We start from the raw sequence: 72,089 nt of genomic DNA on the forward strand, positions 1-72,089 counted from the left end.
CCAATAATAGTTTATTTGTGCATTAATGTTCAACCAACATAGATTAAACAGGTTTAGGGTTAATCCTATTGATTGTATGTTAATCAGAAAGCGCACATGAATACGAGTAGAATAAAGTAGAGGCCTATTATTAGGGCAGGTTCAATCTCTTTTAGGTTGGATTTGTACCATCATCCCCGAACCCTATTTTGGTTCATGACCTTATGGAGTTGACGATCTCTTGGATCGTTAAGGGGTGTAACCTTCACCTCGTGAACGGTTTACAAGTTCCTTAAAAACTTGTTGGCGACTCTTTTGCTCTATGTTCTTCCCTTTTGGACGCCACCATATTTTAGTGTATGATCACAGTGGGGTTCAAGCTAGTGGGATTTTAAAGGCTTGAAATTATTCCCTACACTAAGTTTTTTATAAACCCAAGCTTTTATTTGACCTTTCCTTTTTTCATTTTTCTTTTTGGGGGAGAAAGTCGGATACCCTCCATCAATAATAAAAATGTTGGAATTTTTGCGCAAAATTACTTGTCACACTTTTCTTGCACACACAAACATGCACATAATAACAATAAAAATAAAATGAAAAAATAAAACTTGATAAATAAAACAAACTAATAATAGTATATATATACAAAATATGTCTAAAAAATGAGTCTAACTAAAAGGCAAAGTTCTATACAAAGTTAAAATAAAAAAAAGAACACAGGAACAAACTACGGCGCCGGGGGGCGTACACCCATCATCTCGTAAAACTGCGCCGTACGAGGAGTAACCTCTCCACCAGCTCCGACTCCAGCTCCAGTCTCTGCAGGAGGAGGAAAGCTCAACGTGGGTCCACTCCACCCGAGATCAACCTAAGGCTGAGGCTGCGGAGGCTGCTGCGATGACGAGCCAACCTCGTACATCCCGTTACCTTTAAAAGCCGAAGTAGCCTCTCCCTAGCCTACCGGTGCAGCATGAGCACCCTCAGAAGAAGAACCCGAGCCCTCCGCCACGTCGGCACGGGTAGCCTCAGAGCGACCGCCTCTACCCCCTAACGTAGTGCGGCGACGTCTCGAACTAGACCTCGCCGGATCCCTCCGCGCCTCAGGTCTCGTGCGGGTATGAGAAGTAATAGGCTGACCCTGCAGAAAAGAATTAAAATCAGAAACAAGGCAAAATCGAAGTGGTAATGCAAAACATATGAAAGAAAGACTACCTGCTGAACGACGTCGTCTCGACGGCAGGTAGCCGCGTTCCTCATCCGGACGAGCTGGCTCCGGAAAGCATCTATACATCGTGCCATTGCCGAAACCACCTCGCGCGAGAACTGTCAAAGAAATAAGTCAGTAAACATGCATAATATATATGGACAAAAATTGCAAATAAATAAGCTTACCCGAGTCTGGTGGCAAGGAATTGACCGCTCTACGATGCGCTCGTCCTCGGAAGCCGGAAGAATCATCTCCTCAATCGGACCGTATGTCTCCTGGTAATGGATAGACATACAGGGTGGCACGAACTCAGCAACATCGTCCTGATAAAGCAAAAAACCAAGTCAGTAAAGCATTACTTGGGGGCTACTTAACGGAAAGTAAAAGCCGAAAAATCTTACCCCCACATCCTCAGCCGATACAAGGACTGGAGCTAACAACGACAGTAGCTCCTCCGCATAGCATCGCCCGGGGATCGTGCAAGATCGCCAAGGAGTACCAGCTCCCTCTGACATGCTCAACAACCGCGCGGCGTCAAACATGTGACGTGGTGGAGGAGTAGGAACGACGAAAACATTAGAGAAATGCTGTCTAGCAACCCTCTCTCCCAGGTATGCGATCGCTCCATAAGTCCCAAGGAAATAGCGACGCTCAACAGGGTACTGTGTGGCTAACCCAGGGACTGCCAAGCCAACCCATGGCCGGTACACCACCTCAGGCTCCTGCAAAGAGCATTAATCAGGCAAGGATCCGTTTAAAGCATCACAAAATGGCAAATAAGAAAGAATCGTACCACGATAATCCAGTCTCGGACATATGCAGTGGACATCCCCACACGGCGGCTGCCCCAAGAAGCACTCATTGGAAACCCGCGCGACGACGGTCTCGCCGGCGCAGCAGAAGGGAAATACTCGTAGAACCAGATCTACAAGGAGTTAAAATTATAAGTAAGTTCTAGCTAAAATGTAGAGCTAAACTTTATAGGGAATAATGTTTACCTCTACGACCCTCTAAAAGGCGAACAAAGCAACATTCGTCCCAAAGGAACGGTGTCGACACGAGTCCCTTAGCGCACGAATGAAGTCAGCGTAGGCCAAGCTGGCCCAGTTATAAGTCCCAATTCGGTGTAGATCGCGGACGGCAGGAAGGTAGTAAAGTAGTGCCCTACTACCCTTGTCAGGGGAGAATGTCCCTGACAACAAAATAAGCACAAAGATGCGCACCCGCTGCTCTCGGATGGTCGCATCATCATCGAAAGCCGCTGCCAGAGTCGAGCGGCGAATCCCCCTAGCACTGAACTGAGATGTCTCGACCTCAGGTCGGACCCGAATGGTAATCGGCCCCAACAGCTCCTCGACCTCGAGAGAAAAGACGTCGATCCCATTGTCGAACGGCAGTGGCATAGAGCTGAACTCTAGTCCCGTGATGAGACTGAAGTCCGTAGGAGTGACCATCATCTCACCCCAGGGAAAGTGGAAAGTGTTGGTGGTGTCTTAGAAGAACTCCACCAGAGCACGTACTACGTGGTGACCCCCGCTGGAGGCAACCATCGCCTCGGAGGTCTCAAACAAGGAAGCAAGACCGCAAGACTCCCATAGGAGTCTCGTCTCAATGTCCCTGGTGATGTACATCTTGTAAAGGTCGCCTAAGCCATCACAGCCGGAACCGTGACAGCGCGTCCTCCCGACAGTGATTCCCCGTCTCACCCTCTCAGAAATGTAGTGGACGGGGGCAAAGAACAGGGTCCGCTCATCCCACTCGGGGAGTTGACCAAGTGAAGTGGACGGCGTGGCGTCGTCCTCCACGGGCTCATGCTCCTGTCGAGTGTCTCGGGACCGTGAACCAGAGCCTCGCTATCTAGCCATGCTACATTGTGCAGAATTATCATAAATTAAGGTTCTATAGTATCTAAGGTTCGCCTAGCCGCATGATACTATGTTCGCAAAAAACAGAGTACGTAGTACTAAAACAGAGCACAAATTCAAATTGAGCATATACGACATTTTTCAAGCAATCAAACAATTTCTTACAATACTATGGTAATTATTGTGACAAATTGGACAAGAATTGCTAGCAAAAACATCAAAAACAAGTCACATTGCATTCCCGACCTTAAGAGGTCCAACAATGGCAAATTGCTCAATTATTCACCAAATTGAGTCAAACAAGTCTCAAATTACTCCCAAGGCAATATATAAACATAACCAAGAAATTTCATGGCATAAAATTTGATAAATAAAGAGAATTAAGCATTCTAAAATTCGAAATTTCATGAAATTCGTGAATAAACATGTGCAAAATTCATAAAAACCGGTGTGACTTTGAAGAAAACTTACATAGATCGAGAAAATGGATGAAAAGAGCTTTGATTTGCAACAAATTTGAGTGAATTCGGTTGAGAAACGAGCAAGAATGAAGCAATTGAAGTTCTGCGGTTTTTCGAGGAACTTACGCGACCAGCAAACAGCAAAATGAAGAAGAAAGGGGTATTTAAGGAAAACCCCGTGCTGGCGCCAAGCTCTAGGCTTTGGCGTCAAAAATCAGGCTTGGCGCCTGGCGCTACAGCTATTTGTGTGGCGCTGATGTTTTTTCAGCGGCGCCAAGACACTCAGCCACCTAGTGAGGTTGTTCTACCTTTTTGAAACATATTTTGGGTTCCTTGGTACGCCAGTTAGCCCCTCTAAGAAATTTGACATGATTTTTAGTAATCGGCTTGATTGCACAAAGTGATCGACCTGATGAAAGATCGTCTCACTTAGCATAAAGCGCCTAAGCATTGGTTCATTAACAAAAGGCACCGACATAGTGGTTCATTTGCAAAAGGCACCGACGTACAGGTTCAGAAGCAACAAAAGCGCCGACGTACAGGCACAGCAGAAGCAAAGTTCGAGTGAGCTTTTAAGATCGACAAGCGGAGATCTTCGGTAATTTTCTTTGGAAAATTATCGCAACAAATGAGGATAGCTTCAAGCGAGGATATCTTCGGCAGCATTCCCTAGCTTGCGGAGAGTTGTCACAAACAACTGAATGTAATTTCAAGCGAAGTTGTCTTCGACCGTGTTCCCTTAGACGCGGAAGATGGTCATAAAGCAGAAGAAGATTGTTTCAAGCGAAACAATCTTCGATAGTGTTCCCTTGGACGTGGAATATTATCAATGCGGAAGAGGATTGTTTCAAGCGAAGCAATATTTGATGGTATTCCCTTGGACGTGGAATATTATCAATGCGGGAGAGTATCGTTTCAAGTGAAGCAGTCTTCTATATTGGAAGCAGTTACAAGCCTAGAAGTTTTCAAGCGGGATGACATTCTCTTGGCAGGAGGTCATCAAAATAACAGAATGCAGCAAATCGGTTACTTTCAGAGGCGTGTGCTCGACGGTGCAAGATAAACGTTTCTTAACTCTTTTATTTGTTTAACTAACGCTAGTTTGCAGTTAATGGCGTTACAAGAGTGTTTTAGAATCGCAGAACGTTCTGAATCATTCTCCGTCCCTATCGAAACTTTGACTTTTGTTTTCAAAACTTGCGATTCTCCAAACTCATTCAAAGTTGGGGCTTATTTAGACACCCATTTGTGTCTCCCGAAAACCAAACCCAGTGATGAGTACCTTTCGCGTCGAATCGTAATCGAATGAAGTGAAAGTGTGGAAAGTCTAGTGTTGCGGATAGTTTTAATTTCTTTTCTCTTCTATCTGATATTGAAAACTTATTTTAAGAAAACAGCCAATCCAGTTTGGTTGGTCCATGATATGGGTCCAATAGTAGTGTAGTTGCCAACGCGATGCTCCTTGGTCAGATGACCAAAATATTGGTGAATACCACATATAATCAAGAAAAGAGTAGATGGGGCTTGAAAAGAGCTTTCCAACGATATATTATAAGCCCAATTCCGATGAATATTGAGGAAGTTATGTCCAATTTACTAAACTAGGCCCGTTTTAAGCCTTATATGCGGCCCAATGATCTAAGGGAGGGCCTAATATAGATTTATCATTCCTAATGAAATTAGGAATTGTTTTAGTCTTCTAGATTCTTCTAGAAGGTTCTTTTCATTCCTAATTTAATTAGCATTGATACATTGACTTTTGTTGACTTTTTAGAGTTTTAATAAGAATCAAAGAGCATTTTTTAGGGAAATATGATTTTATCCTCCTGTACGGCAATTTTTATCTGATTTTAAGAAAACGCGTGAATTTCCAGTTCAGCACCAAACGCTAGCTGTAGCGCCTAGCGCTAGCCTTGGCGCCTGGCGCCAGGGTTAGCGTCTGGCGCCAATAGCCAGCGTTGTTGCCAACCTTGTTTCACATGCGCCAGACTCTGTTTTGATAATTTTATCTTTTTGGCTGATTTTCTTTATAAATAACGTCGTAAAAACTCCGTTTTCATTCACCTACAATCAGTTTTCACAATCATCAATTCTCTCTCATTCTCCTCTACAATCTACCAACTCTCATCAAGATTCTCTTGATTGCTTACTCTCTTTTTCTCTTTTTCTAAACTAGCTCTTCTCAAATATAAAAATTCCGCATTCATTAGATTTAGAAACACCAAGCCATATTCGAAGTTGCCTTCGCCCTAGACGTGAAAGGTTTAATTTATGAGGGTTTGGTCCCAAATCTCTATTTCCATTATTTAATTTAATTGTTTTGTTTATTATTTTCCTTGAAGTTACTAACGTGTGTATTTTGTTATTAGAAAGAGGTACGAGGCATCAAAGTAAGTGCTTTATTGGTTTTTATTGATGTTATGATGTAGAAATCATGCTTAGATTAATATTTATAATTCCTAGTATCATGTCTAGGGTAACTTTAATATCAAGTATGATTAAAAGTATGATGCTTCCTATGTTCTTCCTAATATTTATTCATGTTAGTATCATGTTAGGGCTAAAGATTTGATTTCTATTGCTTAGTGACATGCTAGGGTTTGTTATTAATCTTGTTAGTATCATGCCTAGGATCTTGCTATTATTATGCTTTAACATGATTTATGATTATTAATTATGATTTATGATTATAATTTTATGATGATTATTTTTAATTATGATTGATAATGATTATTTATTATGTTGCTTGATATATTATATATATTGTTATTGCTTGATCACGCCTTTTTATGCATGTTTAAAGGGAATTTTGTACTTGTAATCACGCTTAATAAGATATTTAATAATCTTGTTAGGGTTAATGTGATTATAATTCAAGTGATCGCCAATAATAGATTTATTTGTGCATTAATATTCAACCAACATAGATTAAACAGGTTTAGGATTAATCATATTGATTGTATGTTAGTCAAAAAGCGCACATGAATACGATCAGAATAAAGTAGAGGCCTATTATTAGGGAGGTTCAATCTCTTTTAGGTTGGATTTGTACCTTCATCCCCGAACCCTAATTTGGTTCAAGACCTTATGGATTTGACGATGTCTTGGATCGTTAAGGGGTGCAACCTTCACCCTGTGAACGGTTTATAAGTTCCTAAAACTTGTTGGCGACTCTTTTGCTCTATCTTCTTCCCTTTTGGACGCCACCGTACTTTAGTGTATGATCACAGTGGGGTTCAAGCTAGGGGGTTAACGCTTGAAATTATTCCCTACAAGTAGTGAGAAAATTGACCAGTCCTTGAGGAGTCATGTCATCATCAACTCGTATTTTCACCAGAGCATTCATCACAGCCTTTTGATGCTCGTGGGAAGTGGCCAAAAGCTTCCATACATTCATCTCCACCTTGGTCTTTTGCAATTGTTTGACCACATCGTTGTTCACAAGGTCGATGGGATCAACTATCGGATGTGATTGTGGTTGAGGTGGAGGTGGACTAGGTTGTTGCAACCGTCCACTTTTGGTGAGAACCTTGACCTCAAGGTCTCCCCAAACATCTTCACTTGTGCCAAGAGATGAACATGCTATATCCTTGAGATAGACGTCTTCATCGTCACTATCCCAAATTCCATTCACTTCTTCAAAACTCGAGACAAATACAACTTCCGGCAGATGTTCATTCACAGGTTGAATGAGTATTGACGGATCAAAGGAGACTTCATCTCTCATGATAGCCAAAGCATCGGAAAGAGGACCTGTTTTAATGTTAGGCTTCTTGCCCCCTGGAGGGAAAGGAAGTTGATTAGCATCAATTAGGTCTTGGATTGCATCCTTCAACCTCCAACACTTCTCAGTATTATGACCCTTTCCTTGATGAAACTTGCAATAAGCATTGGGGTCATAGCTAGCGGTCCTATTCTCTGGTCGAGGTTCTGGAAATGGTCCAATTGGCATAATCAGTCCTTGACCATGCAAACGGTCAAAAGCAGCATCATAAGTCATTCCCAAAGGCGTTTAAACCCTCCTTTTCCTTTGGAATCTTTGAGGAGGAGCATTAAGGGCCAGCACATCATTGATATTGATATTGTTGGTAGCATTGTTGGGCTTGGAAGACGAAGAAGAAGGAGTGTCATTGTTCTTGTTTTTCCAAGTGCTGTTATTATTGTTGCTACCAGCAGTCTTCATTAGTTCGTCCTCGATATTGATTCCAATATCATATACAGCTTGAAAGGTACTCAGAGGCAGAAACTTCAAGTGTTGCTTGTACTTATGAGTCAGATTGGCAATGAACAAGCGAACCATCTCTTTTTCCTTGGGGGGATCCACCAAGAGCATGGCTGTTTCCCTCCACCTGCTTAAGTAAGTGGTGAAGCCTTCATTCTCTTTCTATTTGAGAATGGAGAGTTCACGTTCAGAAGTCTTGGCCTGGATGTTACACTTGTAACGATTCATAAAGCTTTCAGCAACATCCTCCTAGGTAGCGACATGTTTGGATTCCAAAGAGTAGAACCACTGTTGACAGGCATGCTCCAAGGAAAGAGGGAACACTATAAGGAAGAGTGCCACATTTACTCCCTTAAGAGCCATGGTTGCAGAAAAAGCCTTCAAATGGAAAAGCGGATTATCAGTAGGCTTGAACTTGGGAATTTCAACAGTGGAAAACTTCTCAGGAAGCTTGTCCCTTATGGACGAAGAGGTGACAGGTTGTTCTACATAAGTGAATTCTTAAAAATTCTTACTCATCTGTTCCTTAATCTTGTCCGTTGAAGCGGTAGTGACATTGTTTTTATTGTCTTGCTCTACCGTGTTGACCCTAGTGGTGAGTGTTTGCATCATGTTAGACAATATTTCAATTGTCTTGTTGATGTTCTCGATGTCTTCCTTAGTAGCCATTGGTTGAAAGTAGACTGGAGATGGATCTTGTGGAGATGATTGTGGTGGTTTCCTTGTACGCCTCTTTGGTATAAGAGGTGGTTGAGGTATTCACTCGAACCATAACAATCTACCCCTGCTTCTTGACCAAGTGCTGTGACACCGAAACAAACACACCTTTAATGACCGAACTTAACCTTAACCCATTAGGAAATAAATAAATAAAATAAAATTGAATTTTTAAAAGTCTATAACTTTGAAATTCTATTTATTTATTTTTTTTTATTTAAAAAAAAATAAAAATATGGGAGGATACTATCCGACTTACTCTGAAAAAAAACGACACAAAAAAAACGGTCAAAAAGAGGTGCACGACTAAAGGAAAAAGTGTGTGAACACGATATGTGAGTGATTAAGTGAGATTATGGACGCGTGTTTTGACCGTACAGCTAGACATGACACCAAACTGGACATTTAAGCTACATACGTACGCACAAAAACCGAAAAAGGACTAACGGGACACATTTCCTGGGCACCGTGTCACGGTGCTGACTGTCGTGACACGGTGCAGTCTACCGTTAGACGGTAGAAAGCCCCGTGTCACGGCACTGTTCACCGTGGCACGCAGAACATGTCGTGACGCGGTGCGCAGTTCCAGGTCTGTTTTGAGATTTTTCCAAATTTTAATCAATTTTAGGTCCGTACTAATTACTATGTGGAAATAAATACCCTCGGTCATGGGTTAAAAAAAGAGTAAACACATGAAGGTTAGCACCAAACAGCCATGTAGCACTTAGTCACTATGATGTAAAAAAAGTTCGCAACCTAGAGTCAAGATTTATGTTCAACTATTGGTCAAGCTTTGGGTGTCAAAAGGGTACCATGGTTAAGAGTTTGGACGCGTTAGCAAGGCAGCCTCCCTTGAGGGTGTATGCCAACGGGCGGCTCCGCAAGTTCGTGATGAAATCAAACTCGACTCCATGGTCTGGGTGGATTTAATAACTCGGATGAACCCTTATTGACATGAGCGTTTTTGGATTGATAGAGCTTAAATTTCCCGGGGCTAAGACGCATTTAGAACACACACGTTTTTTCAGAAAAATCGAAAGAAGTTGACTGTGAGAAGAGAAAATAAGCCATCGGACTGATTTTAGGACTGCAGTGACACGGCAAAAATTCTCGTGCCTCGGTACTGCACACCGTCAGACGGTGCACTGTACCGTGACACGGCAAATTCTGCCGTGGCACGGCAGTCAGAAAATCTGACTGGTGCCCAATTTTCCTTCGTACACAATCAAGTTATTCAATTTCTCCTACAGGACAGACCTAAATGCGACGTTAAAACGTCTATGCATATGCAAAAAAGCCAAATTAATCACAGGAATATTTTTCAAGAATCTTTCAAGTCTCATCCACTCATCTTAATTAAATATCGATCACTCAAATCGATAAATAACCAAGAATCCTCCCAAGTGGAGTCGCCAAATTGTAGGCGTCGCTCGAATTGCGCCTACGTTAAAAGCATGTGTGAATATGCTTGGAACTCATGGGAAGTGGGATTTGACATAATAAGATTAGGGACAAATAAAGTAGGGACCCTCCAACAAGTTTTTAAGGAACTTGTAAACCGTTCGCGGATCATAAAAAGGCAACCACGATAAGGGACAACGATAGGCAACAACGATTGACCCGTGAAGGTTACCCCCATTCATAATCCATGAGATTACTAACTCCATATGGTTCGGAACCACAAAAGGAAGATCGGGGATGATGGCACAAAGTGAGTCATGGAGTCACATTCTCCCGTATTGGCCTCTACTCGATTCTTATAGTGAAAAGTGATTCCTGCGATCTGAAAGGCATACAAACAAAATATTCAATTTGCTCCAAACTATTATTAAGCTAAATTGGTTGAATATTAATGCAACACATAATTCTAAAATATTTGTAATCACTTGAATTAATTAACAAGATTAAAAAGGAACCTAAACCGATTGTCCAAATTATCTTATTAGGCGTGATTTTCAGTTACATATTCCCTTTAACATGCAATATAGTGATAAATAAATATAATAGAATAACATCAATATTGGAAGCAATTTAACCATAATTCCAACAATATAAAATCGTAAAATAATAGAAATAAAAGGAACATAATTCTTACTTTGATTCTGTTTGTTTGCAACTACAAAATAATAAACGAGTTAGTAACTTCAAGGAAATAATAATTAAACAATAATTAAATTAAATGAAATAAAGTAAGGTTGATTTGGGGCCAAACCCTCAAACAGTTCTACCTTTCACGCCTTGGCTTAAGGACAGAACCACGAGTAAAGTATGGACTCCTTGGAGTAATTGAAGAAGGAATTTTAAAATAAGAAGGGTAGGCTAGTGTTTAGGCTAAAGCGTAGAAGAGAGAAAAAACCAGATAATTAATTGATGCCCCGTATATCAGAAATGAGGGGGTATTTATAGAGAAAATGTGCTGAGGGAGCACACGGAAACCTAAAATGATAAAAACCCTAAAAAAGTATCCCGCGACACGGCAAACTGTACCGTGACACGGGAAGTCCCACCGTCAGACGGGAAATATTCCCGTGACACGGTGCAATTTTTAAGTGACGCGAGAAATTTTTAGTAAACAGGGAAGAAAACGCGTGAAGGGTTTACACGAAAAGGACACGGAAATTCCCGTGTCACATCAAGTTTCCCGTGTCACGGGAAATCCCACCGTCATAACGGAATAATTCCGTGACACGGTGGATTCTTGCCGTGGTGCGGGAATTTTCAGCCCGCTTTTCCTTCTAAATACATTTTTAAACCTAATTTCGTTCAGCATTTTAAGTGCCGATTGATAATTTCGGGCCTTTTTCTGATTTATTATTATTTGGGATACAATAAGAAAATAAGCAAATAAAATAAATAAAAGGTTTGGGCCAAAAATAAATAATAAAACAATAAAATAAAAAAGGTTTGGGCTAAAATTAAATAATAAGTTTAGGCTGAAATTAAAACTATGCTTTTACCAAACATCAAGACTCATGGACTTTTCAAAAAATACGAATTTAATCAAATACGATTTTTTAAGCACTCTCGGGATTAAATACTAAACCTGACCAATAGTGGCGGTGAAAGGTTGTTCATCATTGGGTTTGGTTTTAGGGAGTCAATTTTTGGTGTCTACACACACTCTCTCTCTCTTTTCTAAACTAGCTTTCTCTCAAATATAAAAATTCTGCATTCGTTAGATTTAGAAACACCTAGCCATATTCGAAGTTGCCTTCGCCCTAGACGTGAAAGGTTTAATCTCTGAGGGTTTGGTCCCAAATATCTAATTTAATTCTTGTTTTATTATTTAAAAGAGGTACGAGGCATCAAAGTAAGTGCTGTAATGATTTTTATTGATGTTATGATATAGAGTTCATGCTTAGGTTGTTGTTATGATTCCTAGTATCATGTCTAAGGTAACTTTAATACTAAGTATGATTGTTATGATGCCTTTTATGTTCTTCCTAATATTTATGATTGTTAGTATCATGTTAGGGCTAAATATATGATTTTTATTGTTTAGTAACATGCTAGGGTTTGTTATTAATCTTGTTAGTGTCATGCCTAGGATCTTGCTATTTTTATTATGCTTTATCATGTTTATGATTACTATGATTATTATTATGTTGCTTGATATTTATTATTTATTGCTTGATCACACCTTTTATGCATGCTTAAAGGGAATTGGTACTTGTAATCACGCTTAATAAGATAATTAATAATCTTGTTAGGATTAATTTGATTATAATTCAAGCGATAGCCAATAATAGTTTTGTTGGTGCATTAATATTCAACCAACATAGATTAAACAGGTTTAGGGTTAATCCTATTGATTTCATGTTAGTTAGAAAGCGCACATGAATACGATCAGAATAAAGTGGAGGCCTATTATTAGGGCAGGTTCAATCTCTTTTAGGTTGGATTTGTACCTTCATCCCCGAACTACCAGTCATGGTTGCAGACCTATTGGAGTTGACGATCTCTTGGATCGTTAAGGGGTGTAACCTTCATCTCGTGAACGGTTTACAAGTTCCTAAAACTTGTTGGCGACTCTTTTGCTCTATCTTCTTTCCCTTTGGACGCCACCATACTTTAGTGTATGATCACAGTGGGGTTGAAACTAGGGGTAATGCTTGAAATATTCCCTACATTTTTTTGGCGACTCCACTGGGGAGGATTTCTATTTTAATTCATGAAATTTATTTCGGCAATGATTTAGAATGAGTGGATGAGACTCGAAACGTTCTAAGTATTTCATGTGCGTAATTTTGATTAACATTATTTTCATATGCATAAAAAAGATCTCATTGGAAAGACCATCCGTAATGAGTGAAAACATAGGATTTTACACGTAGGAAATTTGAGGAATATCTTTCACAACTAGGACCGAAATAACACTGCGCGAAACTGGAAAAATTTATCGAGCACAGAAAGCTGCTGAGGCATGTAGGAATTAGCGTCAGCGAATAAAGATTAGCGCTAGAATTTTAACTGTAGCGCCAAACGACAGCTCTGTCGCCAGGCGCTACAGCTAAAATCCGGCGCCAATCTCTGTTTGCTGGCGCCAAATTCTTCCAATACCGAGCCAGAAATATGCGTTCTAATTTTGACCAGTTTTTAGCTCTTTTTGCTCGATCCTACTTCCTGATTGAGTTTTTCTCACTTTTCTGAAACCCATATGTGTTCAACATATGGACATAGCCCTCTGGGAATTCATGCTCCATCTACCTAATTGAACGCTCTGAGCAACAAAGGGTACATCCGAGAATGTTGAATTCACCAAACCATGGAAGTGAGTTTTTCTAAACTCGCGGTGTCCCATCCACTCGCGCCAACCCTTCACGGTTAGGCTTCCGCGCGGTGCATCCGGACAATTAACCATGAACCCTCTTTGACCAACCCATATCTCGAACTTTAGAGAACTAGAGCCATGGTTAGGTTGCAAACTCATTGCATCATGTTGTGACCACTTGACTACTTGTGCATCTGTTACTTGTGCATACTCTATATGATTTTTCCTAACCATTTGTTTGACTTGTGTTAAGACTAAATAAACTGATTAATGACTAAAGGATTTTTTTTAATTAATTAATTAATTAATTAATTAATTAATTCATTTCAGCTAATAAATAAACATAAAATCGAGTCATAGTTCCTTTAAGTCAACCCGGATTTTTATTCCCGTATACTGTACAAGTGTCAACTTTTTTTGCTCATATCCGGAGTTCTAGGAAGAACTACGAGTCATTAAACCTATGGATATGTATCCCCGAGTATTATCTTTAATTTGGAGTTGGTTTCATCCAAATCAGAGTCATAGATAAAAAGTTACGACTAAAATACCACAGCCTGTCCAACTTAATGTATATACGTGAAGTCTTAACTTAGTCTTTGCTTGAGTCTAGTTACATAGTCTAGCCACATGGTCATGACAAGAGTCTTAGCATGTCACCTACACTCACTAGTCTTAGCACACACTTTGTAAATACTCTTTTCACACCATGACCATGTCTTAGGTTCATGCATGAGTCGGTTTTTTCCGTCATTTGAGTTGGGTGTGCATTCTATTCCTAATTCTTCCATATTTCTCCATCTACATCATCTTCCCACTCTCCACATACTTTCTACACACATATAATTCCCTTCATTTTTCCATGATCATCTTCCATCCATGCATGTTGAATCAAGTTTGAGTCATGTGATTGACTAACAAAAAAAATAAGGGTAATGATGAAACAAATGCACAAGCAAGCTTCTCACCAAGATTTCATTCTTTCTTTTTTTTCTTTTCAAACCCTTCCCCAATAAGTCTAGCATAGGTACCCTTCATCCTCCTTGAATATATTTCTTCGAGTTTGATTTTTACCCTTCACTTTTTAAATAAAATGAGCATTTATTTTCTTGCATATGATCATTTCATTACATTGCAAAAAAAAAAAAAAAAAAAAAAAAAAAAAAAAAAAAAAACCATGTTGAATTAAGCACAAGTTATACTAATGATTTGAGGCACCCCTTGTAGCCACATCATATCATCTTTCACCCTTCAAATATGCAATCTTTTTAGATAAACCACTTTGAGCCTCATTTAACGATAGACCTTTCCTTTTTCAACCTACATCTACCTAACCTTGGGATGGGTTGGTGTGCAACTTATGCAATTTTCAATTTCATAAAAAGCTTGAGTGATTCAAAAGAATAAAATAAGCAATAATAATAATAATAAAAGTGTACAAAAGGGCAAGTGTTCCAATGTCTTTGACATGAACATGTCTTTGACATGAACACGTCTCATATTGCGTCTCTTATCGAGTGCTCGGTACCGTGTCTGAGAAACATGAATACCAAGTGAGTGATATACCACATGATCAGGATTGTCCACACTTATAAAAATGAAATAATAAATGCTAAAGCAAAAAAAACAAAAGGAAAATTGTAAACTAATAATCCCACCTTTAGTCGGTCTTCCAGAAACAATCCCACTTTTTGAAATTACAGAAACAATCCCACCTTTAACATGTATCTTCCACTAACGATCCCTTTGACCTACAACCTGTTAAACAGGTTAATTATTTTTCCTTTTTTTTTATAACCTAAATCTCTTTTGGGGCCACCAGTTCACCACCATGGTCACCCTAACCCCTAACCGCCACTGCCACCCACAAGGCCACTACAAATTACTCTAACCATGCTGTAACCACCCCTAAAACTCAACCTCCGCCCCCAAAAACTTGACCCACAGCCCCGAAAAACCTCCACCCAGCCTGAAAACTCAACCCTCAGCCCTAAAAAGTAAACCTCGGCAGCCCCAATCACCTCTAAATTCAATTTTTAGCTTGAAATTAAACCCAGAAGCTCCTCTTTAACCAAGGCTTAACACTCTTATACTGATTATAGAAATTTCTCATATCCGCAACCACCATCTTTAATCACAAACATATGCAGCAACGACGTAGTCATCGAAGCCGATGAATCGATCTTCAATTTGTAAGACCAGCGAGGACATTACAACCATCGATGTTCATAGCCCATAAACCACAAATTTCAACGCGGCAAGATCGACAGAAGGTGACTAGGTGAGAGAGAAGGATCGATTTTTTCCTTGATGTTGATGAGAGCGTCGAGAACCATGAGACCATACTCCTTGAGGTTGATCTCATATTTTTGAGCTCGGGTTTCGAAGGAGTCGGGGTTCTAGCGGTAGATTTGGAAGGTTTTCATTGATATTGGTGGCGGCGATGTTGAGTTGAGGGCTAGGTTGGGTTGCCGAGGAAAGCAAGGGCGACAATGGGGAGGGGAAAGCAGTGGCGGGGTGGGGCTAGTGGCGGGGCTGTGTTGGGGTTGGAGATGGGTTTTTTTTTTTTTTTTTAATTTGTTTTGTTTTTTTATATATATATTATTATTAAAAATTTGAATAAACCTATTAAAATTCGACACGTGTCTTATAACCTAAGAAAACCGGTTACCAAAGCTATCCAACCGGTCAGGGATCGTTAGTGGAAGATACATGTTAAAGGTGGGATTGTTTCTGGAATTTCAAAAGGTGGGATTGTTTCTGGAAGACTGACTAAAGGTGGGATTATTATTTACAATTTTCCAAATAAAAAGATCTAAAAAAGAGTTAAAACCCTCAAGCATGAAAATACAAATATTTAAAAGCCAAGTTGCACACCTTGGGGGCTTATGGAGGGTCTTAAGCCTTTATCCCCTTCTTCTATAACCTTTAGCCTAACCACGTTACAACCCTTAAAAAGACCTTTTTGAGGTATACACACACTTGTGTGAGGTTCGGCTAGAGCTACGTTCAGCCTGATTCCTAACGGATACGTAGGCAACCTCACATCGAGGTGCGGCCGTAATAAACATGCATTCATATTCACATTCACACACCATGATCATATCAAGGGATCTCCTATGCTCACCCTATTTACTTAGAGCTAGACTTGGGGGCTTGATCCCTACATCATTAGCTTACCTAGCCTAAGAGTCACAACCATTTGACTCTTTTCAATATATTTTCCCACACACTTAGCCCTTGCGGCCTAACTTTAGTGTCACTATCACACACATCACACATACATGACCAAATATACTTCCCTTAGGAACCCTTTGTCATGGAATCTTAACACAATGTTGAAGCATGCCTTGTCATATCAACATCACTCATCAATCATAATTGTCATTGCATCACGAAGTATGAAGTGCTTAGCCTCTATGCCTAAGTTAGCTAAATACTTTTATTATCAAGTCAACTAGGATAGTTTAAGATGTTACAATCCTTGTACTGTGAGAGACAACGTTAACGGATTAAGCTTATTCAACATGCACCTTCAAAAACTTTGCTTTTTTTTCGCGTCTTTCTTTTTTGGGAGAAAGTCGGTACCCTCCACAAAAATGACGGAAAATTTTTGCTTTTTTGCATTTTTGAGTCGCACGATCACATTACATGCACACACAAGTCATGTACACATTGAGTCATGTCGTGTCATATAACCTTGATTTGAGTCTAACACATATGTCAAACACTTTGAGTCGAGTCATCCTCGAGTCAATCACAGCGAGTCAAGTTTATACCTTGAGTCATGTCAAATCAATGAGTCAAGAGACATTAAACCTTAGGTCAACCCTAAAATAATTAAAGAATGATAATCAAAGTCCTATAGTCAAAAATATAAATGCAGGTACATCCTAGCAAGCGAGGACATTCCCGGATTTTTTCGAAAAAACCGCGAATATGATATAGGAGATTCCTCCGAGATAAGAGGAGTTACATTAATCGGTAAATTAGAGATGAAGATCTTTAATTTAGAAAAGATTTGAGCGGATTTGGTTGAAAGGAAACAACCAAGCTCAAAGTTTGGAGCAAAAACAAGCAACAACGGCAGCAAGAGCAGAATAGGGAAGACCCGACTCCAGCGCCGGACGACGACATCTAGCGTCTGGCAACAGATTTTAGCGCCTGGTGCTAGATCCCAGCGTCTAGCGACAGAGCCAATTCTTGGCGCCAGAGATATTTCAGCAGCGATAGAATGCTCAACCACTCTGAACGGTTATTATTTCAACCTCTTTCAGCAAATTTTGGGTTCCTTGGTACTCCAGTTAGCCCGTATAAGCAATTTGACATGATTAAGTAGTCGGCTTTATTACAATCGCAATAAGTGATCGACCTGACGAAAGATCGTCTCACTTAGCTTAAAGCGCCTAAGCATTGGCTCATCGAAGAGACACCGACGTACTGGTTCCTAAATAACAGAGACACCGACATACTGGTTCATAAACAGCAGAGGAACCGACATAATGGTTCACAAGCAGCAAACCGCCGACGTACTGGCATAGCGGAAGCAAAGTTCAAGAGAGCTTTAGAGATCGACAAGCGTTGGTCTTCGGAAATTTTTCTTCAGAATATTATCGCAATAAACATTCAAGTATCGAAGCTCTTTTGTTCAGAGACCCATGGACATTTCTTTCAAGCTCTATTGTTCAGAGACGCGTGGACATATCATCAAAGATCTTTGTTCAGAGACGCGTAGACATATCATTCAAAAGCTCTTTGTTCAGAGACGCGTGGACATATCATCAAGCTCTTATGCTCCAAAGATGCGTGGGCATATCATTCAAAAGATCTTTGTTCAGAGACGCGTGGACATATCATCAAGCTCTTTTGCTCCAGAGACGCGTGGGCATATCATTCAAAAGCTCTTTGTTAAGAGACGCGTGAACATATCCAAAAGGCTCTGTTGTTCAGAGACGAGTGAACATCAAAACAGAAAGATGGTGTTTTCTAACTTGTGGAAGGTTGTCACAACAGAAAAATACAACAATCGGTTGCCCCCCAAAGACGTGTGCTCGACGGTGCAAGATACGCGTTTCTTAACTCTTTTATTTGTTTGACTAATGTTAGTTTTTCAGGTATCGGCGTTGAAAGAGTGATTTAGGATCGCAGAACGTTCTGAATCATTCTCCGCCCCTATCGATACTTTGACTTTTGTTTTCGAAACTTGCGTTTCTCCAAACTCAGTCAAAGTGGGGGCTTCTGTAGACACCCATTTGTGTCTCCCCAAAACCAAAACCAGTGATGAGTTTCTTTCACGTCGTATCATAATCGAATGAAGTGAAAGTGTGGGAAGTGTAGTGTTGCGGATAGTTTTAATTTCTTTTCTTTTCTCTTTATTTTTGAAAACCTATTTTAAGAAAATAGTCAATCCAGTTTGGTTGGTCCATGATATGGGTCCAATATTAGTGTAGTTGGTTGGGGTTTGAAAAGACCTTTCCAACGATATATTATAAGCCGAATTCTGATGAATATTGAGGAAGTTATGGCCAAATTACTAAACTTGGCCTGGTTTGAGCCTTATATGCGGCCCAATAATCTAGAGGAGGGCCTAATATAGATTTATCATTCCTAATGAAATTAGGAATGGTTTTAGTCTTCTAGATTCTTCTAGAAGGTTCTTCTCATTCATAATTTAATTAGCATTGATACATTGACTTTTGTTGACTTTTTAGAGTTTTAATCAGAATCAAAGAACGTTTTTGAGTCAAATCATATAATTTTCTCGAAAATGCTATTTGATTTTGATTAAAACTCTGAAAAGTCAACAAAAGTCAATTTATCAATGCTAATTGAATTAGGAATGAAAAGAACCCTCTAGAAGATTCTAGAAGACCAATACCATTCCTAATTGCATTAGGAATGATAAATCATATTAGGCCCTCCCCTAGATCATTGGGCCGTATATAAAGCTCAAATCGGGCCCAGTTTAGTAAATTGACCATAACTTCCTCAATATTCATCGGAATTGGGCTTATAATATATCGTTGGAAAGGTCTTTGCAAGCCCCATCAAAATACACTACTATTGGACCCATATCATGGACCAACCAAACTGTATTGGATGTTTTCTTAAAATAAGTTTTCGAAAACAGAGAGAAGAGAAAAGAAAATAAAACTTTCTGCAACACTAGATTTTCCACACTTTTGCTTCATTCGATTATGATTCGACGTGAAAGGTACTCATCACCGGGTTTGGTTTTGGGGAGACACAAATGGGTGTCTACAGAAGCCCCCACTTTGACTGAGTTTGGAGAAACGCAAGTTTCGAAAACAAAAGTCAAAGTATCGATAGGGACATAGAATGATTCAGAACGTTCTGCGATCCTAAATCAATCTCGCAACGCCGATACCTGCAAACTAGCGTTAGTTAAACAGATAAAAGAGTTAAGAAACGCGTATCTTGCACCGTCGAGCACACGTCTCTAAAAGTAACCAATTGTTTTGATGACCTCTACAAGCTAGAGAATGCCATCCCGCTTGAAAACCGCTACGCCCGTAACTGCTTCCAAATTTGGAAGATTACTTCGCCTGAAACGATCCTTCCACACAATGATAATATTCCGTGTCCAAGGGAATACTATCGAAGATTGCTTCTCTTGAAACAATCCTCAGTTGTTTGTGACAACTCTCCACAATCTAGGGAACGCCACCTTGCTGTTTCGATGTTCACTCGTCTATGAACAAAGAGCTTCGTTTTGATATCTTCAATTTCCGTTGTGATAGTCTTCGAAAAGATCACTGCTTCTTAATGTTTGCTATGCTAGTACATCGGCGCTTTGCTGCTTGTGAACCAGTATGTCGGTGCTTTTGCTGTGATGACAATCCTCTTTTCTTTGGGAATAGTTGCCAACAAACTCTTGTATGATGTATGACAATCCGATTTAGGGAAAGTTGTCAATGATATGTAACAATCCATCCTTGGAAATGTTTCCACGATGAAGCGACAATCTGTATCTCGGAAAATTTGCCAAAATCTAATCTTTGGAAAAATTACCAATGCTTCGTAACAATCTTTCATAAGAACTTTGCTACGATTGACAATCCACATCTTGGAATATAACTCTTGAAAGCAATCCACCTTGGAAATTTGTCAACGCTATGCGACAATCCTTTTGGGAAAATATTGCCACTATTGACAATCCGCGTCTTAGAACATTTTCAAAAAGAGTTGACTGACAATCCACTTCGGGAAAATTTGCCAAAAATCCAATCTTTGGAAAAGTTGCCAATGCTTCGTAACAATCTTTCATAAGAACTTTGCTACGATCGATAATCCATGTCTTGGAATATAACTCTTGAAAGCAATCCGCCTAGGAAATTTGCCAACGCTATGCGACAATCCTTTTAGGAAATTATTGCCATAGGGAACTGGGTTTATGACAATCCAATCTTGGAAAACTTGCCAGCGATTGACAATCCACATCTTGGAATATAACTCTTGAAAGCAATCCACCTTGGAAATTTGCCAATGCTATGTGACAATCCTTTTGGGAAAATATTGCCACTATTGACAATCCGCGTCTTAGAACATTTGCAAAAAGAGTTGACCGACAATCCACTTCGGGAAAATTTGCCAAAAATCAAATCTTTGGAAAAGTTGCCAATACTTCGTAACAATATTTCATAAGAACTTTGCTACGATCGACAATCCATGTCTTGGAATATAACTCTTAAAAGAAATCCGCCTAGGAAATTTGCCAACGCTATGCGACAATCCTTTTAGGAAATTATTGCCATAGGGAACTGGGTTTATGACAATCCAATCTTGGAAAACTTGCCAGCGATCTATGAATGTATGACAATTCGAGCTTCGAAACTTGCCAAATAGAGAAGGAGCACGACAATCCACGCTTGGAAACTTTGCCAGAGATGACAATTTTATCTTGGAAAAATTGTCGTTGAAGAAGATGCACGACAATCCATTTTTTGAAATATTGTCATTTGGAGATGACAATCCAATTTTTTGAAATATTGTCGTTTTAGTGCTTTTGAACCGATTGTAATGAGCCAGTGTTTTAGGCGCTTAAGACAAGTGAGACGATTTTTTGTCAGGTCAATCACTTACTACGATTGTAATCAAGCCGACTGCTAATCATGTCAAATTGCTAATAAAGGCTAACTGGCGCACCAAGGAACCCGAAATTGCTGCATGAGGTCGAAATCACCTTTCTGAGAGGCTTCGAGCTCTGTCATTACTAAAAATATCTCTGGTGCCAAGCATTGGAGTAGGGTCTTCCCTATTCTGCTGCACCTGTATTTATTTTAGACTTATAGAACTTTTCCAATCTTTTTAATTATCTTAGAGTTGACCTAAGGTTTAATGTTGCTTGACTTATGGACTTGACACGACTCAAGTTATAAACTTGACTCGATATGATTAACTGACTCGAGGTTGACTCGACTCAAAGTGAAAAGACACGTGTGACTCATGACCCGTGTGTGCATTGTGTTGACTCAAAAAAGCAAAAAATTTCCGTCATTTTTGTGGAGGGTATCGACTTTCTCCCGAAAAATAAACACGCGAAAAATAATCGAAATGAAGTTTTCGAAGGTGCATGTTGAATGAGCTTAGTCAAATGTTGTTTGATACTATCTCTCAAGGGTAAAGGATTAATACATCCTAGGCTATCTCAATGGTTGACTCAATGATGAAAGTATTTGGGTAACTTAGGCACGGAGGCTAAGCACTTCATACTTCGTGATGCAATGATGATTTTGATTGATGAGTGACGTTGATATGACAAGGCATGCTTCAAAGGTGTATTAAGATTCCATGAGAAAGGGTTCCTAAGGGAAGTATTTGGTCATGTATCTGTGATGTGTGTGAAAGTGATACTAAAGCTAGGCCACAAGGGCTAAGTGTGTGGAAAGATATGTTAAAAGAGTCAAATGGTGGTGACTCTTAGGCTAGGTAAGCTAATGATGTAGGGATCAAGCCCCCAAGTCTAGCTATAAGTGAATAGGGATGAGTATAGGAGATCCCTTGATATGATCATGGTGTAAGTGTGTGAATGTGAATATGAATGCATGTTTATTACGGCCGCACCTCGATGTGAGGTTGCCTACGTATCCGTTAGGAATCAGGTCGAACGTAGCTCTAGCCGAACCTCGCACAAGTGTGTGTATACCTCAAAAAGGTCTTTTTAAGGGTTGTAACGTGGTTAGGCTAAAGGTTTGAAGAAGAAGGGGATAAAGGCTTAAGACCCTAGATAAGCCCCCAAGGTGTGCAACCTTGCTTTTGAATCTTTATATTTATGCTTGAGTTTCTACTCTTTTTTAGCTTTTTTTTTTTTTATCTTTTTCTTTAGCATCTATTTTATTTTTATAAATGTGGGCAATCCCGATCATGCGGTCTATCACTCACTTGGCATTCATGTTTCTCAGGCACGGTACCGAGCACTCGATAAGAGACACAATCTGAGACGTGTTCTTATCGAAGATATTTTCATATCAAAGACATTGGAACACTTGCCCTTTTTATACACTTTTATTTATTTATTGCTTATGCTTATTTTTGCTATTTCTTTTGAAATCACTCAAGCCCTTTTTAGAATTGCATAAGTTACACACCATCCCATCCCAAGGTTAGGTAGATGTAGGCTGAAAAAAAGAAAGGTCTATCATTAGATGAGGCTCAAAGTGGCTTATGAAGAAAGGATTGTATATTTGAATGGTGAAAGGAGATATTACGTGGCTACAAGGGGTGCCTCAAATCATTGGTATACCTTGTGCTTAATTCGACGTGGATTTTTTTTTTTTTGAATGCAATGTAATGAAATGATCATATATAAGGAAATAAATGCTCACTTTATTAAAGGAAAAGAAATAATGATCCTACAAAATAAATCTAAGGAGAATAAAAATGTGCCTATGCTAGACTTATTGGGGAAAGGAAAGAATGAAAAAGAAATAGAAAAAAGAGGTCACAAAATCTTGTCGTTAAAGCTCGCCTCTTGTCTTGTGTCATTCGCTTTATCATCACCCAGTCTTCTCGCTAGCTAGAGGCAATGGGATCATATTTGCCTCTATGAGATCTTGAATGAGGTTTTGAAACCTGTAGCATTCATCAGTAGTATGACCGTTTCCTCGATGGTACTTGCAATAGGAGTTTGGATTCCATCTCGAGGATCGATTTTCTAGTGTTGGATCCTCGGTAGGGCCAATAGGTTTGATTCATCCTCGATCGTAGAGACGATTGAAAGCAGCATCGTAGGTCATTCCAATGGGTGTGAACTCTCGCCTCGGTTTCCTTTTAGATCCTTGATTGTCCATGGCTAAGACACCACTATGGTCAAAGGTACTAACATTATTACTAGAGTGGGCGTTTTCGGAAGAAGAAGGATTGCCGTTCTTCTTTCCTTTCCAGCCACCATGGTTACTATTATTAGTAGCTTTTTGCTTTGCGAGGTCGTCTTCGATTTCAATTCCGATGTCATAAACGGCCTTGAAAGTATTCAAATTGTGTTGATATTTCAAATGCTTCGAATACTTCTCTTGAAGATTCTTGATAAACATCCTCACAGACTCCTTTTCAGTGGGGACCTTAATCATCTTGGCAGAAGTTTCCCTCCATTTATTAAAGAAAGAAGTAAAACCTTCATTCTCTTTTTTCTTAGCATCTCAAGTTGTCTATGATCGGTTTCAACTTGAATATTGTACTTGTACCTATCAATGAAAGCGTTTACTATCGATTCCCAGGGAGAGGTTTTCTCTTTGTCAAGGGAGAAGTACCATTGTTGGCAAACGGTTTCAAGAGATAGTGAGAACAGAGAGGGGAAAACCTTCTTATCGATACCCTTAATGTTCATTATAGTTTCGAAAGCTCTTAGATGAAAGTAAGGATTATTTGTTGCCTTGAATTTTGGGATGTCGTTGGCATTGAACTTCTGCGGAAGAAGATCTTTGTCCACCGAGACCCCTTGTGATGTAAGCTCTTGAAACTTGTAATCGCTAGACAACTTGCTTAGGCTCTCTTGCATGAGGTCCATCTGTTGTTGCTTCACGGGGTCATCAATCTAGAGTGCGAGAAGCTTCAGTGTCTCAGTCACGGTAGCCAGTTGGTTCTTAAGATCATTGACTTCTTCTTGAGTTTCCATTATCTTCTTAGCCTTCCTCTTTTGACGAATCGGTTTATCAAAAAGTGAGACTTGAATAAAGAGGTTGTCCTTGATTAATCGCCCTTCTCTCCTTGACCAAGTACTGTGGAAAAGGAATTTGGGGATACTTATTGTTAATTATTTGACTCAAACTTTATTCAACATGCAATGGATGGAGGAAATGAAGAAAGATTGGAATAGAATGTGAAGAAAAATGATGTAGATGGAGGGATATGAAGAATTAAAAATAGAATGTACCCCCAACTCAAATGACGGAAAGACTGACTCATGCATGAACCTAAGACATGGTCAAGGTGACATATACTCAAAGTGTATGCTAAGACTAGTGAGTGTAGGTGACATGTTGAGACTCGTGTCATGACCATGTGGCTAGACTATGTGACTAAGACTCGATTAATGACTCGACAAGGTGTTATTGACAGCGAAAATTAACCGAATTAATTAGCAAACTGGTTAATTAGACACTAGGTGATGACTCGACCAATAATCCGAACTATCGGCTAAACGACAGGACTGGCGTCACACCATGGAGCTTGGCGCCAGGAGACAGAGCTGTCGTCAGGCGCTACACTTCATAGTGTGGCGCTACAACTCAGACCTTGGCGCCAATATTGGAGCTTCGGTCTGGACTATTTTCGGTATTATTAGTCAATTGGGGTATGCCTAAAGTCGTACTAGGTCAATTCTAATGACTCAAATTAATTAATTATTAAATTAAATAGGCAAATTTCATTAAGTCATTAATTTATTTAGTCTCAACACAAGTCTAAGAAAACATAGAATATATATGCACAACAAATAATGCACACTTAGTCAAGTAGGCACAATATGATGCAATGAGTTCGCAACCTAACCATGACTCTAGTTCTCTAAAGTTCGGGATATGGTTTAGTCAAAGAGGGTCCATGGTTAATTGTCCGGATGCACCGCGCGGAAGCCTAACCGTGAAGGGTTGGCGCGAGTGGATGGGACATCACGAGTTTTAGAAAAAACTCGCTTACATGGTTTGTCGAATTCAACATCTCGGATGTACCCTTTGTTGCACGGAGCGTTCAATCGGGTAGATGGAGCATGAATTCCCAGAGGGTTATGTCCATATGTAGAACACATATGGGTTTCAGAAAAGTGAGAAAAAATTCAATTAGGAAGTAGGATCGAGCAAACAATACGAAAAACCGGTCGAAATTAGAACGCATATTTCTGGCTCGGTATTGGGGGAAATTGGCGCCAGCAATCAGAGACTGGCGCCAGCTTTTAACTGTAGTGCCTTGCTCCAATATTGGCGTCTGGCGCTACGACTAAAATGCTGGCGCCAAGCTCTGGCCCCAAGCTCTGGCCCCTGACGCTACTTCCCACATGCCTCAGCAGCTTTCTGTGCTCGATAAAATTTTCCAGTTTCGCTCGGTGTTATTTCAGTCCTAGTTGTGAAAGATATTTCTCAAATTTCCTACGTATAAAATCCTATGTTTTTAACTCATTACGGATTGGAATTATGCATATGACAATAATGTTAATCAAAATTGCGCACATGAAATACTTAGAACGTTTCGAGTCTCATCCACTAATTCTAAATCATTGCCGAAGCAAATTCAGGAATTAAAATAGAAATCCTCCCTAGTGGAGTCGCCAAAAACTGTAGGGAATAATTTCAAGTGTTAATCCCACTAGCTTGAACCCCACTATGATCATACACTAAAGTATGGTGGCGTCCAAAAGGGAAGAAGATAGAGCAAAAGAGTCGCCAACAAGTTTTAGGAACTTGTAAACCGTTCACAGGGTGAAGGTTACACCCCTTAACGATCCAAGAGATTGTCAACTCCATAAGGTCTAGAACCAAATAAGGGTTCGGGGATGAAGGTACAAATCCAACCTAAAAGAGATTGAACCTGCCCTAATAATAGGCCTTTACTTTATTCTGATCGTATTCATGTGCGCTTTCTGACTAACATGCAATCAATAGGATTAACCCTAAACCTGTTTATCTATGTTGGTTGAATATAAATGCACAAATAAATCTATTATTGGCGATCACTTGAATTATAATCAAATTAACCCTGAACAAGATTATTAATTATCTTATTAAGCGTGAGTACAAGTATTAATTCCCTTTAAACATGCATAAAGGTGTGATCAAGCAATAAATAATAAATAAGCATCAAGCAACATAATAAATTAATTATGTCATGACAATAAAATTATAATCATCATAATAATATCATCATAGATAAAATAATCGTCATCGAAATAATAATCACCATAAATTATAATCACGTTCATGTTAATATTAAAGCATAATAATAGCAAGATCCTAGGCGTGATACTAACAAGATTAATAACAAATCCTAGCATGTCACTAAGCAATAAAAATCAAATCTTTAACCCTAACATGATACTAACATAAATAAATATTAGGAAGAACATAGGAAGCATCGTAACAATCATATTTAATATTAAAGTTACCCTAGATATGATACTAGGAATATCATAATAACAATATAAACATGATTTCTACATCCTAACATCAATAAAAACCATTAAAGTACTTACTTTGATGACTCGTACCTCTTTCTAATAACAAAATACACACGTTAGTAACTTCAAGGAAAATAATAAACAAACAATTAAATTAAATAATTGAAATAGAGATTTGGGACCAAACCCTCATAAATTAAACCTTTCACGTCTAGGGCGAAGGCAACTTCGAATATGGCTAGGTGTATCTAAGTCTTGAGAATGCGGAATTTTGTATTTGAGAAAAGGATAGTTTAGAAAAAGAGAGAGAGAGAGAGAATGATCAAGAAAATCTTGATGAGAGTTGGTGAATAATTAAGAGAGAATTAGAGAATTAATGATTGCGAATGAAAACTAATCTTAGGTGAATGTAGATGATTGAAAACGGATTTTTTAATACGATATTTATAGAGAAAATCAGCCAAAAAGATAAATTAAACAACACACAGTCTGACGCATAAAAAAACAGAGCTGGCGCCAACCCTGGCTAGCTGGCGCCAGGCACCAACACTAGCGCTAGGCGCCAATGGCTAGCGCCAAGCGCCAGGCCTGGTTCCAGACGCCAAGGCCTGGAGTCAGACGCCAAGCTTAAATTTAACGCGTTTTTGAAAATCAGATAAGTTTGCCGTACTGGAGGATAAAATCTATAATTTCCTCGAAAATGCTATTTGATTTTGATTAATTCTCTGAAAATTCAACAAAAGTCAATTTATCAATGCTAATTGAATTAGGAATGAAAAGAACCCTCTAGAAGATTCTAGAATACCAAAATCATTCCTAATTGCATTAGGAATGATAAATCTTATTAGGCCCTCCCCTAGATCATTGGGCCGTAAATAAAGCTCAAACTAGGCCCAGTTTAGTAAATTGGCCATAACTTCCTCAATATTCATCGGAATTGGGCTTATAATATATCGTTGGAAAGGTCTTTGCAAGCCCCATCCAACTACACTACTATTGGACCCATATCATGGACCAACCAAACTGGATTGGCTGTTTTCTTAAAATAAGTTTTTGAAAACAAAGAGAAGAGAAAAGAAAATGAAACTTTCCGCAACACTAGACTTTCAACACTTTCGCTTCATTCGATTATGATTCGACGTGAAAGGTACTCATCAGCGGGTTTGGTTTTGGGGAGACATAAATGGGTGTCTACAAGTATTAAATAAGGTTATTATTTTATTATATTTAAAAGTATTAAATTGGTGTTAGAGGGAGTGAGACCATTAGAGGAGTGAAAAACGATGAAGTAAGAAAGAGTAGCTTAGGGACATTAGTGTGTAAAGATGTATTATTAAATTAAATTGAAAGAGATTTCCAAAGATAGAACTCTAGCTTATTAAAAACTGACAAAAATAGTAACTCGATCTTATATAAAACAGAGGGAGTGACTATTAGTTATAGATAGTGGGTTACTCGGTCAGTTGTTACAGAGGTTACTTTGTCAGCATTACTCGATCAAAGCTATAGGGGTTACTTCGTCAGTGTTGTAAAGGAAGCTCGTTACAAGCGGGCACATAGTATGACCATTTGCACACAAAACATGATGAATAAAGTATCTTTCAAGACAACTATAGAAGATCTTACATAAATGGCTAATTCGTTTCGTAATAATCACAACAGTTTTCTTTTATATCCCCTCGTTAGTCATTAAGGACATTTGGTGAATTATCTACAAGCTCGGTGACATGTGGTAAATTTTTTAAATAAAATAATCAATGGTCACATTTGGTGAAATCAGTAATATTTATTTGGCGAAATTGGCCTCAACACTCTGAACTACATGGCATGGGTGCACCTAGGAACCTGTACTTTGCTTAGTGGCCAAAACACCACAAACTAATGACTTAGGTGTAAAGCGCACCTTTAATGAATTTTCCGACCACCATTCTCACCGGAGCCGGTGAATTAAATTTTTATTCTTCGATTTGCGTGCCGAAAAATGTCCCGTAAAGGTTTTGAGGGTCATTTTGAAAGAACTTAAATTGAGCTCGAAACAAGCAAAAAAAATAGCATACATGATTCGTTTAGCATGTTATAAAATATCATGATTAGCGTGTCATTGATTTTTAAGTCGAATTGAGTCATTTATGCTTTTTTTTTCTAGTTTCGAGCTCAATTTGGAACCCGAGGAATCAAAATAACCCCCGAAACCTTTATTAGACATTTTTCGGCATGCAAATTGAAAAAATTCACCAGCTCCCACGAGAACGGTGGCCGGAAAGCTAACTAAAGGTGCGCTTTACACCCAAATCATTAGTTTGTGGTGTTTTGACTACTAAGCAAAGTATAGGGTTCTAAGTGCACTCAAGACATAGTTCAGAGTCTTGAGGCCAATTTTGCTTATTTAATTGTATATTTTACCTTATTATATCTCCATAATCAAAAAGAGCTCTTCGGACATGTCTGGATATGGCGTGCACATCACACGTGTTAGCCTCCCTAGAATTTACAAAATTCGAAATATATAAGATGTCAAATATTGTATGAATTAATATTGGATTTTCTATGATTTAATTCGGTTTTAATGGATGAAGCCCATTTATTAATTTTGGAAAATAAAATATGAATAGAATTAAGGCATGTTTTGTTCACCTTATTTTCACTTATTTTAGGTCTAATAAGTTCAGATAAGTTCAATTAATTTCAGATTATTTCAGTTGAGTAAACATAATTTCAGATATAAGAAAAGTTAACCAAGTTCAAATTACAGCTAAAATAAGCTTTAATAAGTTCAAACAATTTGAGATAAGTTCAAATAAGTTCTGTTAAGTTCTGACAAGTTCAGTAAAGTTCTATAAATTCATATAAGTGAAAATCAGGTGAATAGAATATAAATATTTGAAACATATATGATTAGCTAGGAGTGTATTTTAGGAATTGGAATTTTATGAGTCAATGTTGACAAACGGAGTTCAATGGTTTGTATCTGACAAAAGGTGTTCAAGTCTTAAGTGAGTTGTAGTTGATTTGTCTTCTAAGGGATTTCATTTAAAGTCGTAAGAGCTTTTGTATCGGATAAAATTTTGCCAGTTACAAAGAAGCAATTTTTGTAACGGTCATTAAATTTGGCCGTTACAAATACATTTTTGTAATGTACACTATTTATGCTTGTTACAATCAAGGGGTTACTAGTAGAGTTTTTTTTCCACTAGTGAAAGTCATGGGAAAATTTTGCAAACTCTTATTAGTTTGAAAATTTTGTCAGAAATAAGTCCACCTTTGCATGGTTAGCTTAAAATAAGCCAACTTTTCAATTAACTCAAAAAAAGTCGACTTTTAAGGAGTGTTTTACTTTAATAGATTAAATTACCTACAACCTACCAAGTAGGTCAATTTTTTCATTAAAAATAATTTGTCAAATTTAAGCAATTGTTTAATTATAATTATATTAAATAAACAAATTATAAAACTAAAGGGTCTAGTTAGACTTCTATCAAAGCAATGAAAGAACCAAAACAAAAACACATTATAAACACTTTCAAAAACAAGAAAAAGCCTAGCCACTCCCTTCTCTTACCTTCCCCCCGGCCACTACCATCCCTCCTCCAATGCCAACGGCCGGCAGCGCCGACCAGCACGCGAACAGAGGCATCGGCAACCCCTCCCATTACAACCTACCCCCTCCCTTTTTGGCTTTTCCCCATTCCCGCTTCCCACAGTACCCCAACCCCGACACCACCTACCCTTCCTCCCTTTCCCCCTAATCGGAAACGACCTCTATAACTGTAGGCGTCGTTCGAAGTGCGCATACGTTAAAGCATGTGTGAATATGCTTGGCACTCATAGGAAGTAGGAATTGACATTACAATTAGGGATAACGATTAGGGACAAAGCAAAGTAGGGAGCCGCCAACAAGTTTTTCAGGAACTTGTAAACCGTTCACGAATCATAAAAGGCAACCACGAATAAGGGACAACGAAAGGCAACAACGATTGACCCGCGAAGGTTACACCCCATTCATAATCCATGAGATTACTAACTCCATATGGTTCGGAACCACGAAAGGAGGATCGAGGATGATGGTACGAAGTGAGTCATGGAGTCACATTCACCCGTATTGGCCTCTACTCGATTCTTATAGTGGAAAGTGATTCCTGTGATCTCAAAGGCATACAAACAAAGATTCAATTTGCTCCAATCTAATATTAAGCTAAATTGGTTGAATATTAATGCAACATATAATTCTAAAATATTGTGATCACTTGATTAAATAAAAAGATTAAAAGGAACCTAAACCGGTTGTCCAAATTATCTTATTAGGCGAGATTTTCAATTACATATTCCCTTTAAACATGCAATATGGTGATCAATAAATATAATAAAATAAACATTAATATTGGAAGCAATTTAACCACAATAGCGTTAACCAAATCAAATATAAAATTAACCTAATCATGATACTAGCAATATTAAAATAAAATAAGAGTAATTAAATTAATTAATTACTCACATTCCACGCGTTTCTTTAAATTGCTACATCATGAATAAGTTATTAGTAACTTCAATAAAAAATATAAAGCAAATGAAAATTAAATTAAGTAAATGTAGATTTGATTTGGTCCAAACCCTCAGTTAATTATACCTTTCACGCCTTGGTTTAAGGAAGGAACCTCGGGTTAAGTATGGACTCCTTGGAGTGCTTAAGGGGAGAATGGTGTAATTAGGAATATGGGATTAAGGCTTAGAATATGAGAGAGAGAGAAGAGAATGATTTTTGGTGTAAAAGAGAAGAAGAGAGAATGATTTTGATCAAGCTTGTTTATGATTGAAAAAAGGGGAGATATAGAGAAAAAAAGAAGGGTCGAAAAAACAAGATAAGATCCGAATTAAATCGGAATAAAACTCGATAGACTGCAGTTTATGCGGTTTTTTTTTATCATATCTTTTGATCCAGAAATCGGAATAAGATAAATAAGATATCGTTGGAAAGATCTTGAAGTCTACTTTCTAATCCAATTAAAATCAGATTTAAATATTTTGTATAATAAAAGATATGTCCGAAATAGTGAGACAGTGTCACTTTTGGATAGAGTTTGATATTTTATTCATATCTTTTCCGTTATAGCTCGGAATTGATATTATAATATATCATTGGAAAGATAATTTCAAGGGCTATCCAAACATATAAAATTTGGATAAAAATTGTTAGTCACGAAAATATTATCTGTCTATCTTTTAACGTCTTTCAATTCGGATAGAAATAGGACTTTAAAAAAAAACGTTTTATTCAATTTCAAACTCTTTAATCTTATCTTTTCAAAAAGGATAATCAAGATCTTTTAGAAACTTATAGAAGCTTCCAATTAATCCTAATTGTTTTAGGATTGGGATTAAAGCTTTTGGACCCTCCACATGATCATTGGGTCGTAGGTAAGGAGGGCTTGGGTTCGGTTTGGGCTCAATTTAATATTTTGGCCATAACTTATTCGTTATAACTCGGATTTGGGCTTATAATATACCGTTGGAAAGCTATTTTAAAGCCCCATCCAATTATTTAATCATTGAACTCAGATAATAGACCAAAATAAACTGGACTAAACATTTTTTATAAAAAGGACACGAAATGAATGATTTTAAAGGACACGAAATGAATTGTTTTGGGTTTAAAGGCACGAAAAGATGAAAATAAGTTATGGTTTGAGGAAATGGGCTAGGAATTGGGTTGGTTTATGAAATTTATTGGGATTGAATATGGATTTAAGCACTCAAAGATTAAATACTCAACCCGACCAATAATGGCGGTGAAAGGTTATTCATCATCGGGTTTGTTTCTGGGGAGACATTTTTAGGTGTCTACAGAAGCCCCCACTTTGAATGAGTTTGTAGAAACGTCAGTTTCAAAAACGATAGTCAAAGTAGTCGATATGGACTGAGAATGATTTAAGATGTTATGCAATCCTAAATCACTCTTTATACGCCGATACGTGCAAAACAATGTTAGTTCCACAGATAAAAGAGTAAAGGAATAGAATGCTTATCTGACACCAGTTTATCGGTGACAAATGAGCTTGGTAGTTTCCTATTCTTGAAGGAATCCACCGAATGACGTTTCGCTGACACACTTTCCATGGCTGAGGAAAGTCGACTGATGAGTTTGATAGCTTTATAAGCATGAAGAAACCTACTGGATGATACTTTCCATGCCTGAAGAAAGTCGACCTATGAATTTGGCGCTTTTCTATGCTTGAAGAAATTCACCGAATAACACTTTCCATGCTTGAGGAAAGCCGACAGAATAATTTGGCGGTTTTTCTATACTTGAAGAAATCCACCGATAATACTTTCCATGCTTGAGGAAAGCCGACTTGGCGGTTTTCTATACTTGAAGAAAAAATCCACCGATAATGCTTTCCATGCTTGAGGAAAGACTTGTCTGATGATGAGATTGCAATTTTCTGTGTATCAAGAACCTTGCGCCATGAAACGATGGTGGTTCGATTGTCCCCGAACGTGGGCTGTAAATGGTTCGCTTGTCCCCGAACGTGGGTTGTAGATGGTCCGCTTATCCCAGGACGTGGGCTGTAGATGGTTCGCTTGTCCCCGAACGTGGGCTGTAAAAGATTCGCTTGTCTCGAACGTGGGATGTAATTAGTTCGCTTGTCCCCGAATGTGGGTTGTAGATTGTCCGCTTGTCCCCGAACGTGGGCTGTAGATGGTTTGCTTGTCCCCGAACGTGGGTTGTAATTGAGACCTGCAAAATAAAAATTGCCAAGGACTCGTATAGATTGTGATTGACTTGACCAAGTTTGACTTGTCACGACATGACATGTGTATAACTTGTGGTTGTGTGTGTATATGGTGTGTGTGTGTGCAAACACAAGCAACAGAAAATGCAAAAGCAAAAAATTTCCATCATTTTTGTCATGAGACGAGTGGAAGGTAATGACTTTTTCCCGAAAAAGAAAGACGTGAAAAATGAAGTTTTGTTTTCGAACTTCCCTCAATAAAAATTTTAAAAAGTTTTTGAATTTCCCCAAAAGAAAATAATGAAAAAGGGAAGAAGTTTTGAACTTTCTCCTTGAGCAAGACGAAATGAATCATATGGATTGAATTTCTTGTCTTGAAAATAATGTATGCATGATGCATGTTCTTAGGCCAAGAGGCTAGGGACAATTACATCATGTGACACGATAGATGAATTAATTGAACTTAGGTCATGGAGCTAAGCATCATATATGGTGTAAAGAAACGATCTTGAACGCCACTTAGGTCTGGAAGCTAAGCACGCATATAGTTGAAGTGATTATTGAGTATTACATAATGAATGTTGCTTAGGTGAAGCAGCTAAGCACGATATGCGATGCATGAAATAATGAATTTTTCTCAGGTCAGGAAGCTAAGCAAGTATATAATGTTTCTTCTAATGAATGTTTTCTTGAAAGATGATGAATCATGCACAGTGTTGAAACAAGATTTCATGAAAAGGGTTCTTAAAGGGAAAGATCATATGGATATGGATATGGATGTGGATGTGTGAGTGAAGTGTGTGAATGTGATACTAAGGCTGGCTGCAAAGGCTATGGTGATGGAAATTTATGTGAGAAGAGTCAAAATGGTGACTCTTTAGGCTGGGTAGGCTAAATGATGTGGGATCAAGCCCCCAAGTCTAGCTCTATATGGATAGGGTCATAGGATTAAACATTGGATATTCTTTGACGCGATCATGCATATGAATGTGGCCGCACCTCAATGTGAGGTTGCCTACGTATCCGTTAGGAATCAGGCCGAACGTAGCTCTAACCGAACTTTGCACAAGTGTATGTATACCTCAAAGAGGTCTTTCAAGGGTTATAATATGGTTATTTTGATGGTTTAAAGAATAAATAAAAGGGTACAAGGATCAAGACCCAAGAGAATCTCCAAGATGTGTAATTGTGAATTTGAAAATTTTGAATTTTGCAAGTTTATTTTCTTTTTTTTTTTCCTTTTCGTTTTTTTCCATTCTTTTGAATCAATGTGGGAAATCTCGATCATGCGGTCCATCACTCGCTTAGCATTCATGTTTCTCAGGCACGGTACCAAGCACTCGATGAGAGACGCAATTTGAGACGTGTTCATATCAAAGACATTGGAACACTTGCCCTTAGACATTGTTTTATTGTTGCTTTGCTACTTTTTTTTTACTTGATTTTTGAATGTTATACAATTACACACCTTCCCATCCTAGGGTTAAGTGAATGTGGGTTGAATAAAAAAGGTCAATCATTAGACGAGGCTCAAAGTGGTTGATGAAGAAATGGATCTGTGATTGACTGGTTAATGGGGAATGAATGGGTTGCAAAGGCACTTCAAATCATTGGTATACCTTGTGTTCGGTACGGAAATTGTTTTTTTTATTATTTTTTTTTTTTTTTTGCTAATCACATGATCGAATGTAAGAAAGAGATGCTCGTTTATGAAGAAGGTAAGAAATGTGACACATAGACACACGGATAAGGAGAACCTATGCTAGACTTTTTAGGGGGAAGGGTTTGAAACAAAAGTAGAAGAAAACATGAAATCTTGGCAAGAAGCTTGCATCGTGCTTTGTCTTCATGGCTGTTTATGAGTTACTTCTAGCTGCCTGCTGAGGAATATAGTTTCTTGTTGTTGATGCTTTGATTGGAAGGAAAGAAGGAAGGAGTGACGTTCCCCTTATTCTTCCAACTATTGCCTAATATTTTAGACTCAAGTATTGTGTAAGGAAGAATGCATTCACTCAATACTCGGATTGAAAAGGAAGAGTGTATGAAACGATTTTGAAAACTGATGGGAAATGCTCCACTCAGTCCTATTACGACGGAAAACGATGCATGCATGGTCCTAGTATACGATCATAAACAATATAGTGCATTACTCGAAGACAAAGTGTGTGCAGTGACTCAACATGTGTGATTAGGTGAGTATATTAAGACTCATGGTATGATCGCATGGCTAGACATGAGGACGTTGTGAAAAATAAAGGACCCAATGACCAAATAACACGGAAGACTAAAAAACAAACTAACTTGATTAATTTTGTCCAATTTTAATGTTTATGCTATTTACTAGGTGAAAATGGTCCATTCGCAATCATTAGTCATAAATAAGATCAACCACAATCAAAGACAAAGAACACATGTTAAGGTTAGCAATAAAATCGATCACAAGAAACTGGGAAAAGGACTAGAATTCTAGAAGAGTTAGGACTCATGGATATATAAAAAAAAAAAAAAATCTATAATCCTACATTATACGAGTTGACACGGATTAAAGGACTTGGCTAAGACTAGCTTAACACGAAAAGATATAAAAAAAAAAAAAAAAAAAAAAAGTTGACGCTAAAAAGACACCTAAACTGAATAGGTTGTAGTATATCAATTATAACTTTTGATCTGTGACTCTGAATTGGACGAAACCAATTCCAAATGAAATATAAAACTTGGGGCTACAGATCCATAGGTGGCACGACACTTAAATCTTTCTAGAACTCCGGATATGACCAAAATAAGTTGACTCTTGTGCAGTATACGAGAATAAAAATCCGGGTTGACTCAAATTTTTTTAATAAAAAACCTATGACTCGACTCTAAAAAAATAAAAAGGGTTTGATAAGATATAAAAAAAATATTTAAAAAAAGTCAATAAAAAAATGCACATATAAACACATCGTCAAGCATGATGCAATGAAGTTTGCAACCTAAAGTCAAGATCTATGTTCCACTATGGTCAAGCTTTTGGGTGTCAAAGGGTACCATGGTTAAGAGTTTGAACGCGTTAGTAAGGCAGCCTCCCTTGAGGGTGTATGCCAACGGGCGGCTCCGCGAGTTTTTGATTAAATCAAACTCGACTCCATGGTTTGGGTGGATTTAAAAACTCGGATGAACCCTTATTGCCATGAGCGTTTTCGAGTTGATTGAGCATAAATCCCCCGGGCTAGCCACATACGTAGAACACGTACTATTGTGGCAAATTAGGTTATCTAAAATGCTTATGCATATGTAACAATGCCAATTAAATCACAGTAATACAATTCAAGAATCTTTCAAGTCTCATCCACTCATCTCAATTAAAAACCGATCACTCAAATCGATCAATAACCAAGAATCGTCCCCAGTGGAGTCGCCAAATTGTGGCGTCGTTCGAAGTGCACCTACGTTAAAGCATGTGCGAATATGCTTGGCACTCATAGGAAGTGGGAATTGACATTATGATTAGGGACAAAGCAAAGTAGGGAGCCGCCAACAAGTTTTTCAGGAACTTGTAAACCATTCACGGATCATATAAGGCAACCACGAATAAGGGACAACGATTGACCCACGAAGGTTACACCCCATTCATAATCCATGAGATTACTAACTCCATATGGTTCGGAACCACGAAAGCAGGATCGGGGATAATGGTACGAAGTGAGTCATGGAGTCACATTCACCCGTATTGGCCTCTACTCGATTCTTATAGTGAAAAGTGATTCCTGCGATCTCAAAGGCATACAAATAAAGATTAAATTTGCTCCAATCTAATATTAAGCTAAATTGGTTGAATATTAATGCAACATATAATTCTAAAATATTGTCATCACTTGATTAAATAACAAGATTAAAAGGAACCTAAACCGGTTGTCCAAATTATCTTATTAGGCGTGATTTTCAATTACATATTCCCTTTAAACATGCAATATGGTGATCAATAAATATAATAAAATAAACATTAATATTAGAAGCAATTTAACCATAATAGCGTTAACCAAATCAAATATAAAATTAACCTAATCATGATACTAGCAATATTAAAATAAAATTAGAGTAATTAAATTAATTAATTACTCACATTCCACGCATTCCTTTAAATTGCTACATCATGAATAAATTGTTAGTAACTTCAATAAAAAATATAAAGCAAATGAAAATTTAATTAAATAAATTTAGATTTGATTTGGTCCAAACCCTCAGTTAATAATACCTTTCATGCCTTGGTTTAAGAACGGAACCTCGGGTTAAGTATGGACTCCTTGGAGTGCTTAAGGGGAGAATGGTGTAATTAGGAATATGGGATTAAGGCTTAGAATATGAGAGAGAGAGAAGAGAATGATTTTTGGTGTAAAAGAGAAGAAGAGAGAATGATTTTGATCAAGATTGTTGATGATTGAAAAAAGGGGAGATATGACCTCTATTTATAGAGAAAAAAGAAGGGTTGAAAAAACAAGATAAGATCCGAATTAAATCGGAATAAAACTCGATAGACTGCAGTTTATGCGGTTTTTGTTTTTATCATATCTTTTGATCCAAAAATCGGAATAAGATAAATAAGATATATTTGGAAAGCTCTTGAAGTCTAATTTTAACTCAATTTAAATCAGATTAAAATATTTTGTAGAATAAAAGATATGGCCGAAATATTGAGACGGTATCAGTTTTGGATAGAGTTTGATATTTTATTCATATCTTTTCCGTTATAGCTCCGAATTGATATTATAATATATTATTGGAAAGATAATTTCAAGTGCTATCCAACCATATAAAATTTGGAAAAAAATGTGAGGCAAAAAAAAATTATATTTCTATCTTTCAACGTCTTTCAATTCGGATAAAAATAGGACTTTCAAAAAAAGAAAAGTTTTATTCAATTTCAAAGTCTTTAATCTTATCTTTTCAAAAAGGATAATCAAGATATTTTAGAAACTTATAGAAGCTTCCAATTAATCCTAATTGATTTAGGATTGATATGAAAGCTTTTGGACCCTCCACATGATTATTGGGTCGTAGGTAAGGAGGGCTTAGGTTCGGTTTGGGCTCAATTTAATATTTTGGCCATATCTTATTCGTTATATCTCGGATTTGGGCTTATAATATATCGTTGGAAAGCTATTTTAAAGCGCCATCCAACAATCCAGTCATTGAATCCAGATAATGGACTAAAATAAACTGGACTAAATTTTTTTTATAAAAAGGACACGAAATGAATGATTTTAAAGGACACAAAATGAATTATTTTGGGTTTAAAGGCACGAAAAGAGGAAAATAAGTTATGGTTTGGGGAAATGCGCTAGGAATTGGGTTGGTTTATGAAATTAATTGGGATTGAATACGGATTTAGGCACTCAAAGATTAAATACTTAACCCAACCAATAATGGCGGTGAAAGGTTGTTCATCATCGGGTTTGGTTTTGGGGAGACATTTTTAGGTGTCTACAATAACTGACCTTGAATTAACCCGACACTTTACATCCACATCGCCTGCTCTCCGACGCTCCTCTCCTCGCCTTTTCGCAACATCCATGTTGTTGCTCTTGACAAAGGGACGAGAATTGGGTTTAGGGTTTGGGGATTGGGCTTAGGGACAGGAAAGAGGAAAGGGAGGGGATGGGATGAGGTCGTTGGAGACGAAGGAAGGAGGTGGTTGTCGGCCACTCGAAGGAGGGCTGGAAGTGGGTGATGGGCTGGTGGCTGGGATTTTTCATTTTTTTTTTAGTTTTTTTTTTTTGTTTATTTAATTATTTTGATATAATTATTTGATTGTAAATTGAATAATCACTTAAAAAATATATTTTAATTATTTTTTAAAAAAAGACCAATCACGTAATGACAAGTGTCATATTTTACCTTAACAACCTGTTACCTTCTACTTTAACAAGTTTTGACTCATTTTAAGAAAATACCTTTAAAAGTCGACTTATTTTGAGTTAATCAAAAGGTTGGCTTATTTTGAGCTAACCACGTAAAGGTTGACTTATTCTTGACAAATTTTCCTATTAGTTTTTATCTAGAGAAAAAGATATTTCTTCTACTTGTGGCTCATGTGTTGTAAATATATGAAATTGCCTTCGCTTTTGCCTCAAGGTCATTCCCTCCCGCAACACCATAGTCTTACTACCGTAATTTGAGAAAACCAAGAATTCTCTTTCACAAATTACTCTGTAGCCTACATGAATTATGGTTGTAAATTAAAATTTTGATTGATGATTGTTCACTGATTACCAATCATATATACTATTCATGAGTATTGTCTGTGGTTATAATTAATTAATGAATATGCGTCATTATAATTAACTATTCATTCTAATAAATTTCCATGTAGATATAGGCGCCAATTAGCGTTCTCGCAAAAAAATTCCTGCTTACTTATACTTAGGCGGTAAAATACCAAATGTTTCCCTCTCAATTTTCCCTCCTATTTTTTCATTGAGCCATGTTGTCAATTTGGTATTGGTTGTCTATATAGGGTCCACATAGACTATGTCTATGTGTATCATTTCCCGATTGGGGATGGAGGTTGGTGGGGATGGTGGACTGATGCGTGGTGAGTTGGTAGTTTGAGTTTTATTATGTGATTTTAGTTTTTTTAGATAGAGAAAAAAAATCTAATCATAAGGTCATTTGTAAGAACATATTTTTAAATAAGATAACTTTGTATATAAGTAAAATAAAGGAGAGTCACCATTTTAGTATTCCAGAAAGTTGGGGCTATCATTTACATACTCGATACGCTTAATTTGTCTACTAAATTAGTAAAAAATTTATGTCAATTTTTCTAACTTCATAATCTGGCTGTATAAATATTTAAGTAAAAAATTTTGGTTTGGGCAAACAAATTTAACTAATCATTCACTTTAAAGTCTACTATATAGTCTAGATTTACCCGCCTAACCTCATTTCTCACGAAACTCTTTTTGTATCCTATTGTAAAAATTTTAATTAGTTTATTATGTACATACTACTAAGCTATATAATGTCTTGTATGAATTCGAGTAACCTATTTAATTAGCAAGTTTGAGTCAAGTGTTCTCAACCCAAATTTTTGTAAAAATGGGTGAAATACTTATCATTCGTCAAAATTTTGTTGGGACATAAGTAATCCCAATCGAACGGTATTACAAGAAATTTGTAATGCCCTTCGTTTGTCTAGAAAATGGGTTTATATATGTCGTGTTCTTCACTAAAATTTAATGATAATCGGATTATCACCAAATTTTAAGTTAAGATTAGAAAATAGATTTGGAACATACAACTCATTAAGAAGATCGTCAATCACTAAAATGAGGTATTTGTTTTTATCTTTTCTTAAACACAACTTGTTCTTTATGTGCACAACTTCACATACATATTAGATGGATAATCATCAAAATGTAATTACTCAAAAATAATTAATTCACATGGCACAAAACAAAATAACTAATTATATGAGCTATTTAAAAAGAAAAATTTGTCAAGAATAAGTCAACCTTTAGTTAGTATTCTCAAAATAAGTCAAGTTTTTTTACTAACTCAAAATAAGTCGACTTTATAGTATATGTTTCCAAAGTATACACAATAACTAAGGGATTTCCAAAGCTTACATGATGCCTTGTGGATGTCTAGATTTGAAGATATTAGTCCTTGCCGAATAGAGGTTGTAGAAGATTTGAGAGTCTTATCCTTCGATAGATTACACATTGCCATCTCTTTAACAGAGAGCCGGATGTAAAAAAAAGGGTAGAAACATTACAAAAAGACAACTTGAGTATGCTGACATGCAGTGCTACCCACCTTTGCTAAATTCTTTACTAAGATCACAGGCGGCAAAAAGATGTGGTTTGAAAGACACTCGTATTTAGGAATCCAATTCTTTGGGACTATCAGCTCTTTATCATCGACAATTGTGATAGTTTCTACATCAAACAGACCTGGTATAAGGATCTGGTCGCTTGTTATGTATATTTTATATAGTATTTTTTTTTTACTCCCGTCCCTTGGTCATAATTGGTAGTGTTTTTGGGCTCTTTAGAGCCATTTTATTACTAATTGGTGTTTTCAAGTTTTTTTTGTAATTTTGTAGGGAATTACACATGTGGAGCATTTTCCCGGGATTTTATGAAGTGACTACGAGCATTGGAGGAGCACGACCATTATACAGAGGCATTTGGACCAAGTAGTCAATCCCCAAGGAGGATAATCGGATTGGGCCGAATGATCGGGGCCCAATCAAGAAGTCCAACATGCCAAAAGTGGCCTTGCCCGGTCAAAATGGCTCCGCAAGAAGGCGCACCCGACCGGGCGGGGCGGAAGAAGAAGAAGAGAAGCCCTCTTCGCCCGATCTCGCGCCCAACCGGGCGCGAAAGCATGAAGAAAAAGGCGTGCCCGACCGGGCGGTGTGGCGCTCGACCGGGCGCGTGTTTCTGAAGATGTTTAATCGACGATATACTTAGTTTCTAATTAGGATTTTAAGAGCTCGGTGTAAATACGTTTTTAGTTGTTTTGATATGATTACTCTCTCTTTTACCCTTTTCTCTTAGCTTTCTCTATCTACTTAGTTTTGAGATTAATTTCTCCCCATTGTTTCTCTTTCTACAACTCTATAACTTTGTTCTTATACATTCATTATTTCCGTTAATTTTGGTAACGATTTCTTCTCTTTTATTTTCAGTAATTTAATTTCTTCCTTTGACCATGTCTTGTTTAATTGCTTTGTTCAGTTTATATTTAATTATGTGTGAGTAGTTTTTTTTCTAGGGTTTATGGGGATACATAAATAATATAAAGGGGTAATTTATAGTTGTTGATTGTCAATGCCTAATTAATTTCCTATTGATTGATTTAATGTTATGCAACTAGACTTGCGCAGGTCTTTTATGTATGAGTTTAGAAATATTGATTCGAGAGGTGAGAATTGATGTTCAGGCTTAGTTTCAATAGGCAGGTTAATTTATAAATGGTTAATTCGAGATTCAAGAGATGAGATTTTAATACCGGTAGATTAATTCTGTGATTATAATACGTAGCGAAAGTCCTTTATGATCTGATTAATTGATGCATTGATGATTGATTATTATGTTTTACCTTGGAATATTCTTTATTGGTGAACCTATACTCTAGGTCTTTTATTCATTGATTTCTCTCTACCTTTAATCTTAGTAGTTTAGTTCCCATTCAATTTAATAATTAGTTACTTATTAATTTAGATTGCTTAAATTAATTAGGAATAGAAAGACCAGTTTCTCTGTGGATTCGACCCTACTTCCCTATCTACTTTAGTTAGAGGATTTAGGTAATACTTTTGATTAGGTGATACGACTTTAGCCTGTCATCGCTCCTAGCCTTCCTTAAGATAGGCGAAAAGTAAGCCTTCTTTCTTAGAATATACGGTATTTTGTTCCAAGATTTGAACTCCAACTTCTCCTCTTTATTATTGGAAGTGATGTAGTAGAACCTATATCGCTAATCACACCATTTTGAGGCATTTTTCAAGGTCATCATGTATTCATTTTGAGTTAGTCAGGGTTTATCATCCATTGGGATGACAATAAGTCGGATCTGGATCGTTTCCACTAAGACCCAGACCCGAAATTTTAGAGGTGGACCCAGATCCGACCAGACCCACCGGGTCTTAAAAAATAAGACTCAAATCCAGATCCATCGAGTCTAGCGGGTCTCGGGTCTAAAACGGGTCCAAAACAGATCCAACTATAATTTTCATAATCTTTTATATATATTATAAATTTATAACTATACAACTACTTGATATATTAAAAAATGCATTCTAAAAAATTATTCATATTTTTATACACAAACAATTTATTCATTAAAAAGTAAAGACAATGCATGAAAAAAAAAAATTCTGAAAAACTAAGATTCTTGGCTGCTTGCTGTTTTGCTGACTTTCTCTAAAATCTATCTTATCAACCTCTAATTACGTAGTATATTACTAATCTAATATATCTGATTAAGTGGTTAATTTTAATAATAATATGTCTGATATACATTTATTATTTATAAAAAAATAAAATAAAAAACGGGTCCATAGGTCGGATCTGGGTCCAAAAAGTACATACCCAGACCCAAACCCATTAAACTTAGACTGGGTCTGGGTCGGGTCCAGTACCCATTGCCATACTTACTACCTGGGGGCCTAGGGCATAGCACAGGTAATGCATGTGAGTGATTACCTCGAAGCCAAGCGTCATCTTGTGCATCTCACATGCGGCAACATATCCTAATATATTCTACCATGAGTTTGGGGTGAGTTAACTAATGCCCAGGTTGTACCCCCTCAAGATCTCGTTCACCTCCGAATTCAGCCATATATGAAAAGTAAAGGCCTCATTAACAATCGCTTCATAACAACCGAAGTATCCATCAACATTTTCGTAAGTTCCCACACTGCGGTGTCATTGTCTTAGAATGGGAAACAGATGTTATAGTCGTCTCTTATCCTGTGAGAGGCTCTGTATGCTTTGATTTTATTATTAATTTGCATAAAATCCTTATCGGATACATGGCAATCATAGGTGTATAATTTTCCAGATGTAGAGGCCTTTTCAACCATCCCTTCTTCATCCTCGGCCTCGTTTGCCACCTTGGCCATCTTCGCTCTTGTGTCCCTTGACTTAAGGCCTTCTATCTTTGCATTCGCTTGCGATAAGCCCTTTCTAGAGCCAGATGCACTTTAACCAGACTCATCCAAGATGGATGAATCTGGAGTACTAAGAGGGATAGGGGGGTGGTCAAATACTTTGTTGGTCGACACTCTTATTTTGCCGTCACAATCATAAAAAAGATCCCTGGCAGTCATTTTTGTCATGGACATGGTGTCTTGCACAGACACAAAGGTGGTCGTGCTTCAAGCATGAGAAAAGTGGCTCACAAAGGGAGAGATAAAACTCCCATTCCTAAACTCAGCTGTACTTTGAGACCGGCTGACAACTATTTCAGGTTGTGTCATGCAGTGTGTGTTTTTTAAACAACTTGAAGTAGAAAGCAAGAGTAAATGGCACAGGTGGTAAAATAAAATAAAGAATAATAATATAAGAGAAATGGTTACCTATGAGGATAAGAAATTGAGGTTGAAAAATGTTTTAGATGGTTGTAAACATAAACGACATGAACACATGTAGTATCTCAAAAACTTTTCTATCTATAAAGCTCTGACTCTCTTTCCAGACTTTTTGAAAATCTAAAAAGTGAGAGGGGGTAAAACCTCGATTTTTAAAGGGGTAATAAGGAGGACATAATGGGAAAATCTAGGGAAAGGTGAACATTTAAAATAAGGAAAAATACACTTTAATAATCCCAACTATGGAGGATTTACCTACAATAATCCCAACTAACGTTTATTTTCTAATAATTGTAACTATTAGGTGAGTTATCCTCCAGCAGTCCCAAAAACCAGGTACATGCTAAAAGGGTAAACTCTTTTTTTTAAAAAGCCACATGACAACACATAATTGGCTTAATATTAATAAAATAAAATAAAAAAATCAAAAGTCATCCCAGCCACCCCCTCTTCCCTTCAGCCACCTTACACCCACCATGAAACCCTAGGCCATGGCGGTTCAACCCTTTTTCTTCGCCCAACACCACGGCTTCGCCGCTTACACCATCGCCTAGACCATTCACCTACCCCCTCCAACTAACCGCAGCAGCGCAGCCCCACGCTGTTGTTCGCAACCACCCACAAAACTCCCTTTTCTCTCCTTCTCATTCCTCTTTCTCTCTCCTCCGCTGACGAACACCCACAAACACCCATGTTTACGAACATCCATGAACACTAATTAACAACCACCGAATTCTCACGAACACCCACGAATACCCACCGAATTCTCACGAACAACCACGCTGACGAACACCCACAAACAGCCACGGACAGACACGAACACCCACCCTGAAACACCACCTTCTCCAGCTAATAGGTTCAGCGAAGGGTTAATTGCGGTTTCCAGTAAAAGGCTCCAATTTCAAACGAATTTAGGGGACTTTCTCAAGCATTTATCTCGGTTATATTGGTGCGATTTGGGGCTGCTGGTGGTTTCACGGGAAAGGCTTAGGTGTTTTGGTCGGTTTTAGGGGTGAGGCTGGTCATGGGAGTTGTTTCTGGCTTGGGTGGCTAGAGAAGGTGGTGTTTTGAGGTTTTGGTAGGAGGTGGAGGTGGTGGTTAGGGCTGGCATGGTGGCTGCCAGAATTTATTTTTTTTTTTGGTTTTTTTTTTAATCACTCACACGCTGACACATGTCAAACATCCTACAATAATAGGTTGTTGACTTTTGTTAACCGGTTTGGGACTGATGGAGGAAAACTAACCTAATAGTTAGGATTATTGTAGAATAATCGATAGTTGGGATTATTGTAGGTAAATCGCCCATAGTTGAGATTATTAAGGTGTATTTTTCCTTAATATAATTGACCCCTAGCCACGAGTCAAAAGAGGTGTCAACTGCGTCAGACGCTCATATGGACGACCACCTTTCCCCTGTTATTAGGAGCAAATGTTAAGGGTATAAATTACCCTAGATACATGGCCTAATGAGATGGTGAGATGTGTCCCTTAAGCCAACACTCAAAATGAGCCAACTATGGCATGACACATGGCACTAGTCATCGTTAGGGAAGATGCGACTTTTAGGCCTAATAGAAGTCGTAAAAGAAGTGTAACCCATTTATCTAGGTTAAATTGACCTAAGAAAGGCACACACTCTCGCAACCCTATGTATATTGTACATTTATGACAGTGGGGGCATCTATATCTATATTTATATTTATATATTAAAAGGCGTTCCTTTAAAGGAACGGTGCCATGTGACACTCTTCAAAGTATATGTGTCATTTCATAGTGGCACATCACCATCCAAAGTATATGCGCCACGTAAGCTAGCCACTTTATTTAACAAAATAAAATATGCTTTGAACAAGATTCGAACCCATTACCTCCGATACATATAGGTAATACATTTACCATCTCAACCAACTTTTATTAATGTTTCAAATTTAACATAAGATTATATATTCCTTTCCTTTATTAAGTAAAATAGATGTAATGTAATTCATTTATTTTTTTACAAGATTAGAATATAAATACATACTTTCTCCGTTCTATTAATATGGCAACAAGGATGAAATTACGCATCCCAAAGCACATTTTATATGCTAAATATCTATAATTGTGTAAGTATAACATTATAAAAATTTGATATTAAGAAAGTATTTTATGAGACAAATCCAACAAGATCCCACATGACTATATTTTGCTTAACGTATAAATCATATTATATGGTCAAACAAAAGTGATGAATAGTGCAAAAAGTCCATTGTTGCAATATTAATAGAACGAAGGAAGTATGACATAAAAAAAAAAGACTCCCGAGGCAATGCCCGAACCACTACACACACTAACTATACAAATAATTGAACGTACTTATGAAATTAAAGAAGTACACAAACTAGCAATCTGGGGCATCGCCCGGGGTACACACTAGTAATTTTATTAAAACTCGAAGGGATAACATGATGAAAGAATTGGTGTCCTTTAAACAAGTGTATTATTCTGATAGTGGGTTCAGAATTATTAGAAAGCTAATATATTCAGTAAGGTCAAGTGATCGGAATGCCTGGGTGGAGGCCGCTTTCGATCAATAATATTAGTGCATAAGTAATATTACAACTTAATCTTAACTAAACCCTTCGGGTCACACCCAAGCAACTAACGAGCCGAAGCGACGAATTAATTCGGAAGGAATTAATGAGTCGACCAAGTAATTTATATTTAGACGTCGGAAATTCGAGCTTGGAGCGTCGAAATCGAGCGTCGGAGAATGTCAAATGTCGAACCAAAGTTTGGGAATTGGCGAGACGGGATGATGCTTCAAGTAACAAGCAAAAAACCCTAGCCATGCAAAAACAAGGGAAGTGCGCCAAATAGGAGCGTTCCACGTGGCAGCACACATGACAACACGCCATGTGGCAGCCACCTAGTGGTAGCATGCCATGTAGCAGCGTGCCACATTGGCAGCGTGCCACGGTGGCAGTGCATGTGGCAAAGGGGTCGTGGACCCGGGTGACGGGTCATGGACACGGGCCAAAAGGAAGTGGCACAACCGAACCCATCTTGGGGCACAAGGTTGGGTGACACATGGTTAGCTCACAATGCATGTGAGTTGCCTTGGGGACCTAGTGAGAAAGTGGTCCTCGCCTAACCATGTGACACTTGTTACTTTTTCCTTGGTTTATTTAACTAAGGGTTGAATTCATCAATCTTTCCATGTGGGATATCTTTGTGAAAAAGTCCCACATTGAAAGATGAGTGGAATTCACAAGGAAGCTTTCCTTATAAATAGCCAAGGCATGACTTGGGATTGTTCACTTGAGTAAGAGTTGGAAAAGGCATCACTAGTAGTGAAAACCTTTGAACTTAAGAGTTGAATAAGGCATCACCTTTGTGAAAACCTTTAAACTCAATTACTCGGGTTTCGGTCGGGCCTTGCTAACTCCAAGGCATTGGACCTAGTCGGTGTTTGAGTTGTGGGTGGATCATCGTTGGAGGCCTTCGTATTATCGAGGCTTGCTTTCAAGTAAGAGCCCTAGTGGTCGGGCGAAGCACGCTTCAAAGGTATATTTATTATCTTAATCTTGTCATTATGTTTTTTATGTTTGTGGTTTTATTTATTGCGAGTGCGATCCTGTTTTTGGGTTTGTTTTGTGGTGAGTCGGACTCACCAAACCCTAACAACGGTATCGGAGCCTCGCTCGTTTATATTTAAAATCATATTATTTTTCAAGGTGTTTTTATGGCTTAATTTTTCTGGTTTTAAGTTGCTAATTAGATTAGTAGCTCGGTTTATTTATTTTAATCCCGTATTACATCTGACTTTAGCTCCCAAACCCAGATTTTGACCCAAAATAGTGAATTTTGGATGGAAAAGGCGTTCTGGAAATTGTTTTTCCCTTTCAGAACTCGGTTTTTAGCCAAAACACGACCACAAATGCACTTTTCAAGGGATTTTTCGTTTTGACGAAAAATTTTAAGTCTTTCTAACCTTTAAAATTAATTGCATATTTATGGTGGTTATGTAATTGGTTCAATCCTTATTTTATATGCAATTTTAAACCTCTTTATGCATGATAACTTGGTAGTAATTTGTGTTTGAAAGCTTGGTTTTATTTTTCACATAATTGCAAATTAATTGCATTAAGTGTGAAATTATTGTTCTTTGAGGCTTCTAAGTACTAAAGATTCAATCTTTAATTATGTTAAGTGATTGAAACTTTGAGTTACTAAATTCCGTGAATTTTTGTTGAACTTTGTTGATTTTATCATTTTTAAGTTGATTGGAATCATAAAGTTTGAAACTTGTGATAGAAATTTGTTTATCTTCATATTGGAAGATATATTTTTTAAGGATTCACAAGTGTTAAAGTTGGAATCTCATTGAACTTATGTTCATTTTTCCAACTCCTTTTTATTTTGTCAAAATCTCAATATTAATTTAAATTGATTAAATTAATAGTGAGTAATTGCCCTCTTATTTTTGTTGCACCAAGTTAAACCAATTTTATTAAAGAATGGTTCTTGGAATAAATTTTGGTTTTATGCACTTGGATGAATTTATTTAAGTTGGACTTGTTATATTTTCATTTTTCCTCAAGATTAATTTATTCTAAAATTAATTTAGAATAGATTAAATATATCACACAAAATCGGGATTTTTCCAGAGGAATGAGCACTAAAAATCAAGGCCGAAGAAGCCCCGAGCTAGCTCTTGGCCAACCGGACTGCTCACGCAGCCATAAGCTGCCGAGGCTGGTCGGGTGCCTTGATCTATGGTGCTGCTGTGTGCCGTGTTTAGGGTTGCTACGTTTGCACTCCTTGGCGCACCATGGCAGCCTTATCGCTTGCCATGGGTAAGCCGCTTAGGGTGCTTGCATTGAGCGTGTTTTTAATGTGTAGCTTGGTACAAAATTAAGGGTAATATGCGTAGACATTGCCTGTAAAACAATGTGGTGCAATGAGATCGTGCGAGTTGTGTGCGATTTGCGAGCACTCCAAGTCTTAGTGCTAGGCACTTAGATATTTTTTACTATGTAATTTTGTTTAATTTGTCGTTTTAATTATTTTTTTTAAATTTTGGAGGCTAGGCCTCGGTTTTATGAGCGACATTTGCAAAATTTATTTTGGCAAATAATTGGATTTTACCGGCTTAATTAATTGGATTAATTAAGATGGATGCGGAATTTAGTGGGAGTTTCAATTAATTGCGCTTATTTACATAATCGGTTAAACAACTTTGACTAGTTTTAATTAGGCAAGTTAATTGGATTAACCACCTAGATTAGTGATAGGTTGTCGGACACCTGTCAAAAATAATTTCCGAACAAAAGCAACTAATAATGTAGTGGGGTAAGTAGGGTCGAATCCACAGAGAGATGGCTATTCAATCTATCTTTCAAGGTATGGGGAAACTAAACTATGTCGCGAAATTGGGATAAAAATATAGTCTAAATTAAAAGAGGGAAAAAATAATAAATAAAAAGACCTAGGGTTATTGTTCACCATGTTTATAGTTCTAAATCTATCAAATATCAATAACAATTCAATCAATCAATTATCTAGAGCAATTGCTAAGCCTACGGTTGGATCTTAACGCTCTCAATTCAACATGTGTAATTCGGTCGCTAACATAATCAGAATTGCGAATTGTAGGTAAGCCTCTAAAAGTAAGATCTTTCGATTCAAACTTTTATTAACAATAATTAATAAAACAATTGATCAGGTTGCAAGATTAACAAAAAAAACTATCAATTAGAGAAATCAATAATCAATATATTAAAATTATCAATCAAGATTCATAATATAAACATGGATTCCTGTAGACACCCATTTGTTTCTCCCCAAAACCAAACCCAGTGATGAGTATTTTTCACGTTGAATCATAATTGAATGAAGTGAAAGTGTGGAAAGTCTAGTGTTGCGGATAGTTTTAATTTCTTTTTCTCTTCTCTCTGTTTTTAAAAACCTGTTTTAAGAAAACAGCCAATCCAGTTTGGTTGGTCCATGATATGGGTCCAATAATAGTGTAGTTGGATGGGGCTTAAAAAGAGCTTTCCAACGACATATTATAAACCCAATTTCGATGAATATTGAGGAAGTTATGACCAAATTACTAATCTGGGCCCGGTTTGAGCCTTACATGCGGCCAATGATCTAGGGGAGGGCTTAATATGGATTTATCATTCCTAATGCAACTAGGAATGGTTTTAGTCTTCTAGATTCTTCTAGAAGGTTCTTTTCATTCCTAATTTAATTAGCATTGATAAATTGACTTTTGTTGACTTTCTGGAATTTTAATCAGAATAAAAGAGTGCTTTTAAGGAAAATACGATTTTATCCACATGTCCGGTTAAATTTTATCTGATTTTAGAAAACGCGTAAAAAATATGATTAGCGCCTAACGCCAGCATTAGCGCCTGCACTAAGCCTGGCGCTAATGTCAGCGCCTGGCGGTAACGCTAGCGTCAACGTCTAGCGCTAACTTCATTTTTTCACGTCAGAACTCTGGTTCGTTTTTCTATCTTTTTGGTTGATTTTCTCTATAAATAGCCTCCTAAAAACTCCGTTTTGAATCACCTACGATCTACAATCAATCAATCTCTAATCACCTATTCTATAATTCTCTTCTCTCTCGAAGCTAAAGCTTTCTTTCTCTCTCTTTTCTAAACCACCCTTTATACAAAATTCCACATTCACAAGACCTAGAAACACCTAGCACTGTTCGAAGTTGCCTTCGCCCTAGACGTGAAAGGTTTTAATATTTCTGAGGGTTTTGTCTCAAATCTCTCTTTCAGTTATTTAATTTAATTGTTTGATTATATTTTCATTGAAGTTACTAACGTGTGTATTTTGTTATTAGAAAGAGGTACGAAGCATCCAAGTAAGTGTTTTAATTGATTTATTGATATTATGATATAGAAATCATGTCTAGGTTATTATTATGGTTCCTAGTGTCATGTTAGGGTGTTATTAATCTTGTTAGTATAGGGCTATATATTTGATTTTTATTGTTTAGTGACATGCTAGGGTTTGTTATTAATCCTTTTAGTATCATGCCTAGGATCTTGCTATTATTATGCTTTAACATGATTATGATTATGATTACGATTATTATTATGATGATTATAATTGTTATAATTATTGTGATTATTATTATGTTGCTTGATATTTATTGTTATTGCTTGATCACACCTTTTATGTATGTTTAAAGGGAATTGGTACTTGTAATCACGCTTAATAAAATAATTAATAATCTTGTTTAGGGTTAATATGAATATAATTCAAGTGATCGCCAATAATAGATTTATTTGTGACTTAATATTCAACCAACATAGATAAACAGGTTTAGAGGTAAACCTAATGATTACATGTTAGTCAGAAAGCGCATATGAATATGATCAGAATAAAGTAGAGGCCTATTATTAGGGCAGGTTCAATCTCTTTTAGGTTGGATTTGTACCTTCATCCTCGAACTACCAGTCATGGTTCCAGACCTATTGGAGTTAACGATCTCCTGGATCGTTAAGGGGTGTAACCTTCACCTCGTGAACGGTTTACAAGTTCCTAAAACTTGTTGGCGACTCTTTTGCTCTATCTTCTTTCCCTTTGGACGCCACCGTACTTTAGTGTATGATCACAGTGGGGTTCAAGCTAGGGGTAATGCTTGAAATATTCCCTACAGTTTTTGGCGACTCCACTGGGGAGGATTTCTATTTTAATTCCTGAAATTTATTTCGGCAATGATTTAGAATGAGTGGATGAAACTCGAAAAGTTCTAAGTATTTCATATGCGTAGTTTTGATTAACATTATTGTCATATGCATAAAAAAGATCTCATTGGAAAGACCATCCGTAATGAGTTAAAACATAGGATTTTAACACGTAGGAAATTTGAGGAATATCTTTCACAACTAGGATCGAAATAATGCTGCGCGAAACTGGAAAATTTTATCGAGCACAGAAAGCTGCTGAGGCATGTAGGAACTAGCGTCAGCGAACAAAGACTAGAGCCAACCTTTTGACATTAGCGCCAGGCGACAGCCTCTGTCGCCAGGCGCTAAAGCCAAAAGGTGGCGCTGGACTCTGTTTGCTGGCGCCAAGTTCTTCCAATACCGAGCCAGAATATGCGTTCTAATTTCGACCAGTTTTTAGCACTGTTTGCTTGATCCTACTTCCTGTTTGAGTTTTTCTCACTTTTTTAAAACCCATATGTGTTCAACATATGGACATAACCCCCTGGGAATTCATGCTCCATCTACCTGATTGAACGCTATGAGCAACAAAGGGTACATCCGAGAATGATGAATTCACCAAACCATGGAAGCGAGTTTTTCAAAATTCGCGGTGTCCCATCCACTCGCGCCAACCCTTCACGGTTAGGCTTCCGCGCGGTGCATCCGGACAATCAACTATGGACCCTCTATTGGCTAACCCATATCCCGAACTTTAGAGAACTAGATCCATGGTTAGGTTGCAAACTCATTGCATCATGTTGTGCCTACTTGACTAATTGTGCATTATTGGTTGTGCATCCGCTATGTTTTTTTCCTAACCGCTTGTTTGACTTGTGCTAAGATTAAATAAATTGATTTATGACTAAAAGAACTTTGCCTAATTAATTAATTAATTAATTTGAGTAAATAAAGTCTAATAATTTAATCTGAGTTGACTTAGTACGACTTTAGGCATACCCTGTAGAGTAATAATACAGAGTTTCAGATCGACATTCCAGCAATGGCGCCAAGATTTAAACTGCAGCGCCACTCAATGGAGTGTAGCGCCTGGAGACAATCCTGTCGTCTGACGCTACACTGCAAAGAGAGGCGCCAGTCCTGTCGTTTTGACGACAGTTCGATTTATTGCTCGAGGCATCACCTTATGTCTAATTGAGAAGTTTTCAAGTCGATTCAGTTAATTTTTACTTGTTAAGTCATTAACCGAGTCTAAGCACTAAGTCCCATGGTCTTACACAAGAGTCAAAGCATGTCACCTACACTCACTAGTCTTAGCTCACACTTTTTACATGTCACCATGACCATGCCTTAGGTTCATGCATGAGTCGGTTTTTTCCGTCATTTGAGTGGGGGATACATTCTACTCCTAATTTTTCATATCTCTCCATCTACATCTTCTTCACATCACAACATTCATCCTTCCTACCTTCTTTTATCTATGCATGTTGAATAGAGTTGAGTCAAATAATTAACAATGAATATCCCTAATTCCCCTTTCCACAGTACTTGGTCAAGGAGAGAAGGGCGATTAATTAAAGACAACACCTTTGTTCAAGTCTTACTTTTTGATAAACCGATCCGTCAAAAGAGGAAAGCTAAGAAGATAATGGCAACTCAAGAAGAAGTCAACGAACTTAGCAATCAATTGATAACCGTGAATGAAGCATTGAAGGCTTTTACCCTCAAAATTGATGACCCTGTGAAGAAACAACAAATGAACCTTATGCAAGAAAGCTTGAGCAAGCTATCTAGTGACTATGAATATCAGGGCATTAGTTTACAAGGGGTCTCGCTGGATAAGGAACTTCTTCCGCATAAGTTCAATGCCAACGACATCCCAAAATTCAAGGCAACATATAACTCTTACTTCCATCTAAGAGCTTTTGAAACTATAATGAACATTAAGGGGATTGATAAGAAAGTCTTTCATTCCTTGTTTTCTTTATTTCTTGAGACCGTTTGTCAACAATGGTTCTTTTCCCTTGACAAAGAGAAAACGTCTTCTTGGGAGTCAATAACAAACGCTTTCATAGATAGATATAAGTGTAACACTCAAGACGAAATAGACCATAGACAACTTGAGATGTTAAAACAAAAAGAAAATGAAGGGTTCACTTATTTCTTCAACAAATGGAGGGAAACTTCCGCTAACATGGTTAAGGTTCCTACCAAAAAAGAATCTGTGAGGATGTTTATCAAGAATCTCCGAGGGAAGTATTCAAAGCACTTAAAATACCAACACAACTTGAATACTTTCAAGGCTGTGTATAATATAGGCATTGACATTGAAGATGACCTTCTGAAAGATAATAGTGCGAGAGAAAAGAAGAACGACCATCCTTCTTCTTCCTCTCCCATTAACGATGTACATGCTACGAACGCCTCTAAATCACGAATCCAAAGGTCGAAAAGAGTGTTCACTCCACTTATTGGCATGAGTTATGAAACAGCTTTTGAGAAGCTACACCACAAAGGACTAGTCATGCCCATAGGGCCGATCAAAGATCCAGTTCCAGAAGCCAAGCCACCCAAGTGGGATCCTAATAGCACTGCAAATATCACCAAGGAAAGGGTCACGATACTGAGGAGTGTTGGAAACTCAAAGAAGCTATTCAGGATCTGATTGATGATAATAAAACTTCCGAGATTCTAGCCATCGCAGAAGATCAAACATCCTTCGATCCTTCACTCCTTATCACACCAGTAGGTGAGCCCATAATCGAGATAGCTTATATAACCTCTCTTGATGAAGTGGCCATGATTGAGGAGGATGAAATTCTTGTCTTAGATAATACCAGGGAAGACTCGTCAAGTTTAAAAGAGGATGTTCGAAAACTGCAAGATGTCGTTTTCATGCTCTTGAATGTGGTAGAAGGACTAGCAAATCGGCTAATGGTTATCGAACAAAATTCTCGCCAAGGATTTAATGAAGAACTCAATGCTCCAAAGCCACGGGAAAAACGAACAATTGAAGAATACACACCAATAGGAATGACTTACTATGAAGCTTTTGACTGTCTTCACGATCAAGGTCTCATTCACCCCATTGGTCCCAATCAAGACCCTCCGCCAGAAAAACAGTTTCCCAATTGGGATCCAAAATCTTATTACCGATACCATAGAGGTCGTGGTCATACCACCAAAGTATGTCTCGCCCTCAAGGATCGTGTGCAAGACCTCATTGATTCAAATCTCCTTCATGTTCCTCCGCATGACAAGAAGGCCAAGATTAGTAACGATAACAACAGTGGCTGTAAAGGAAAGAAGAACGACTATCCTTCTTCTTTCGAAAACACCTACTCTGGTAACATTGTTGGTACTTTCGACCTTAATGAAATCTTAGCCATGGATAATCGAGGATTTAGAAAGCAACTAAGAAAGGATTTCACCCCTATTGGAATTAGCTACGATGATGCTTTCGATCGACTCCATGCAAAGAGACTCATTACTCCTATTGGACCCATTCAAGATCCCCTCTTGAGAAGAGATTTCCTAGTTGGAACCCAAATGTAAGCTGCAAGTACCATCAAGGTATGGGTCATACTACTGAAAGCTGTTGGAAGCTAAAGGAAGTAATCCAATATTTGATCGACAATAACGGGCTTCCAATACCTCCAGTTGGCAAGAACACCAAGTGATGATGAGCCAAGGGACAAGAGGCAAGTTTCAACGACGAGATTTCATGATCTTTTTTCTAATTTTTTATTTACCTTTTCCCCACTAAGTCTAGCATAACATCTTTTTATTCTCCTTATATTTATTTTGTAGGATCATTATTTCTTTTTCCCTTTTAATAAAATGAGTATTTATTTCCTTGCATATGATTATTTCATTACATTGTATAAAAAAAATAAAAAAAACACCATGTCGAATTAAGTACAAGGTACACCAATGATTTGAGACACCCCTTGTAGCCACATCATATCACTTCTCACCCTTCAAATATGCAATCCTTTTTTGATAAACCACTTTGAGCCTCGTCTAACGATAGACCTTTCTTCTTCAACCCATATTTACCTAACCTTGGGATGGGATGGTGTGTAACTTATGCAATTTCAAAAGCTTGAGTGATTTCAAAAGATCAAAATAAATAAAATAAGAAAAATAAATAAATAAATTTGTACAAAAGGGCAAGTGTTCCAATGTCTTTGACATGAAAATGTCTTCGATATGAACACGTCTCAGATTGCGTCTCTTATCGAGTGCTCGGTACCGTGCCTGAGAAACAAGAATGCCAAGTGAGTGATAAACCGCATGATCGCAATTGCCCACACTTATTAAAGCAAAAAAGAAGAGAGAAAAAAAAAAGCAAAAAAAAAAAAAAAAAAAAAAAGAGCTAAACCTCAAGCATAAAAATACAAAGATCCAAAAAGCAAAGTTGCACACCTTGGGGGCTTATCTAGGGTCTTGAGCTTTTTATCCCCTTCTTCTTCAACCTTTAGCCTAACCACGTTACAACCCTTAAAAAGACCTTTTTTGAGGTATACACACACTTGTGTGAGGTTCGGCTAGAGCTACGTTCGGCCTGATTCCTAACGGATACGTAGGCAACCTCACATTGGGGTGCGGCCGTAATAAAAATGCATTCATATTCACATTCACACACTCACACCATGATCATATCAAAGGATCTCCAATGCTCATCCCTATCTACTTAGAGCTAGACTTGGGGGCTTGATCCTTACATCATTAGCCTACCTAGCCTAAGAGTCACCATTATTTGACTCTTCTAAAAATAATATTTTCCCACACACTTAGCCTTTGCGGCCTAACCTTAGTGTCACTTTCACACACTACACGGATACATGACCCAATATACTTCCCTTAGGAACCCTTTGTCATGAAATCTTAACACATCGTTGAAGCATGCCTTGTCATGTAAACATCACTCGTCAATCAATCATCACTACATCACAAATTATGAAGTACTTAGCCTCCGTGCCTAAGTTATCTATATACTTTCATTATCGAGTCAACTAGGATAGTCTAAGATGTTACAATCCTTGTACTGTGAGAGACAACATTTGATTAAGCTCATTCAACATGCACCTTCAAAAACTTCGCTTCTTTCTTTTTTCGCGTCTTTCTTTTACGGGAGAAAGTCGGTACCCTCCACAAATATAACGGTTTTTTCTTTTTTGCATTTCCGAGTCGCACGATCACAATACAATGCACACACGGGTCATGAGTCACACGTATCATTTCACTTCGAGTCGAGTCAACCTCGAGTCAACCACAGCGAGTCAAGTTTATTCCTTGAGTCGTGTCAAGTCAATGAGTCAAGCGACATTAAACCTTAGGTCAACCCTAAAATAATTAAAGAAATTGGAAAAGTACTATAGTCAAAGATAAATACAGGTGCATCCCAGCGGCAACAAGAGCAGAATAGGGAAAACCCGACTCCAGCGCCAGACGACAACATCTAGCGTCTGGCAACAGATTTCAGCGCGTGGTGCTAGATCCCAACGTCTGGCGACAGGGCCAAATCGCAGTGCTAGAGGCATCACAACGGCGACAGAACGCTCAATCACTCAGAGAAGTTATTTCGACCTCTTTCAACAATTTTGGGTTCCTTGCTTAAAGCGCCTAAGCATTGACTCGTAAAAAAGCACCGACATAATGGTTCATAAACAGCAGAGACATCGAAATATTGGTTCATAAACAGCAGAGGCACCGGCATAATGGTTCACAAGCATTAAAAGCGCCGACGTACTGGCATAGCGGAAGCAAATTTCAAGCAAGCTTTAAAGATCGACAAGCGTTGATCTTCGGAAGTTTTCTTCGGAATATTATCGCAACAAAGATTCAAGTATCTTTCAAGCTCTTTTGTTCTGAGACGCGTGGACATTTCTTTCAAGCTCTTTTGTTCAAAGACGCTTGGACATTTCTTTCAAGCTCTTTTGTTCAGAGACGCGTGGACATTTCTTTCAAGCTCTTTTGTTTAGAGACGCGTGGACATTTCTTTCAAGCTCTTTTGTTCAGATACGCATGGACATATCATCAAAGCTCTTTTGTTCAGAGACACGTGGACATTTCATTCAAAAGCTCTTTTTTCTGAGACGCGTGGACATATTATTCAAAAGCTCTTTGTTCAGAGACGCGTGGACATATCATTCAAAAGCTCTTTGTTCAGAGATGCATGGACATATCATTCAAAAGCTCTTTGTTTAGAGACGTGTGGACATATCATTCAAAAGCTCTTTGTTCAGAGACGCGTGGACATATCATTCAAAAGCTCTTTGTTCAGAGACGCATGGACATATTAAAAAAAAAAGCTCTTTGTTCAGACACGCGTGGACATATTAAAAAGAAGCTCTTTGTTCAGAGGCGCGTGGACATATCAAAAAAGCTCTATTGTTCAGAGACGAGCGAACATCAAAACAATAAGATGGAGTTCCATAGATTGTGGAAGGTTGTCGCAACAACAACAAATGCAGCAACGAATCAATTACTTTCAGAGACGTGTGCTTGACGGTGCAAGATACGCGTTTCTTTAACTCTCTAATCTGTTTAACTAAAGCTAGTTTGCAGGTATCGACGTTACAAGAATGGTTTAGGATCGCAGAACGTTCTGAGTCATTCTCCGTCCCTATCGATACTTTGACTTTCGTTTTCGAAACTTGCGTTTCTCCAAACTCAGTCAAAGTGGGGGCTTCTGCAGACACCCATTTGTTTCTCCCCAAAACCAAACCCGGTGATGAGTATTTTTCACGTTGAATCATAATCGAATGAAGTGAAAGTGTGGAAAGTCTAGTGTTGCGGATAGTTTTAATTTCTTTTTCTCTTCTCTCTGTTTTTGAAAACCTATTTTAAGAAAACAGCCAATACAGTTTGGTTGGTCCATGATATGGGTCCAATAATAGTGTAGTTGGATGGGGCTTAAAAAGAGCTTTCCAACGACATATTATAAACCCAATTCCGATGAATATTGAAAAAGTTATGACCAAATTACTAATCTGGGCCCGGTTTGAGCCTTACATGTGGCCCAATGATCTAGGGGAGGGCCTAATATGGATTTATCATTCCTAATGCAATTAGGAATGGTTTTAGTCTTCTAGATTCTTCTAAAAGGTTCTTTTCATTCCTAATTTAATTAGCATTGATAAATTGACTTTTGTTGACTTTTTTGAATTTTAATCAGAATAAAAGAGTGTTTTTAAGGAAAATGCGATTTTATCCTCATGTACGGTTAAATTTTATCTGATTTTAGAAAACGCGTAAAAAATATGATTAGCGCCTAACGCCAGCATTAGCGCCTGGCGTCTGGCGCTAACTTCGTTTTTTCACGTCAGAACTTTGGTTCGTTTTTCTATCTTTTTGGTTGATTTTCTCTATAAATAGCCTCCTAAAAACTCCGTTTTGAATCATCTACGATCTACAATCAATCAATCTCTAATCATCTATTCTCTAATTCTCTTCTTTCTCGAAGCTAAAGCTTTCTTTCACTCTCTTTTCTAAACCACCCTTCATACAAAATTCCGCATTCACAAGATCTAGAAGCACCTAGCATTGTTCGAAGTTGCCTTCGCCCTAGACGTGAAAGGTTTTAATATTTCTGAGGGTTTGGTCCCAAATCTCTCTTTCAATTATTTAATTTAATTGTTTGATTATATTTTCCTTGAAGTTACTAACGTGTGTATTTTGTTATTAGAAAGAGGTACGAGGCATCCAAGTAAGTGTTTTAATTGATTTATTGATATTATGATACAGAAATCATGTCTAGGTTATTATTATGATTCCTAGTGTCATGTTAGGGTGTTATTAATCTTGTTAGTATCATGTTAGGACTATATATTTGATTTTTATTATTTAGTGACATGCTAGGGTTTGTTATTAATCTTGTTAGTATCATGCCTAGGATCTTGCTATTATTATGCTTTAACATGATTATGATTATGATTATGATTATGATTATTATTATTATGATTATAATTGTTATAATTATTGTGATTATTGTTATGTTGCTTGATATTTATTGTTATTGCTTGATCACACCTTTTATGCATGTTTAAAGGGAATTGGTACTTGTAATCACGCTTAATAATATAATTAATAATCTTGTTTAGGGTTTATATGATTATAATTCAAGTGATCGCCAATTATAGATTTATTTGTGCATTAATATTCAACCAACATAGATAAACAGGTTTAGGGGTAAACCTAATGATTACATGTTAGTCAGAAAGCACACATGAATACGATTAGAATAAAGTAGAGGCATATTATTAAGGCAGGTTCAATCTCTTTTAGGTTGGATTTGTACCTTCATCCCCGAACTACCAGTCATGGTTCTAGACCTATTGGAGTTAACGATCTCCTGGATCATTAATGGGTGTAACTTTCACCTCGTGAACGGTTTACAAGTTCCTAAACTTGTTGATCACTCTTTTGCTCTATCTTCTTTCCCTTTGGATGCCCCCGTACTTTAGTGTGTGATCATAGTAGGGTTCAAGCTAGGGGTAATGCTTGAAATATTCCCTACAATTCCCAATCCCTAGAAATAAACTACTCTAGCATGAAATAAATAATAAAAACTAAATCTAATGAAGAAAGCATAATAAAATTAAAGAAATAAAATTACCTTTATAAATTAAAGTAAGAAATTCAAGAACAAATCCATTGAGGAATCCATGGAGTTGTCCATGAAAAACTAGGGCTAAGGAGAAAACGAACGTAAAATAAAAATTATAAAAAGGCATAAGGGAAAAATAATATTCCTTGGAGTATTTATATTATCCTAAAACTAATCTAAAGATAAATAAAGAAAAGAAATAAGAAAATAAAAAATACATAAGCTGCATTACTATTGGACCATAGACAATGACGTGGCACGAAGATGATCGATGCAAGAGGGACGAGTGAAGACGTGACAGTGACAAAGCCTCGTGGCTGCTGTTCACTCGCCAAAACCTGTGGGCGCAGTTTCCAGCCCCGCGGCTTGGCAGTATCGCTGGGAAGTTCGCATGGGCGCGGGGTTTGATCGCAGGGTACATAGCACAAATTAAAATGGCCATTACTTCTGTTCTAGATGGCTTCTTGGGGCGTGTGACCTTTCATCGGAAAGATCTTCAAGTTTAGTTTCTAACGCAATTTGAATCACTTCAATCCAATATGTATAACTCAAGTTATGATCAAAATAGTGGACAAAGGTCAGTTTTGCCACTTTGTAAAATATCGTTTTTCTTCGTTTCTAACTCAAATTTGATTCCGAAAGGTGCATAGCGACCCTTATGAATGCTGTATAAATTCCTCGTGCTTATAAATCTCAAAATCAACATTCACGAACATGGTATCTTTGATTAATAAACTCAATTCATCGGCTTCCATCTAAATATCATCTGAATCAACTTCAAACACTTCGAAAGCGTCCAAATGACTACAAAATTACCTGAAACATTAAGAAAAACACAAACGGAGCGTAAATAAGCACAAAACAAACAACTTATGCATCTGCGTCCTAAAAAGCAACAAAAAGACCTTAAAAGCTACTACAAACATAACATAAACGTGCCTATAAATCCTATATGAATGTGATTTATCAAATAGTTACTAGTACTTGCGTGTTTTATGCATTTCTACTTGTTTATCATTCTAAAATGCATGGGCCATTCACAAATAGTGAATGGATGAATGGAATGTATATGGAAACTAGTAGGTCCCGATTAGAAAATACGGACTACGTGCCGTGATGTATTTTTGTAAATCTAAATACGGTCTACATACCGTTGAGTATTTTTGTACCTTCATATTTAGATTAGTCCTAATCGTAGATACTAGTAGTCGCATAATTTTGATAAAGTCTATGAAGACGGAGGTTCTTGGAAGACAAAGCCATGAAGTTGCAAAGAAGACCTTTTGAAGACTTGAAGAATTCAAGGGGTCATGCTAGTTGCCAATATCCATCAAACTCTTATGCTTTACATATTTATGTTTATGCTTTTCATATATATGAATGATATGTTAGATGCATGTTTAGGTTTTCATCATGTTGTGATGATTAATTAAGTTCACTTAAATCAACCAACATAGAAATCCTAGGTCCCTAGTAATATTGAGTAAAACTTGCCTTTCCAAAACAACACTTACCAGCCGAATGAGCATGATGGTGGGCTACGCCAAAGTGAGGCACCGTCACTACTCTTAGGAACGAAGGCACACCAGGTGTATATGTTGGTTTTGGTTGTACTCAATGATATGAGTGATGGAGTCCTAACATGTCGTGGAAAAGTGAATAAATTGTTGAGAGAGCATTAAATGCGACTATTTATTCAACCAAGAGTGGCTTGGAGCCATTAGCAAAGCGTTGCTTACCTTAGGAGATTGAGTGTTAAGACAAGCCAAAGCATGCTTAACCACTCTTTGTTTCTTTGGATATTGGAATCGACTTATTCTCGCCATTTGGGGACAAATTTAATGCATGGATAAGGCATTTAATAAGATTGAAAATTTGCATGAATACTGTTTAATTTTCAAACTTATTATGTTATTTACTTGATAAATGGTTATACTTCGCACTTATATTTATATAATTTCAAATCAAATTATATAGTTTCCATGATTGGTAAAGGAAATCTTTGATAATGGTTCTCAAAGAAAGGAAAAACATTTCTAAAAATACAGTTCTCATAAATGACTTTTATAAGTCCGCAAGGACGGTTGGACATCATGTATTCAAAGTACTAGGTAGTTTTGATAAAATATGAAGTATTGAGTTGCAAACTCAAATTGTCAATATTAACAACCAATATATCTTTTCGCTTAATACATAGGTGAGTAAGACTCATTCATGTAGTAATTCAAGCGTGAATTAAAGGAAAAAATGGAACTTTGTTTTACAGTGCAATAGGTGCTTAATTATGCCTAACAAAGTAAAAAGTCAAAGAGTCTTAAAGAAATGGTTCTTAAATATTATGAGATAAAGTATGATAAGAAATATAGGAAACGAGGAACAAAGAAAAGGAATGAGATTCCATTTTTACTAAAGAATTCATGTTATTGTAGTTAACTTAGCAACTCATTATCTTCACAAAGTATCGGATACTGCTTGAGTGTTCCACTTTGAAAGTGACCTCAAACCATTGAAGATAAGCTAAGTTATCGACTTACAAGCTTAGAATGAAGCAAGTGGTGCTAAATCGGTTGTAAGGTTACATACTTTGTTTAAAGACCTTTTGAGCTAAGGCTGGAACGAATAATGGTTATTATTATGTTCCATAATAAAAAATTGATCCGTTTACACACAGAAAGACTCACATTCAAAGCAATGAGCGATAGTTACAAATTTATTTGAATGGCATGGTTATCTAAACCATGAGTCAAGAATACTTAATTATAAACAAAAAATTTCTTAACATGATAAACTGGCAAAAGCTCTAAGTCATGGGCATGATTTGCATTCCGAACATCTTTAGCAATGTCACACCGACAAGAACGTACTCAAGGCTCTATTAGATAAGCTCTTGATAGTTGATCGATTCGGAATCGTTCTAAGACAAGCAAGTCTTATTTGTTGAAACCGACAAAGTAAAGAGCTATTGTTCTTGGTATAGACAATTAACTCTAAAAGCTAAAGAGGATTCATTTACTTCAACGTTTCACAAAGAATTTGAAAGAATATGGCTATATTCTCAAATGTGAACAAACTTGACCAGGGAAACTCAAGAGTTCAGAGAAGTACATAATCGACTTGGCAAGATATCAAAACGTCTAGATTAGATCGAGAGATGTTTGCATGAGCCAAGTGTGACCATCACAAAGTTATGAAGTTGAAATTTTCATAAACAACTCCACAAAGAACATACTATGTCTTCACGGAGACCTCGATGTCTGTAGAAATGACTCGAATGATGATGATTCACATCCCTTCCTATAAAGTTCTTAATGATTTGCACAAATGACTAATGTTACACTAAACAAAATGTCAAAGCTAAGAAAGGATGTCATATTTAGTTATGGGTAGAAATAGCTTCTAAACGTCTTTTCAAGTATATGTCTAAGGCTCTTAGTCTCAGTGGGAGCTTACTGGCTCGGTGGGAGCTAAGTGACTCAATGGGATTTCACCGGTTAAGTGAAGCTAGGTGGCTCAGTGGGAGCTTAACGGATCATTAAAGGCTAAGATAGCTCAAATGGGAGCTAACTGTTTGTTTCACAACGAACTTTTAACAAAGACAATATACATTTCTCTTTGTAAGTATTCAAGTGAGACTACGGGCATTGCCTCCACAACCTAATTGAGAACATAAAGTTTGTTGCTCTAAGTGGTGTCTTTCTAAAAAGTAACACATTTCCAAAACGACAAGTGGGAGGAAAATGAACTCGATGACCATCGAGCTTAGCAAAAAACTAGAACTGGGAATGCTTGATCAAGAATACTCAAAAGGAATTTACAAGTGCCTTAAAAGAGAATTCATTACTCACAAAGCATCAGAAATGTTGGAGTAAGATCAACATAATAAAAGGGCTTTGGAAGCGCCTTGAAATCAGTGTTTGATGCAATTGCCCCGTATAGGTATATAATTCACCAAAGGCTTGGATTGAATCTTATAAATTTCTATTAAGTTAGAAATAAATCTAAGACTTACAAGAATACTATTTACTATTAGATAGTAAAGGAATAATTTCTTGTAAGATAGCTACGACAAATCCAAAATTCCGAATAATGGTTAGAGGCCATGAAAATCCGAAACAGACCCCATGTTTGAAAATCTTGTTTGAAACTTGATTAATTTACATGAATGGTAAAAGACCCATCGATTACAAATAAGTTTTCAAGGAGAAAATTAACAAATGTGGAAATGTATATGCATACATAGCTAGATTGGTTGAAAAGGATATAATAAAATTCACAGAGTTGATTTTAATAATAACCTACTCACCAATCGGAATGCTCAAGTCTTTTTGTGATTGATCTAGCAAAATTGCACTAATGAAATATGGCAAAATAGATACCAAAACCGCTTTCCTAAAATAGGATTTTGGAAGTGACTATGAACATAGTCTAAGGGTTTTTGAAAATCTAAATAATGCTAGATTTGAAAGCAAGCTCAAGGAATCCGTCATGGGATTAAAGGAAGCATTGCATATAGGAATTGGAATGTGTTTTCTCATAAAGTTAATAAGAGGGTTGGCTTATGGAGAAACATAGAAATTCTGATGAATAAGAAGTTTAGTGGGAGCAAAAGTAAAGGTCCAATGAGAAGATTACGAACTCTATTGTGAAATAAATATCAAATGCTAAATGATTATATTTGAAGGTATTTCGACAATGGACCAAGCTAAAGGAGATACTCATTACATATTGGGAATTAAGTTCTATGATATAGACTTAATTAAATGTTTAAACGGGTAAGGAAATTTACCATGTTGAACATGAAGGACTCTGAAAGGCTTTCAACCCATATGTATAAATCTAAGTGAACTTTTGAACTAGGTATATGCTAGGCTAAATACCAAGTCAAATAAAAAAGACTCTAGTAAGAGACTTTCAACCGTATCACATAGCAAACAATTTAAGCAAGACTTAGTGAAATTGAAGAGCTAAAATGTCACATGGATGGAATAAGATTGATAATTACTCTGCAACTTAATCCATCATGTACTCTATGATATGGAATCGTCGCACGACTTACATGCTTAGAGCATGTGAAGTACGTATGTAGCACCAATCAACCTAAATCCATGTATTAGATCGTTAGATTATGGCGTACTTGGATAAGTAACAGGTTGAGTTCTTGACTTGTGGAAACAAATACAATTTGATAATTGATATTGCAAGCACAAGGCTTACAAGGATTAGATCCTTAACAAGGAAGCCGTTTATAAGCACGAGCTAACAATAAGTCGTGGCTTGAGAATGGTAACATGGAGGTGCATCCATGTGTAATGTTTGGGAATTTAAAGTAAATTTCCATGATCACAAGTGATTAGGGTATCCCAAATCATTGTGAGTCGTTTGGTGTGAAACCCAAGCAAAGCATCATCAGGAAGTCTACTAAAATATATGTTGAGAATATTGTTGCCTTAAAGGCGATAATAAAGAAGATGTTCTATGGAAAGTTCGTTGTTGAACGTAAATGATTGTAGGTTGTCAAGTTGAAGATCTCAATCATGAAAATGAGTGGGAGCCATCACTTGGACAATAAATCCTAAATCACATACATTCCATGACACTCTCAAATTTTATCATCTTATTATGAAAGTGATCAGTAATGAAGATGTTAAGATTAGCAAAGTAATTATAACTAAACCTATGCAATAAGTGAACGACAACATTCACAAATTTCGTGAAAGAAATCAAGCATAGCGAATATGGGTATGATTTCTATAAATATTTTATAAAGAGTACTACTCTTAAAACATTTGGGAAAACCATTTATCATAAGATAAAACGTTGTGAGGTTTCATAGTGGAATAAAATTCTAAATATTCTATAAAACTATTTAATTGTGGTTTAGAATTAAATAATGAGTCCATTCGATTTTAAAGAATATTCAAAATAGGGTATCAAGACAATGTCTTGGATAAAGAAACACCTATTAAGTGAACATTGAATATTTTAATCGAAAATTATCCCTAATCAGGTCATTTTAATGATGGACGATTAATGACCAATAGAAATTGGTGTATAGTATGATTTATAGCACCGTTTCGTGCGCTACGAGGACATAAATAATTTGCACAAGTATTGGTTTAGAACTATACTGGATCGACCTATGAGAATACTTTAAGAGATTCAAAGTCTTCATAAGTATATTTCTCATTATTGCTATCGGAACTCTTTTCCTCGACCATGAGTATTATTAGGTCTCTTGTTTGAGTACTAGCCCGTTTTGATGTTGATCAAACGTCAGATGTACATGGGGATTATAACGACGGCAATCGGGCAACTAGGTCCTCTTAAAAAGAGATGCTACAATACAAGACTGGGAATGTCCCCCTACTAACAATAGGGAACATGTCTTTGTTGTTTACAAGGCCTCTCGAAGAGCGAGATTGCGAAAATGCATGGTCGTGCTCAGATGGATTTTAGAAATCATCTGCTTATTAACAGTCAAACTCGGATTTTGAGAAACACTTCTGGACGTAATAGGGATGACGAATAATCTTACCCTATAGTTCATGAAGAGACATGAAGTGGCATAGGAAAAGGGCTATACACTGAAAGTGGGAGATTGAAAGGAATGGCGTCCTTCGAACAAGTGTATTATTCTGATAGTGGGTTCAAAATTATTAGAAAGCTAATATATTCAGTAAGGTCAAGTGATCGGAATGCCTGGGTGGAGGTCGCTTCCTATAAGTAATATTAATGCATAATTTATATTACAGCTTAATCTTAACTGAACCCTTTGGGTCACACCCAAGGACCTAACGAGCCGAAGCGAGTTGACCGAGTAATTTATATTTAGACGTTTGAAATTCGAGCTTGGAGCGTCGAAATCGATCATCGGAGAATCTCAAATGTCGAGCCAAAATTTAGGAATTGGCGAGACGGGAAAATGCTTCAAGTAACAAGCAAAAAACCCTAGCCACGCAAAAACAAGGGAAGCGCGCCAAATAGGAGCGTGCCACGTGGCAGCACACATGGAAGAATGCCATGTGGCAGCACACGTGGCAGCCACCAAGTGGCAGCGCATGTGGAAAACGGGTCGTGGACCCGGGTGACGAGTCATGGACATGGGCCAAAAGGAAGTGGCCCAACCGAACCCAACTTGGGGCTCAAGGTTGGGTGACACATGGTTAGCTCATAATGCATGTGAGTTGCCTGACAGGCTCAAGACATATCACCAAATAAAAAGTAATTCCTAAAACCACTAACTAATAATAGATAGGGAAGTAGGGTTGAATCCACAGGGAAACTGGTCTTTCTATTCCTAATTAATTCAAGCAATCTAAATTATAAAGTAACCAATATATTATGATCAAAGGAAACTAAACTACGGAGATTAAGAGTAAAGAGAAAACAATGAATAAAGGCCTAGGGCATAGGTTCACCAAATAAATAACATTCCAGGGTAAAACATAATAATCAATCATCAATGCATAAATTAATCAGATCATAAAGGGCTTTCGCTACGTATTACAATCACATAATTAATTTACCGGTATTAAATCTCAACTCTCGAATCTCGACTTAACCATTTGTAATTTAACCTGCCTATTGAAACTAGACCTAAACATCAATTCTCATCTCTCGAATCTCATATTGTCAAACTCATGCATAAAAGATCAGGCCTAATCTAGTCACAAAGCATTAAATCAATCAATAGGAAATTAATCTAGCATTGATAATCAACAACAATAAATTACCCCTTCATATTATTTATGGATCCCAACAAACCCTAGAAATAAAACTACTCACGCATAATTAAATCTAAACTAATCAAAGCAATAAAATAAGACATGATGAAAGAATTAAAATAAATAACTGAGATTAAAGTAGAAGAAATTGTTACCAAAGTAATCTGGAATTAAGAGTAGAGTTAAGAACAAAGTTGAGAGAATTTTAGAGAGAGAAAATATTCTAAGTAGAGAGAGAAAATCTAAGAGAGAAAATCTAAAAGAGAAAGGCTAAGAAAGAGTAAAAAGAATATACTAAACTCGCTTAACGGAAAAGTATTTATATTAAGCGAGAATCCTACACTAAAACAAACTTAAACGACGCTAATCGACTCCTAATAATAACACGCGCCCGATCGGGCAAGGCACCGCCTGGTCGGGCCCACCTTTTTGCTCATCAGGTATGTTTCTCGCGCCCGGCCGGGCGTGAGTTCAGGCGCCAACTTTACTTCCCCCACTCGGCCGGGCGCGCCTTCAAGTGGGAACTCCTTTGGCCGAGCGGCACTCTTGGGCCACTCTTTGGACTTCGATTGGGCTCCAATTCTTCGGACCAATTTGGATTTCCTCTTCGGGTCTTGAATACTCGGTCCAAATACCTCGGTATCACATACACCGAGCCCTTAATCACCGGTTCAATGGCTCTAACCGGCCCTGGGCTATAGAAACTGGTCGTGTTTCTCCAATGCTCGTAGTTGCTTCATAATATCTCGGGAAAATGCTCCAAAAGTGCAAATCCCTACAAAAGTCAACCAAATCTACGTAAACACTGGAAAACACCAATTAGTAATAAAAGTGGCTCTAAAGAGCCAAAAACACTACTAATTATGACCAAGGGACGGGGATAAAATACTATATAAATTGTACACATCAAATTCCCCCAAGCCAAACCTTTGCTTTTCCCTAAGCAAAGATCTCATCAATGAATAAATAAATATGCTTCACCCCAAAAAGTAAAAATCAAGCACAAACAACTCAAGGTAAATCCAATAAACATGCTTCAAAGTCAACTAAACATGGGCATGGGCCGTGCCCGTGCCGCCGCGGGCCGTGCCTGGCCGTGCCGGGGTGGGGGTCGTGCCGTGCCATGCCGTGCCGGCTCCGCGGCGGGCCGTGCCGTTCCGTGCCTGAAATTGGCACACCCCAGCCCACGGCACGGCACGGCCCACGTGCCTTGCGGGTCATGCCGTGCCGGGCCGCGGGCCAAACCGTGCCAGCTTATTTTTTTTTTTTTAATAAATGAAAAAAAACGAATTAAACGATATATATTTTTTTTAGTACAACCTAATATATGTGATTAATTTATGTTTATGTTAAATGTTAATGTTAATATATTTTGTTTTCATTTTTTGAACAACTTTATTTTAATTTAGGTTATATAAATTATTTATCTAATTAATAATTATGTTTAAGTTTATTTAAACAAATAAAAACAATTTTATTAATTTAGCAAAAAACAACAATGCATATAATAAAAAAAAAAATACGAGTGCGATAATCCGAAAACACAAAAAATTGAAGAATAACTTATTTTATTATATGACGGTAGCCGGTATGAATGTACGATAATTCAATAATACAAAATAAGTAATGATAATTAAAAATCGTACAATAGTGTATGAATATTGAATAACTTCATTTATTATACGGAATACGAAGTTCGATAATACAAAAAGAATACAATAGTGTATAATGTAAATATGTAATCATGTAATTATTATTGGTCGTCTTCGTCTTCGTCTTCGCCTTCGTCTTCATCTTCGTCTTCGTCTTCGTCTTCTAGAGGTTCAAGTTCATCCGCCAATTGAGTTGATTGAGAAGTATGAGAACTAAAAGAAGTCGATGTTCCTTCATCGTTGTCGTTTTGTGCATAAGTACGATCTTGAGAACGAGTTTCGGCATCCAACCAATCCTTGAAGCAAAAACACATTTCAAGTGTTTCGGGTTTTAGTCTTGTTCTTCTATCGTCTAAAACTCGTCCCGACGCACTAAAAGCTCTTTCGGAGGCAACGGAGGAGACTTGGATTGCAAAAATATCATGAGCCATTGCCGACAAAATTGGATGTTTCACGGTTTGTGATTTCCACCAATCGAGGATGTCGAGGCCAAACTTCTCTTCATCGTCCATGCCTTTCATGAAGTCGTAACTTAAGTACATTTGCAACTCCGAAACATCGCTTTGTGTTCTCTTACTTGATGATGATTCCGTACCTGAAAACTTGGACATCATGTTAGCAGCTTGTGCAAATAAACCTTTGGCCCGTTTAGTTACATTTTTGGATGTTTGAGAAGGGGCAAATCGAGACACGGTTCCATATTTACTTTCATAGGTGGAGTATAAAGAAAAAAAATCATTTGTCACCTTAGTTTTAAAAGCTTCAACATCATCTTCAAAATTCATGTTACTATAATAAATATCAATTAATAAAAAGGTGCCATCATATTTTTGCTTAGGATCTAAAATAGAAGAAAAAATATAAATCATAGGAATATCGGTGTAATATTTACGCCATTTTTCCTCCATGTATGGAAGATATCCACGATAAACATGTTGAGATCGGTGTTCCGCAAAAAGTTGTGCAAGTAAACATGCATTACTAAGAAAAGAATGAGAACAAGGATTATATACAGAAGAAAAACAATGTGTCATACCATATAGTAATTGTAAAAACTGCATATATTTTTCACAATTAACCCAATCATCTTCTAGTAAAGCATTTTGTGGAAATTTCATATTATAAAAAAGTGTTAAATGAACCTTGTACTCGATTGCCCGACTCAACATTTCATAGGTGGAGTTCCACCTAGTTGGACAATCCGGTGCTATTTTTATGGTTTTTATCCGTTGTTGCCTGCAAAAACCTTTCCATTATTGATATCTCATGTTAGAGCTATTAATAGACATAATAGCATTCCTTATTTTGTGATAAAATGGACCAATTGCTTGTGTTCCATCCTTCACACACAAGTTAAGAACATGACAAATGCATCTAACATGAAGTGCATCTCCATCTAATATAACATCGGTCAATTGGTTTTTAACCAAATTCGCACTATATGTCATAGAAGTTGCATTATCGAAAGTCATTGACATGATTTTATCCCTAAGACTATATGCATCAATGGCTTCCATTAAATGATGTGAAATGTTAAGACCGGTATGAGGGTATTCAAGCATTTTGAAATGAATGATGCGTTTTTGTAACATCCACTCATTATCAAACCAATGACAAGTAACACATAAATAGTGGAGTCCGTAACCACCATCCCATGCATCGGCGGTTAAAGAAACTCTACTAGGAAGATTAGCTAATTCATTTACTAATTTCAATTTGTACTCTAGATAACTCTTCATGGCAGCAGATCGAACGGTTTTTCGGGA

Source organism: Chenopodium quinoa, unplaced genomic scaffold (genome assembly GCF_001683475.1).
Source record: "Chenopodium quinoa cultivar QQ74 unplaced genomic scaffold, ASM168347v1, whole genome shotgun sequence".
Lineage (NCBI taxonomy): Eukaryota > Viridiplantae > Streptophyta > Magnoliopsida > Caryophyllales > Amaranthaceae > Chenopodium > Chenopodium quinoa.